At 44.8% G+C, this 72,089-nt stretch overlaps 1 protein-coding gene and 1 pseudogene across 1 annotated transcript; one reads left to right on the forward strand and one right to left on the reverse strand.

The window, feature by feature from the left end:
• The first annotated feature begins 18,278 nt into the window (after positions 1–18,278).
• Positions 18,279–18,379, forward strand: LOC113261378 (U6 spliceosomal RNA; annotated as a pseudogene).
• Positions 18,380–33,285: 14,906 nt separating this feature from the next.
• GCM1 (glial cells missing transcription factor 1) lies at positions 33,286–50,974 on the reverse strand. The gene is made up of 6 exons (XM_057304035.1): positions 50,903–50,974; positions 48,268–48,481; positions 38,433–38,685; positions 37,376–37,488; positions 36,210–36,338; positions 33,286–34,762 (listed from the first exon to the last, which is right to left on the reverse strand). The coding sequence occupies exons 2-6, from the start codon at positions 48,340–48,342 to the stop codon at positions 34,025–34,027; spliced, it is 1,308 nt and encodes a 435-aa protein (XP_057160018.1). The 5' UTR covers positions 48,343–48,481; positions 50,903–50,974; the 3' UTR covers positions 33,286–34,024.
• Positions 50,975–72,089: the final 21,115 nt, after the last annotated feature.

Genomic DNA, 72,089 nt, shown 5'->3' on the forward strand with positions numbered 1-72,089 from the left:
CCCTGTGTAGAGCACCCCAGGAGGCCCTGGCCAGTGCCTGCCTCAGTTCTAGCTGCCCCACCACGTACAGAACCCCAGGACCCCTGTGTACAGAACCCCAGGACCCCTGGACTGCTCCCCATCTCAGTTTCAGCCACCCCACCAAGGTGTCTGCCCCCAGTATTGGAAGACCTCAAGACACCCTGGCCCATGCTGGCCTTGACTCTATACTCAGCCCACCAGGGCACCCCATGTACTGAGAACCCCGGAATGTCTCAGCTTGCACCCACTTTAGCCATAGCTGTCCTGCTATGAGATAAAGGAGGACACAATGTAATAAAGGGGACAACCCAACAAGAAGCTATAACAATTCTAAATACGGGAGCACCCAAATACATAAAACAGCAAATAACAAACATAAAGGAATGAACCAATAATATTGCGATAATAGAAGACTCACACCCCACTTACCTCAATGAACAATCGTCTAAACAGAAAATCAACAAAGAAACAATGGCTTTGAATGACACCCGGGACTAGACAGACTTAACAGCTATATTCAGAACATTCCATCCTAAAGCAGAACAGACATTCTTTTCAAGTGCACATGGAACATTCTCGAGAACAGATTACGTATTAGCCCACAAGCCTCAACACATTCCAAAAGGTCAAAGTCATACCGTGCATCTTTCCTAACCACAAGGCTATGAAACTGGAAGTCAACCACAAGAAAAAAAATTTGAAAAGACCACAAATACATGGAGGTTAAATAACGTGCTACTTAGCAATGAATGAGTCAACCAGGAAATAAAAGAAGTACATGGAAATAAAACACAATGGTCCAAAACCTTTGGAATGCAGCAAAAGTGGTTCTAAGAGGGAGGTTATAGCAATACAAGCCTACCTCAAGAAGCAAGAAAAATCTCAAACCAACATTACAGTAGAAATAAATGATAAAGAAACTAAAAAAAAAAAAAATCAATAGAACAGATCAATGAAACCAGGAGCTAGTTCTTTGAAAAATATCAATAAGACTGATAAACCTCTAGCCAAAGTTATCAAGAAAAAAGGACTCAAATAAAATCACAAATGAGGAGAAATAACCAATACACAGAAAAACAATTATAAGAGAATATTATGAAAAACTATATGCCAACAAACTGGACAACCTAGAAAAAAAATGGATAAATTCCTGGAAATGTATAAACTGCCAGAACTGAAACAGGAAGAAATAGAACATTTGAACAGACTGATAATCAGCAAAGAAATTGAATCAGTAATCAAAAATCTCCCAACATCAACAACACAAGAAACAACAGGTGTTGACAAGATACGGAGAAAAAGCAGCACTCGTGCAGTGTTAGTGGGAGTGCAAACTGGTGCAGCCGCTCTGGAAAACAGTATGGAGTTTCCTCAAAAAGTTAAAAATAGAGCTATGATCCAGCAATTGCACTACTAAGTATTTACTCAAAGAACACAAAAATACTAATTCAAAGGGATACATGCACCTTGGTGTGTATAGCAACGTTATCTACAATAGCCAAATTATGGAAAGAGCACATATGTCCACGGACTAATGAATGGATAAAGAAGATCTGGCATACACGCATACACACACACACACACACACACACACACATTACTCAGCCATAAAAAAGAATGAAATCTTGCCATTTGGAACAAAATCATGGACCTAGAGAGTATTATGCTAAGCAAAATAAGTCAAACAGAAAAAGACAAATTCTGTATGATTTCACTCATATGTGGAATTTAACAGAGCAAACAAGCAAAGGGGGAGAAAGAGAGACAAACTAATAACCAGACTCTTAACTACAGAGAAAAACTGATGGTTACTAGAGGGAGGTGAGTGGGGGGATGGGTTAAATAGGTGACGGGCATTAAAGAGTACGCTTGTTGTGATGACCACTGGGTGATAAATGGTATTGCTGAATCACTGTATTGTGCACATGAAACTAATAGAACACTGTGTGTTAACTAATGGGAATTTATATAAAAACTTTTTAAAAATTAAAAAAAAAGTTTCGCAAACAAAATATACAATAGTTTATTACCACTAAACTAGCCTTGTAAGAAATGTGAAAGAAACTTCTTTAAGTGGAAAAGAAATGTCCATAAGACATAAGAAAAATATGAACAGAAAGATGTAAAATATGATGGCATATAAATAAAATGTGGAGAGGAGAGTAAAAAAGGGAAGAGAAGGGGAAAAAGATTTTTTCTTTTCCAAGTAAAATTTTTTGAATGTGTTTGAACTTAAATAACCAACAAATTCAAATGGACTGTTATTTACTTAGGATGGTATATATGGACCTCATGGTAACCACAGACCCAAAACCTATGATGGACACACAAAAAATAAAGACAAAGAAAGCCAAACAAAAAACACTATAAATATTCATTAATCACAAAGAGCAAGAGAAGAAGAAAAAGAATACAAAAACAACCAGAAAACAAATTTTTAAAATGGCAATAACCACATACCTATCGACAATTACTTTAAATGTAAATGGCATAAATGCTACAATGAAAAGACAGAGTAGGTGGAATGAACAAAACAAACCGATATCCATCTATACGCTGCCTGTGAAAGACTTGTCTCAGACCTGATGACACATATGGACTGAAAGGGAAAGAAGGGAGAAACATTCACCATACAAATGGAAGTGACAAAGAAGCCAGGGTAGCTTTTTTGTATCACACAAAATAGACTGAAAAATAAAGACTGTAACAAGAGACAAAAGAGGACGTTACACAAAGGGATCAATCCAACAAGAGGCTATAACAATTGTAAATATACATGCACCCAACACTGGAGCACCTAAGTACATAAAGCAAATATTAATGGACATTCAGAAAGTTACAGTAATACAATAATAGTAGGGGGCTTTAACACTCTACTTACATCAATGGATGGATCATCTTGACAGCAAATTAATAAGGAAAGAGTGTCTTTGAATGACACATTGGACTAGATGAACAGATATGTACAGAACACTCCATCCAAAACCAACAGAATACACATTCTTTTCAAGTGCACATGGAACATTCTCTGGAATAGATCACATAGTAGCCATAGAACAAGCCTCCATAAATTTAAGAAGATTGAAATCATATGCATCTTTCCTGATCACAACAATATGAAACTAGGAATCAGTCACAAGAAAAAAACTGGAAAAAACACAAACACATGGAGATTAAACAACATGATACTAAAAATCCTAGGAGTCAATGAAGCAATCAAAGAAGAAATTTTTAAAAAGATACATGGAGACAAATGAAAATGAAAACACAATAGTCCAAAACCTTTGGGACACAAAGCAGTTCTAAGAGAGAAGTATATAGTAACACAGGCCTATCTCAAGAAACAAGACAAATTTTAAACAATCTAACCTTATGCCCAAAGGTTCTAGGAAAAGAAGAAAAAACAAAGCTCAAGATAAGTAGAAGAAAGGAAATACTAAAGATCAGAGCTGAAATAAATGACAAAGAACCTAAAAAGAAAGAAAAAGAAAAAAGAAAAGATCAATGAAACCAAGAGCTGTTTCTTTGAAAAGATAAACAAAATTGACAACTCCTTAGCCAGACTGAACAAGAAAAAAAGAGGAAGAACCTGAATAAACAAAATCAGAAATGAGAGAGGAAGAGTAACAATTGATTCCACAGAGATACAAAGGATTATAAGAGAATACTATGAAAATTATATGCCAACAAATTGGACAACCTAGAAGAAATGGATAAATTCCTAGAAACATACAATCTTCCAAAACTAAACCAAGAATAAAAAATCTGGGTAGACCAATTACAAGTAACAAAACTGAATCAGTGATCAAAAAACTATCAAAAATAAAAGTCTAAGAATAGATGGATTCGCCAGATCTTTACAGAAGAGTTAATACCTATTCTTCTCAAACTATTCAGAGGAGAAAAAAACCCGAAGAGGAAGGAAAGCTTCCAAATACCTTCTACAAGGACAGTATTACCTGATACCAAAACCAGACAAAGACACCACAAAAAGCACCCCCCAACACACACACTACAGATCAATATCCCTGATGAACATAGATGCAAAAATCCTCAATAAAATTTTAGGAAACCCCATATAGCAATACATTAAAAAGAAGATTCACCACGATCAGATGGGATTTATTCCTAGGATGCAAGGATGGTACAATGTTTGCAAATCAATCAGTGACATATGTCATATCAACAAAATCAAGAATAAAAACCATATGATCATCTCAATAGATGCAGAAAAAGTATTTGACAAGATTCAAAATCCACTCATGATAAAAATCCAACAATGTGAGGTTAGAGGGAACATATCTCAACATAATAAAGGCCATACATGGAATACCCACAGCTAACATCATCCTCAATGGTGAAAAACAGAGCTTTCTCTCTAAGGTCAGGAACAAAATAAGGATACCTGTTTTCACCACTTTTATTCAATATAGTACTAGAAGTCCTAGCCACAGAAATCAGACAAGAAGAAATAAGAGGCATCCATATTGGTAAACTGCCACTATTCACAGCTGACAGGATACTATACATAGAAAATCCTAAGGATTCCAACAAAAACCCCTACTAGAATAAAAAAATTTAGTAAACTGACAGGATACATAACGCAGGGAAATCTGTAGCATTTCTATACATTAACAAAATCACAAAAAGAGAAATTAAAAAAAACCCTCCATTTATAATTGCACCAAAAAGAATAAAATACCTACGAATAAACTTACCCAAAGAGGTGAAAGATCTGTACTTTGAAAACTGTAAAACACTACTGAAAAAAACTGAAGACTACACAAACAAATGGAAAGATATTCCATGCTCATGGATTGGAAAAATTAATATTGCCAAAGTGTCTACACTACCCAAAGCAATCTACAGATTCAATGCAATCTCTATTAAAATACCAACATTTTTTGCACAACTAGAACAAATAATCCGAAAATTTATATGGAACTATAGAAGACCCTGCATAGCCAAAGCAATCCTGAGAAAGAACAAAGCTGGAGGCACCACAACTCAGATTTCAAGATATACACCAAACCTTAGTAATCAAAACAATATGGTATGGCACAAAAACAGACACAAAGATGAGGAGAACAGGATAGAGACCCCAGAAATAAATCTAGATATATGGTCAATTAATCTATGACAAAGAAGGCAAGAATATATAATGGTGAAAAGACCGTCTTTTCAATAAATAGTGCTTGGAAAACTGGACAGCTACATGTAAAACAAATGAAACTGGACAACTTTCACACCATATACAAAAATAGACTCAAAATGGATCAGACATCTAAACATGAGACCTGAAACAATAAAAATCCTAGAAGAGAATACAGGGAGTAATTTCCCTCACATTAGCCATAACATTTTTCTTGATACATCTCCTAAGGCAAGGGAAACAAAAGCAAAAATAAACAATTGAAACTACATCAAGCTAGAAAGCTTTTGCACAGCAAAGGAACCCATCGACAAAACAACAGACAACTCACTGAACAGAAGAAGATATTTACAAAAGATACATGCAATAAGGGGTTAAAATCCAAAATACATAAAGAACTCATACAACACCAAAAAAAAAATCTGATCCAAAAATGGCAGAGGCCCTGAGTAGACATTTTTCCAAAGAAGATAGATAAATGGCCAACAGACACATGAAAAGAGCTCAACATCACTAATTCTCAGGGAAATGGAAACCAAAACCACAATGAGACATCACCTCACACCTGTTAGAATGCCTCAAACCAAGACAAGAAACAAGTGTTGGTGAGGATGTGGAGAAAAAGGAACCCTTGTGCACTGTTGGTGGGAATGTAAATTAGTGCTGCTACTGTGGAAAACAGTATGGAGGTTCCTCAAAAAATTAAAAATAGAAATACCATATGATCCAATAATTTCACTATTGGGTATTTGCCCAGGGAAAATGAAAACACTAACTTGCACCCTATGTTTATTGCAGCATTATTTACAATAGGCAAGACATGGAAGCAACCTGGGACACCTGGGGGGCTCAGTCGGTTAAGCATCTGCCTTTGGCTTCGGTCATGATCCTGAAGTCCTGGGATTGAGCCCCATGTTGGGCTCTCTGCTAAGTGGGGAGTCTGCTTCTCCCTCTCCCTCTGCCCCTCACCCTGCTCCTTCTCTCTCTCTCAAAATCTTAAAAAAAAAAAAAAGACATGGAAGCAACCTAAGTGTCCATCAGTAGATGAATAGAAAGGAAAATGTGGTATATATATACACAGGAATATTACAAAGCCATAGAAAAGGATGAGATCATGTCATTTGAGTCAACATGGGTGGTCCTAGAGGCTATCATGCTAAATGAAATAAGTCAGACTGAGAAAGACAAATACCATGATTCTACCCATATGTGGAATCTAAAAACCAGTATCTACAAAAAGCTGAATCAGAACTATAAATACAGGGACACCTGGGTGGCTGAGTCAGTTAAGCGTCTGCTTTCGGAGCAGGTCATGATCCCAGGGTCCTGGCATTGAGCCCCACATAGGGCTCCCTGCTCAACGGGAAGCCTGCTTCTCCCTCTTCCTGCCCCCCTCTTGTGCTCTCTCTCACCATCTCTCTCTCAAATAAATAAATAATCTTAAAAAAAAAAAAAGAACTATAAATACAGAAAGCAAACAGATGATAGCCAGGGCAGGGGGGAGGTGGGGCTATGGGCAAAATGGTGAAGGGGAGGGGGAGATTTAGACCTCCAGTTATAGAATAAGTCACAGGAATAAAAAACAGAGCATAAGGAATACAGTCAATTATAATAGTGATGTAATAGTGATGTATTATATTATAACAGTGATGTAATAGAATATTGGCAGTGAACATAGCATATCATTAACTTGTGAAATCACTAAGTTGTACACCTGAAACCAATGCAACATTTTGTTTCAACACTACTAAAAAAAAAAAGAAAAGGAAAAAGAAAATCAAATTAAAAAAAGATGACATACTAATACTGAGATTGGACAAAATGACTTTAAAACAAAGACTGTAATAACAGACAAAGAAGGACATCACATTATGACAAAGGAATTAATCCAACAACAGAACATAAATTTCTATGTACCCAGCACTGAAGCACCTACACATAAAGCAAATATTAACAGACATACAGAGAGAAATTGACAATAATACAATAACAGGGGACTTTAACACTCCACTTCCTTCAATGGATAGATCATCCAGGCAGAAAATCAATAAGGAAAGGGTATCTTTGAATGACACAGCAGACCAGATGGACTTAACAGATATATACACAACATTCCATCCGAAACCAATAGAATACACATTTTTTTGTAAGTATACATGGAACATTCACTGGGAGAGGTCTAATTTTAGGCCACAAACCAGTCTCAAAAATTTAAGAAGACTGAAGTCATGTCTTTTCCAGCCACAGCTGTATGAATCAAAAGAAATGATTCACAAGAAAAAAAAGGCACAAACATGTGGAGGCCAAGAAACATGCCACTAAACAGCCAACGCGCAATAAATCAAAGAGGAAATTTTAAAATACCTGATGAAAAATGAAAATGAAAACACAACAGTCCAAAATCTTTGGGACACAGTGAAAGCAGTTCTAAGAGGAAAATTTATAGCAATACAAGCCTACTTCAAGAAATAAGAAAAATCTGCAACAATTTAACCTCGCACCTAAAGAAACTGGAAAGGGGGGACAAAGCCCAAGGTTAGGAGGAGGAGGAAATAAAAAGATTAGAGCAGAAATAATAAAATAAAGACTAAGAAACAAAACCTGAAAAACACCGAAAAGATCAATGAAGCCAAGAACTGGTTCTCTGAAAAAGAAACAAAATTGATAATCCATTAGCCAGACTCAAGGGGAAAAAAGGGAGAGGACACAAATAAAATCTGAAATGAAAGCAAGGAAGTAACAACCAACACAAACAGAAATACAAAGGATTATAGAGACTATCCTGAAAAATTATATGCCAACAAACTGGACAACCTAGAAGAAATGGATAGATTCCTAGAAACATACAACTTCTAAAAATTCTAAATCAGGAAGAAATAAAAGTTCTGAAAAGACTGATTTCTAGGAACAAGACTGAATTGGTTATCAAATCTCCAACAAACAAAAGTCCCGAATCAGATGTACCCATAGGTGAATTTTACCCAACATTTAGAGGAGAGTCAATATCTATTCTCCTCAAACTATTGTGGGGGAGCATGGAAGAAAATCAGAAGAAGGAAAGCTCCTAAATGCATTCTATGAAGCCAACATTACCCTGATACCAAATCCAGACTAAGACACTAAAAAAAAGTAAAACCACAGGCCAATATCCCTGATGAACATAGATGCAAAAATCTTCAGCAAAATATTAGCAAACCACATCCAACAATACATTAAAAAGATCATTCACCATGATCAACTGGGATTTATTCTGGGCATGCAGAGATGGCTGAATATTCACAAAGGCACCCGACATGATACAACACGGCAACAAGACCATGGATTAAATCCTATGATCATCTCAATAGTTGCCGAAAAAGCACTTGACAAAATTCAACTTCTGTTCATGATAAAAGCTCTCAACAAAGTGGGTTTAGAGGGAACATATTTCAATATAATAAAGGTCACATATAGCACACTCACAGCTATCATACTCAATGGTGAAAACTGAGAGCTTTTCCTCTAAGACCATGAACAAGACAAGGATAGTCACTCTCACTACTTTTACCTAACATAGCACTGAAAGTCCTAGCCATGGTAATCAGACAAGAAAAAGAAATAAGAGGCATTCAAACTGTCAAGGAAGAAGTGTAACTGTCACTATTTGCAGATGACACGATATTATACACAGAAAACGTAGACTCCACCACAAAGCTATTAGAATAAATGAATTCAGTGAACTTGCAGGATACAAAAAATATACAGAAATTGGTTGTGTTTTCATATACTAATGAAGTAGCAGAAGTAGAAGTTATGAAAACAAGTTCATTTACAATTGTACCCAAAAGAATAAAATATCTAGGAATAAACTTAACCAAGGAGATAAAAGATCTGTACTCTGAAAACCATAAAGCCCTGATGAAAGAAACTGAAGGTGACACAAGTGGAAAGATATCCCATGCTAATGGACTGGAAGAATTGTCAAAATGTCCATACCGCCCAAAGCAATCCACAGATTCAATGCAACCCCAATCAAAATCCCAACAGCATTTTTCACGGAACCAAAGTAATAGTCCTAAAGTTCATATGGAACCACAAAAGACCCCAAATAGCCAAAGGGATCTTGAGAAAGAAGAACAAAGCTGAAAGTTTCACAACTCCAGATTTCAAGACCCACTACAGAGCTGTAGTGATCAAAACAATATTGTACCAGCACAAAAGCAGACACATAGACCAGCGGAACAGAAAAGACAGCCCAGAAAGAAACCCATGCTTTCACAGTCAGCGAATCTACGAGAAAGGAGGGAAGAATATACAATGGGGAAGAGACAGTCTTTTCAATAAACGGTGCTGGGAAAACTGGACAGCTCCATGCAGAGGAATGCACCTGACCACTTTCTCACAGCACACACAAAAAGAAACTCAAATGTATTAAAGACCTCAGTGTGAGACATGAAACCATAAAAATCCTAGAAGAAAACAGGCAGTGATTTCTTGGATATCAGCCTTAGCAACATTTTTCTGGATAGGTCTCCTTAGGCAAGGGGACCAAAAGCAAAAATAAACTCTTGAAACTACATCAAACTAAAAAGCTTTTGCATAGCAAAGGAATCCATCGACAAAACAAAAAGGCAACCCACTGAGTGGGAGAAGAGATATGCAAATGGTGTATCCGAGAAGAGGTTCCTACCCAAAATATATAAAGAACTTCTACAACTCAACACCAAAAAAAAGCAAATAACCCAATTAGACAATGGGCAGAGGACCTGAATAGACATTTTTCCAAAGAAGACATAGAGAGGGCCGACAGCCGTAGGAAGGGATGCTCAACATTACTCATCATCAAGGAAACGCAAATCAAAACTACTGTGAGGTATGACCTCACACCTGTCAGAATGACTAGAATCAAAAAGACAAGAAACAACAAGTGTTGATGAGGATGTGGAGAAAAAGGAACCCTTGTGCACTGTTGGTGGGAATGTAAATTGGTGCAGCCGCTGTGGAACACAGCATGGAAGTTTCTCAAAAAATTAAAACTAGAAATATATGATCCAGTAATTCCACCCCTGGGTATTTACCCAAGGAAAACAAAAACACAAATTCAAAAAGATACATGCACCTCTGTGTTTACTGTGGCTTATTTACAATAGCCAAGACACGGAAGCAACCCAAGTGTCTGTTGATTTATGAATGCATAAAGAAATGGTGTACACACACACAAACACACTTACATACACACACACACACTGCAATATTACTCAGCCATAATAAAGAATGGATCTTGCCATGTGAAACAACACGGATGAATGGGAGGTTACTCTGCTAAGTGAAATAAGTCAAACAGAGCCAAACAAATACCCTATGATTTCACTCATACTTGGAATCTAAAAAACGAAACAAATCTATAAACAAAAAGCAGAAACAAACTCGGAAACACAGAGAATAAACTGATGGTTGCCAGAGGAGAAGAGGTAGGGGGATGAGCACAAAGGGTGAAAGGGAATGTGAGATACAGGTGTCCAGTTATGGACTGTCATGGGGATAAAACATAGAGCATGGGAAAGATACACAATGGTTCTCTAATACTATTGTATGGTGACAGATGGTAGTTGTTCTTGTGGTGAGCACGGCGTGACATACAGACTTGCAAAATCACCTACGTTGTACCCCTGAAACTGAGGTGACATCGTGTGCCAACTATATTCAATTAAAATAATATCAATACTCCCTAGTAAGCCCCGGGCCTTCTATGGCCTTTTGATAGTAGCTTTATTGAAAGAAAGAAATGAAAGCATGCCTTCGCCGCTAGGTGACACTCTTGTCCCACCATTGTTTTTGCTTTTATTTGTAGTCAGTGCTATGGGGGAGCTGTTTTTCACATTCAGAAGAAAACAGGAGCACTCCCAAATCCTTCTGATTGGCCTTCAAAGGTGCACATGATAGGATAAGAAGTAAGGTGTGGACCCAAAATGAAATGCCATCTTGATGACAGAGCTCTGACTCTTGCCTCGGTGAAGTCCTCAAGAGTCAGCCAAGGAATCCCAGCTGTCCTGGCCCGTTTTTATCTGGCCAGTTTATCTTGGCTGTTGGAGGAAATAGAATATCCTGTTTTGGAAGAACAGGAGAGGGATCCTGGGATGAGTCGTCTGGGGCAGCGGTGCAGGTAAGACAGATGGGAAGGGGTAGAAGAGAGGCCAAGCTGGCCTCATTTCACAGGCGAACGGTTCAATTGGTGGCTACCTCGTATCTGGAGGCCCCCGGCCCTGCCTCCCACCGTCTCCTGCCGGATGCGAGCTGCGGTGCCTCGCTATTAAATTCACTCAAGGTCTCCTCATCTGCACCTTCTTCTTGGGACTCCAATAGGCATTTAGCCATGGAACTGAGATTCACAAGAGTGCGTGGGACTGTTCAAAGAGTGGTGACTGACACCAGACACTGGGCGCGCGTGTGCACGGGCAAGCACATGCAGGCACGCACGCACAGCCCACGGAAGATGGACGGGGCGGAAATGTCATCAGTGGCATCGGCTTCTTGCTCACCAAATGGAAGTCCGTGCAAGGTTCACCTCTCCTCAAACACTGGCAATCTATCCAGCCCATTCTGTCGCCAAAGGAGCAAGCTGAAACCTGCTATATAAGCCAGGTGACCACATAGTCCATTTACTGACAGAATCAGAATATTTTTTAGTGGAAAGAGGACTGTGTTTTCTAATGACACTGAGACGACAAGCAGAAACTGGCACTGTTAAACTGGGTGAACTGGGATGAATGGTCACTCTAGATACAAGGCCACTGCCTCCCAAACAGCTTTTAATCAGATTTAACTCGGAATGTAAGTTGTCTGTCCTGGTCTGGCTATTTCCCTGGCTCCTGACAGCGAAGAAGAAAACGGCTCTGGTGTTTGTTTAGTGGGTGAGGAGTACCGGCGGACACTGCTCCGCGCCCTCGGAAGGTTCGCCGTCCGCCGTCGGCTGGCAGGGCCTGGGGCCGGCAATCACCAACGGCGTGAAACCTGCACCCACACGCCCGTTCCCACCTCCCTCCAATCTGTTCTTGCGTGCGGTCTGATTTCTCTAACGGACGGCTAGTTGCTCGCAGGCCCGAACCCACAATCCCAGGTGAATGTGGACAGGGGCCGAGAGATCCCGTCGCCTGGCCTGATGACTCCCAGTCCCTTGAGCTACACAGCAGAAGCCAAGTTCCCCCTCCTGCCCTGATTGTCTTCATTCCCATCTGTGAGGCACGGCCTCTGCCTCATCTCCTTAACCGGAGCACTGCGATGGGAGGTGATGCACGGGGAGCCAGCTGCGTGATGTGGTGCGAACACTACGAACTGGACCAGGACTTGAGCTCAGAGCGCAACACATAGTAAATGCCCAAACACATAGCTGATTCCACGCGCGACCATCCTGGTAACCCTTGCTGAGGAGGGGAGGCCTGTGACCTTCTCTACCATCAGGGTGTCAGAGGAGGAGCTCCTTGCCCGCACGCCCCCAATTCAAGCCTATTGTAGTAGAGACGGGTACTGCTGGGAGCAAGTGGTAACACTGGGGCTTCTATAGACCTAGGGGCTCTCATCTTGCAAACCTTAAACAGGAGTCCATTGCATCCCTGGGAACTGACCAGGAAAGACAGGATCTTATTACCCCCAGACAGGAAGGAATAAAGCTTCCCCCAAACTCAGAACTTGAAGAGAGAAGAAAGTAGCAGAAAACAGCCGGAAGGCCCTGAACTCTGGAGTTACAGCAGCCTGGGCTGTGAACCCCCACCCTTCCTAGCACTTGTTATCTCACGGAGCCCCTGGAGCCTTACTTGTAAACCAGGGAGGACGATGACCACCTGCAGGGGGTGCTGTGACAACAAATCCTACAGATGTGAAGCCCCGCCCGCAACCCGCCCTCTATCAATGGAAACCATTATTGCATGGAAGGGTCTAAAAGAACAGTTAACCCTCAGGTGGCTGGAGAAGATAGCTCTGTAAGTAGGAGCTCCCAGAAAGAAGATTCTATAATCATAAATCTTGGGTGCCTGGGACCCTCAGTTAAGTGTCTGCCTTGGGCTCAGGTCATGATCCCAGTGTCCTGGGATGGAGCCCCACATCAGGCTCCCTGCTCTGTGGGGAGTCGGCTTCTCCCTCTCCCTCTGCTTCTCCTTCCTGCTTGTGCTCTCTCAAATAAATAAAATCTTAAAAAAAAAAAAAAGAATATTTAAAAAAAATGAAATCATAAATCTTGAAAACCAACCAAACAAACAAACCCAAGACTGTACTTGTGACCTTTCTCAACTGGGTAGTTTAGATCAGAAATTCCCCCATCCCAGGGCAAATCAGCTCATGTCAAATCAATGACAACCGATTGGATCAACTGGTAGTGGTGGCTGGAAGTGCTAGTGGGGGCAGATTCTGGTGCTGAGTCTGAACCCAGTAGGGAACCATGCCAGGACTGACTGACTTGTGAGGCCCGCTCTGGGCACAAGATCGGGGAGCACATGGTTACCTTCTGTTTCTCCCTGACCAATGGCTAAGACTGCCGTCAGTGCAGGCAGGAATCTGGAGGTCTAGAGCGGTGCGTGGGCTGTGGGCAGCTTCGGGGAGATTAATGGAAGGCAGTGAAGCTCCAAAGGTGGATACAGGAGGAAAGGTGCAGAAGATCCCAGGAAACCCTTGGTAGCATGCAAGGCAAATTCAGTGATTTCCTAATCCTATCCAGGAGCAGCCTTCCTAATTCTTCTCAGGAGAGCCTGAGAAATTGCATGGAAGAGTCCAAAGAAGATTGGGAATAGGAAGACATCTTAAGAAGTGCACAGAGCTGGGGCACCTGGGTGGCTCAGTGGTGAAGTGTCTGCCTTCGGCTCGGGTCATGATCTCATGGTCCTGGGATCGAGCCCCATGTTGGGCTCCCTGCTCAGCGGAGAGCATGCTTCTCCCTCTCCACTCTGCTCGTGCTCTATCTCTGTCGCTATCTCCGTCTCTCAAATAAGTAAACAAAAATCTTTAAAAAAGAAAAAAAAGGTGCACAGAGCCAAGTTAAAGAGGAAGAGACCAGACGTGCTTAAAGAATACAAGGTCAAATGAAAGCAAATGCCCAAACTGATTCTCGGAAACATTAATTTAAGAAGCACAAGTTTATAATCCTTGAGCCAAAATAGTCAAGAGCAAGAAAGCTTCTACTGCCCCTAAATTGAATGCCCTTTCCAGAACCCAATGGCCTTGTTCTATTTAGAATGATGTATGTTCCTGACCCTGTCTACCCCCCGTCCCAACTCAACAAGAAGCAGAAGTATCTGAAGCAGAAATAATAGTTTCAAAGCAGAGCTGAGTTAGGAAAAATAATCTTGAAGAACTTGAAGAGGCAAGGGAAATCTAAAGACCAAGAAGTTTTAAGCAGTAACAGGCTTCTGTGGCGCCTGGGCGGCTCAGCTGGTTGAACGTCCAACTCTTAGTTTCAACTCAGGTCATGATCTCAGGGTTGTAAGTTCGAGCCCCACATCAGGCTCTGCACTCAGCATGGAGTCTGCTTGAGATTCTCCCTCTCCCTCTCCCTCCCTCTGTCCCTCTCCCCACTCGTGCTCGCTCTCTCAAATAAATAAATAAAATCTTAAAGAATGAACAGGCTTCTCTTCTAGTGAGATGGTCATTAAGCAGATTTCTCTGAATGTGAGAATAGTTGCCCATGTGGCCACCATATTGCTTGGACCCTTCGGGTCAGCCACTATGGAGGAAGCCTGCCACCGTCTCTCCCTCATCTTTCTGGGACAGGCACTAATACTTTGCCTTTTTGTCTTATGTTTTCCAAAGACACAGCACACTGGGAAGCACCTGTGAGTTTTCCAAACTTTTTGGCAAACATTACTGGAAAGTAAAGATGACAGAGCCTGGCTCACTTTGAAAAGACAGAGGTTCTAGACTCACATCTTTCCTGTATCATTTCTTAGGAAACGCAGGTTTCAACACTTTTTTTTCCTGATTATAAAATGAATATTCCCATTTTGTAAACTGCAGAGAGGCATTAAGAAGAAATTAGCATTTACCCATAAATCTGCCACCTGAGAGAAGCACCGTTTGCATTCACCAGTGAGCACCCATCACCCTTGTCTGTATGTGCTGTGGGACACTGCTCTGTTGGGAGGATGTTCGGTCTCCTTGCCGGTTTTTCACCTGGCAGGGTTTGGGATGGGGAAGGCGAGGGGCACGAATAGTGGTTATCACAATGCTGAGAAATGGGGTGAAGCAAAGTGGGAGCCAAGTGTGAGTTTAATGCATTTTGACTGTAGATGTGGTAACACCAGTTGTTGGCGCGGGGAAGAATTTGGTGAAGACCGTCCTGACGTGTCCTGGCAGGTAGCTAGGGGTTTCACCACCCAGAACCACAGTCCCCCATGTTTGAGACATATTGTCTTTCAAAGCCTTGTTTCCTCATTTGTACAGTGGAGAGACCTCTGTTTATACCATATAAATTGTGTCAAGTTCCCTGCAAACTAGAAATGAAACAATTCTTTCAAAATCTACTTATTGCAGCACCTGTGGCCGGGGCCTGTACACCTTAATCCTGGGTTCAACCCCTCCGCCAGACCAAGGTAGGCAGTGACCACCTGGTTTACCTTGATGGGCGGGGATGACGGGGAAATAGAGGGAGAAGATCTCAGGGTGAGTCAGAGGCTATCCTGAGGTTAGCTCTATCTCCTGATCACTGAAATAGTCCCTGGAATTCTCTGCTCAGTCTGGAAAGACATGGTCAAGGGGACATGGCTGGAATGGGACAGGCACCTCCAAGAAACAGTAGATACACTGACCAGGAGAGGAGATGGTGTTTTACAGAGACACTACCCCTGTGCCATTGGAGGCGACTCAGAATTGAAACGACCTTCTTGTGACTCTTGGGTGGCTCCGTGGGTTAAGTGTCTGCTTTCAGCTCAGGTCATGATCCCCAGTCCTGGGATCAAGCCCCAAATTGGACTCTCTGCTCAGTGGGGAGTCTGCTTCTCCCGCTCCCTCTGCCCCTCCCCCTGCTCAAACACTTTCTCTTTCTCTTACTCTCTCAAGTAAAATCTTTGAGGGGGGAAAAAAAAAAAGAAACCACCTTTTTTAAGCCATCCCAGTTACGGCCGGTCATAAATGCCTGAGTTGGGGTCGGTCCTATGTGTGGGCAGAGGAAGCAACCAGACTTCGAGCACTCGGGGAACTGGTTGAGGGGTGGCTGCCTTTCAGCGAGGAGCCAGAGAAGCAGGGCTGTCTCTCACTCATCAGCCATGTGGATTTGGACCCATTCCTCCCAGTTTGTCTACCTCTGGGTCTTCCAGACTTCCTACTGTCGACATTTATGGCTGGATCATTCTCAGTCCTGGGGGGTGGGGAGTAAGTTCCTGCCCATTGTAAGATGTTTAGCAACATCCTGGCTCTAGCTGCTAGATGCTTGTAGCAATCCCCCCTCCCAGTTGTGACAGGCAGAATTTTCTTCAGACATTGCTAAATATTTCCTGAGGGAAAAACTACCCCTGTCCTTGCCCCATTGAGAAACGCCGAATTATCCTAAAGGAGAGAGAACCAACCAGAAGTCTCGAGCAGTAGTTGAGAGAGATGGCTTCAGGGACAGCCTCTTTCTGGGGGTGGGGGGGGGGTGTCACACGTACTCCACATCACGGCCCAGCAAAACTTGGCTCACGTTTCCTTAAATGTATTACCTTAGGTTTGACCTTTGACTCCAATTACAGTTCCCTCACCCTTGACGGGGCCCAAACACTCAGACTCTCTGAAACCTCCCTGTGCCCCTTCCTGTCTTCCTTGGTTCCGGGTGAGTTTCCTGCATCTCTGGAGGGTAGAAATCGGATGTGGGTCTCTCTGAGCTAAAATCAAGGTGTCTGCAGGGTGGTGTTCCTTTTTGGAAGTTCTAGGGGAGAAACCATTCCCTTGCTTTTCCCAGTTTCTAGAGGCTGCCCACATTTCCTGGTTCAAAGCCCCCTTCCTCCTTTTTCAAAGCCAGTGGCACGCATCTTCCTTAGCCACGCCTCCCTCTCCCCTGAACCACAGCTAGCAACGTTTCTCTGCTTTTCAGGAGCACCGTGATTAATTGGGCCCATCTGGATAATCCAGGCTAGTCTCCCCATCCCGAAGTCCTTAATCACATCAGCACAGTTGATTGGCCACGTAAGGTTTTGTCACAGGTCCTAGGGATCAGGGCCATCGTCCTGCCTACCACAGCTGCGCAAACTGCCTGGCCTCCACCCACACCACTCCAGCTCGGTGTCCCCATTCTGAGGGGTGCAGGTGGCGAGCTCAGGGGTTTCCAAAGGCAGCGTCACTAGGCAATTATCGTCGGCACAATACCAGCTGTTCCGCACCCATGATTATTACCAGGCAGCACGAGGTCTACCTTTGAGGCTTCACGTGCCTACAGCTGAGTGTTGCTACTTCCACCAGCCTCCTCCAGTCCCTTTCCTCTGGCTGTCCCAGAAATGCAAGCCTCCGGGCCTGACTCCCTGGGAGGAGGGTGTAAAGCTGGGTCAAGGCCCATCTTCTCCTCCCTCTTTCTGCCACCGTCCACCATGGCCAGGAGGGCCGGGCACCAAGCCGTACAGCCTCCCGTTGGCAAACACCGTGCGGAGAGGGGGTACTGCTGCTCCAGCCACATCTGCACTAGTCTCCCCGATGCCCCTGCCGTTCTCCGCTCAGCGCAAGGCACCCAGGGCTGGGGACAGGCTTATGGAAAATGTGGACAACCATGAGCGAGCACATGGTGGCTCACGGAATCTTCCCAACCACCTGCCGAAGCAGGTGCCACCATCACTTCTTACAGGCAAGGACACTGAGGCAGCATTTTGTGACTCGCCAGTGAGTGGGAGCAATGGGATTGCCGGCCAGGCAGGCTGGCTACGGCGCCTCCTGTCGGGAGACCATCACGCTCCGCTGGGAACGGCAGTGCTTTCTCCTACCTACGTGCAGTTGCACTTCTAAATTCACGGAAAGGGAGACCGGGGTGGCTCAGTATCTGCCTTCGGCTCAGGTCGTCATCCTGGAGTCCTGGGATTGAGTCCTGCATTGCGCTCCCTGCTCAGCAGGGAGTCCGCTTCTCCCTCGGCCCCTCCCCCCACTTATGCTCTCTAAATTAAAATAAAAAGCACAGAGAGATGCAGTCACTTTGGCAGCACCTCTACTCACACTGGAATGACACAGAGATTAGCATGGCCCCTGCACAAGGAGAACACACAAACTCGTGAAGCATTCCTAATTTTTTAAAAAAAAGACCCCACTCAACAGGAGTACCTTACGCACCATAGGGAGACATGCACCGGAGCAACGGAGGTGGACGTGGGTTGGAAGCCCAGAGGTAAAGGTTTGTTCAGGCTCTTCTGTTTACGGGCTGAGGAGCTTTAGGCAAAAACCACCCACCATCAAATGAGACACCCCTGTGAGCACGGTATTGTGACTGTCCACCCCCCCACCCCGTTCTGTGGGTGAAGAAGTTGAGGCTCAGGATCCAAAAATCCAAAATCATGAACATCGCAGTCTAGGCTTAGATTCGGCAGTGACCTACCTTTCCAATCATCTCCCCCCTCGCCTGGGCCTTCGGCTAGCCAAGACGACTGCTGGCTCTCGGGACGCCCGAGGCACCGCTCTGGTCCATGCAGCTCTGCTCTGCTGGCTCTGGAATGCCTTTCTCCCAGTTCCTCCAGCTCTACCTCGAGTTCTACTCCTCCTCCTGGAGGCCTTCTCTGAATCCTCCCCAGCCAAAGAATAATTCGGTTATTATATACAATCAACTCCCCCTGGGCCTCCGGGGCACTCAGAGGTTGTGTTTCACCTGGGCTCTACTTTCTCCCGTATCCCGGCATGCACCAGCCGTCACAAGGCTTCAGAGAGGTGTGATATCACACTGTAAGCAACTTGTGTGCAGAGTCCGTCCCCAGCCCCCAACCCACCCCTCCGCTCAGCCCCAGGATAGGTCCTGGGGTGAATGGCTGGGCTTCTTGAAAGTTCCAGCTTTAAGGAACTCAGCTGAGTTCATCCCGGCCTAACTAAGGTCACACCTGAAGACCGCGCCTGACGGACTCACCAATTCTCTACCGGACCCGCTGCACAGGGAATAAAGCTCCCCCTTTGCCTTGCGGCCCCTCCACAGGGCTCCTCTCTTCCCCCGGCACGCCCCGCGTCTCTTGGCTGCGTACTTGGGTCACTTGGGATCTCGGCCCAGGGACTCTTAATGAGCCGAGCAGCCTCACGCACCCTGGGGGAGGGGATCCAGGTGCTAACCCTGCTGCCTAGGTTTGGGGGACGCCGGCATCACCTGCGGTGGGAAGAAATGCGTAAGGGAGCAGCACCTGCATTTGGCTAATCCAAATCAGTACTGGTATTACCTTCCTAAAACCCTCAGAGCCCAGAGCGGCCTTCTAGACATTCAGATCAAGGGAGGAAACAGCCCTAGAGAGTGCGGCTTGCCCAAGGACAAGGCAGTGTGAGCCCTGGACAGGACCCGAGACACCCAACTCCACCCTGAAGCACTTTTTCCCACCAAGCCATACATCTGTCACTGTCATTCTTCTGCTAAAAACACAGGCGAGATAGCGCAGGGCCACATTTTTCAAAAACTCCATTTTGCAGCTAAGCCAAGACAGGCTTCCGATTTCTTATCCTGTCTGCCTTTGTGAATGCAGCACTTGGGAAATCAAGGCTTGCTGCCCCCCAGCCATCCCCACCTTGGTGCAATTTCCTTAGCAGAACATGAGTGGTGTGCATCCGCACATTTCAAACTCCTAGCAACACGTGTCACAGGAAGGGACAAAATGAGAACTCTCCCCCGGGTAGTTCGATGTGACGTGCCTGGATCTGCTTTCGTCAGAGCTTGCCATGTTTCCCTGGGAACATTCAAGTAAGGAAGAGCTACCATTTAAATGATGAAAAAAAATGTTTATATGTGACACTGTGGTTTTTTTTGTTTTGTTTTTCAAAATAAGAGATTATACTGTCTCCTTCTCATGCCCACCCTGGGAACCTCTGCGTCCGTGTAGGGAGAGACCTAGTGATGGTAAGACAAGATTATTATCTTTGCTTAACAGACAAGGAAACAGAGGCTCAGAGCAGCTCAGAAGCAGTCGTCCATGAAGTTGTTGTGAAATAAATGGATCAGACGCTGTGCTAGGTTCCGGAAGTACAATGGTGGGCAAGACAGATGCAGTCCTCACCCTAAGAGGGCTTCCGGCCTAGGAGAGAGACTGTCGATAACTTAGGTGAAACTGAACGTTAACACAATGTGTCACCCCAAATTATGCCACTTCGGCATAAGAACTGTTTTGAACTGAATGCAACCAAGAAACAGACCACAGAAAAAGCTCTCTACTCTCCCCATTTGCCTAAAAGCAGGGCATAGATTTCCCATTGTGAAGGGATCCCCCTCCCCTCTCTTGTACCTGGAAGGGCAGAAGGATGGAATCACTGGAGAGGACTCTAGACTCATGAGTCCCAAGATGGCACCAAGAGGAAGTGACGTAACAAAACTTCCTGAACATTCATCTGCCATTACATTTACCTTCCCACATGTACCAGCCCGAGCCGCTCAAAAGCCTTTTTAAAATGTCTTTCACTTCTCTACGTATTTGTTGTCTTTTGTAGAAGCCTTTGGGTCTGACCATGTCTTTGGGGTCTCATTTCACGTCTATGAGGCCTTCCATATGCATGTGAAATCAACCTTTCCTCCTGTTTATCCATCCTTTGGCAGTTTAATTTCCAGGGCCTCAGTCACGGAACCTGAAAGGGTAGAGGAAACAGTGTTCCTCCCCTACAACATCTTCTGGCACTTAGTCCTGTGTCCCTTCTGCTTCATGATGCTGACACCACACTCCCAAATCAGCAGCGAAGGAGAATTCCCAGGTGAGCTCAACTCTCGGTCTTTAGCTGCGCCTTTCACCTGACCTTGTCACCACCCTGGCTGCTTCCCTAAAGCATGCTGTATTTTGAGGTGAGTCTGGAGATCTTTATCTTCGTGGTCCACATTTCTTGAGTTCCTCAGCGGTATCTTTCAGGGTTGGTAGCCCAGAGCAAGCTGCCCACAGCTCACCTATGTTGTAATGACATGGCTCAGTCAAAGCCAGAAGCCAGACAGAGCATCAAAGAGTTTTTTGCTTAATAATACACTTAGTCATGCAAACCATGGCAGGCTTTGATGGTTTCTGAGAAACGTCCAGCATTTCTAAGGAAGCTATCATTTAAAGTCAGCCTTGTGACCTCTGGTCATCCAAGCACGTTTCCACATCCAAAGCCCAGAATTCTTTAGTCAGCCCACAGTAAGGGGTCTGTCTCATGCTTGAACCCCAGCAGCTTTTGCTACCATGGAACCAGCAAAATCCAGCAGGAGAAACCAAACCTATTCTGAGGAAACAGGAGGCAGAATGACAACTGATATGCAAAGGTTTGTGTATGTTGTGCATTTGCGACTTTGGGGACACCATGGAATTTTAAAATTCTATTCTGAAGTATTGCAGAGGGGGCTTTGCGAGGCCCTAATGCCGGAGCCTCAGTAAATGTCACTGGTGTTAGCGCCTGGCCCCAGCCCCTCAGTCCCTAAGCACTATGTGACAGGTTTAAACCAGGGATGCCTTTGGCTCACCTGCTTGGGTGTCAGAGGTAGTCGGTCCCTTTAGCAGTCTGCCCTGAAGTCTGCCCCACCTGCTATGTGGCAGTCCATCTTCCTTCTGCTCCCTGAGCCAAGGAACTCCTAAGGTGGGTCGGGAGCTCAATGACAGTGAACTTGGATCTTTCCACGGCCAGGATACAGGCATGTTCGGAAACCGCTGAGAGACTTGAGGAGGGCGGGGAGGCTTACTGTAAGTGAGGCTGCAGGGAAGAAAGGCGGGGACCCTAGGCGGCCAATCACAACCGCTAAGGAGCAGGGCGGGAAGGCCAGACTCAGCACCAAGTCTTGTGTCCTGGGAGAAACTACGGTCAGAGGGCAGCGCAGCACCCTTCCAGCCCGGAATGCGCGTACCCAGTGCGGTCCCCCTGTGAGCTGCTGCGTGCGAGGATAGGGACTCCCCTATGGGAGGAGAGATGGCGGAAGCCCAGGGCAGGTGTGAGGGTCCCTAAGAGCCCATCGGATGCTCTGGCACTGCTGTCAGGTGCTGGTGGCAGAGCAGCCCGGGAACCAGGTCAGTGTGAGTGGGTGATGCACAGGGCAGAGTGGCGGCCAGAGGAAGGTGCCAGGAGCTGCCAGCTGTGGCTCGACTGTCCTGCAGCTGCCACCTCCCACCCCCCGCAGGAAGAGGGACTGCCACACAGCAGGTGGGCACACTTAGGACAAATGGACCCCCAAGAAGGTGAGCCTAAGGCCTCCCTGGGGGGATGCCTGTCACGTAGCGCTTAAGGACCCCCAGCACATGGGGAAAAGGGAATTGCGCTCCGGACTGCACTTCCAGTGGGAACCCATATGGACCGGGAGCTGCTGAGGGCTGAGTTTGCCCAAGTTCTTAGGACCTAGGTGCTACTTATTGCAAAATGAGCCACGGCTTTAATGACAGTTTTTAGGGAGATTCAAAAAACAGACAATAAAAACCACGATTACATTAAATATATACATAAATCAACGCATCCTGATTTCAGAAATACTACAATATGGTTAAAAATATACAACTTTTTATAGAATTGAGGGGACTCTGTCCCCTTAACACGGTGACATTTATACTCACGAAGGGCACGTGTTTCGGTTACACCACGGTGTCAGGGGAGCCGAGCCCTGCCATGTGGGTTTCAGCACAGCTTTCACAATTTGGGGAAGGCCTCGGTTTGTTCATGGCCTCGTGACCGCCTCTCAGGGCCCTTCCGCAGAGCTCCTTGCCACTCTGACCCTGAACTTCCCAGTTCAGGAATATCAGGAAGCTCCAGGAATGGTACCCACATGTCACTCTTTTCTTGGCAAAGTTTCAACGAAGCTGCCTTTATTACAGTGAATTTAGCTTATTATTGCAGGAATCATGTGGCATGTCCTTTCTGAATTTAAAGAAGTCTTTGAGGAAGTAAACATGCATCCCATCATCTGTATTTCCCTGGTAACAGTTTTTTGTGGGGAGGGTCAAAATTAAGTTGGTTTATCTTTTTTCTATTTCAAATGAGTTACATGGGCCTTGTGGAGCATTTGGACTTTTCCTGGTGTGGTGTTTCTTGACCGATGCGGAATGAATTTTCCCTTCTTAAGCCTTCCCCTGCAAGCCCCCTTCTCAGTGGCAACTGTCAGGAGGGCCTGGTCTCCTTACTCCATTAGCCAATACCCCTTCTGCCCCCAGTTTTGGGGCATCACCGAGCTTTGAGAGACTAAGGCAAATACTGTAAGTGTTGAGAGCTCAGGCTCGGGAACAGAACTGCCTGGGTTCAAATCCCGGCTCCCCCAAGTGATCCACTAAATGCCCCTGGAGAAGTTACCTCTGTCTGAGCCACGGCTTGTCACTGAGGATCCTGAGTGATGACAACAGCACCCACTTCGTAGTGTTGCTGTGTATCTTCAATGGATAAATGAAGACACAGCCCTTAAAACAGAACCTGGCACAGAGTAAGTGCTCAATAAATGTGAACTACTAACTCTAAAACGAGCAAGGCCAAAATGATGGACTCCGGTTTGAGGTGGACTCATAAAGAACGCACCAGTCCTGGGGCGCCTGGGTGACTCAGTCGTTAAGCGTCTGCCTTCGGCTCAGGGCGTGATCCTGGAGTCCTGGGATCGAGCCCCACATCAGGCTCCTCCGCTGGGAGCCTGCTTCTTCCTCTCCCACTCCCCCTGCTTGTGTTCCCTCTCTCCCTGGCTGTCTCTCTCTCTGTCAAATAAATAAATAAATAAAATCTTAGAAAAACCAAACACCAGTCCTAGAATATTCCATCATCTTGCCAAGCTAGACGTCCTGCTGTTCAAGTGTCCTGGGCCAAATCACTGTCTCACGAAGGCCCCTGCTAGAATGCAGACACAAAATTGTAGGAGGGTAACTTAGACCCGTTAGCCGAGAGAGAGAGAGAGAGAGAGAGAGAGAGAGAGTATATCTCGCAAGTCAAGTCTTCTGAGAAGGTTCTTGACCACTAGAGGACACACTCAGACTGGAGCCAAGGGACTGGATAAAAGTTTCATGCTTATGAAAAGGGGAATTAGAAATCCACTTTAAAGGAAACATATTCACATGGTTCAAAAAACCCAGAGGAATAAAAGTAGACAGTAAAAAGGCTACCTTTCACCCAACATGTTCATTTGATACTTACAGAGTGCAATCCAATTCCCACTAACACCTCCGTCATGTCCCATCCTTCTTTTTTGTGGTGAGAACATTTACGATCTAATCTCTTAGCGACTTAAGTATATGATGCGGTGTTGAAACTATAACGACAATGTAGTGCATGAGACCCCAGAACTTATTCATCTTCTAATTCCAAATTTGTACTCTTTGATCAACATCTTCCCAATCCACGGACCCACCCACTCCCACCCCCCGCCCCCACCGCCAGGGCTTATGCTCTTAACCAACCGTTACTCTGTACTCTACCTGGGTAGCCTTGTAAATTACTTAACATCTTGGAGTTCAGTTTTCTTCTTTGTGAAATGAAGACAGTGAAAACGGTCTACATCATCATTTTGAGGATGAAATAAGATAATGTATAGAAAGCATCTGGCACAATGTCTGGCACGTCCTAACCCTCTCAATAAAAAGTACCGGAGTATTGGACATTTTTTCCCAGGCAGAATGGAGTTTCAACAGCTTGTGCACTTCAGCTCCTCCAAGGGATGTTCTCCATCTCCCTTATAACCAGAGCAAAAGCACATGGGTCCGAGGAGGTGGGAAAAGGACAGTCCCTGGAAGATCCGGCTAGGGTATAGGAAGAGCGTCAGCTGATAGGAAACTAGATGCAAACTCTTTGCTGTCCCTGCTGTATGCACAAGAGGACAACCACTGGCATGAAGTTACAGAGGCTCCCAGAACTTTATACCTCACCCTGCATCGGCTCCACGAACCCTGGGTCTCCAGACTACTGTCCAATTGTTGTATTTTATTTTATAACAAAAGAAATGTAAGTTCCTGTATCAGATTAAAAAAGAAAAGAACCTCCCCACCCGCCCCCATAGCCAAGGATGCTTAGATTTCCAAAGCATTTTTTTTCTTAGCAGGGCACAAAATAACTAGGGAAAGAAACACGTAGGTTTCTCCTCTCCTGGTCAAGGAAATACTGTTCTGGACATGGCCAGAATATGTAAATATTTTCTGGAGAGAATAAACCACTGAAAACCACTGAAATCACCCTGGGCCAGAGGCCTTCTCCTCTCCTCCAAGAACAATACTCCACTTTTGAGGGAAGGATTCTGATCAGAAGCTGGACAACTATTCTATTTTGAACGTCAGAATGAAAGTCTGGGAGTTGGTTCTGGTTTTATAAAGCATCCCATCCTATTTTCCTCAATCACCACATGCTGTTAGTAATCATCCTCTCCCCCAACTTTCCCCTCACCCCACTTTTGAATGGTCTTTGTCTTGCACTCATCCTGTGAGCTTAAAAGGACCCACCTGGCCATCAAGTCATCCCCACCCTCCAACAAAGCCCTGATGTCCTTCCAGTAGGGGCTGGTTGACGAAAGAAAAGCAATGGCTGTTAGTCAAGGCCACATGCAGGCTGGCGACACCCACACTGACTGCCCTCACTGCCATTCACTCCGCCCACCTGGCCAGGGATATCTCCTCACTCGCATCTCTGAGCTCACTCCTCTCCAGTTACCCAGTTCCTGATTACATCTTATCTATGAATGAACAGGAAAGCACTCCCCAAATGGGGGCCACTTCGTACCTTCAGAACCAGCTAATAGGTCAGCAGTAAGAAGGTACAGAGTAGAAGCACAGCTGTTAGCACTCATGTCGTAAACACGAATATTACCAATCATATATGATGAACAATAGAAGCCATAGCACTCATGTCATAAACACGAATATTACCAATCATATATGATGAATAGAAGCCATAGCACTCATGTCATAAACATGAATATTACCAATCATATATGATGAACAATAGAAGCCAATCAAAAGCACTAGTGACAAACTTGTATTAAGCTCATGTAGTGCTTTTTTTTTTTTTTTAAGATTTAATTATTTACTTGAGAGAGAGAGAGAGGACCAATCCCAGGACCCTGAGATCATGACGCTTAACCAACTGAGCCACCGTACCACTCATGTAGTGCTTTTTATTTGATTTGTTATTCTTCATTTTTCAATCAAAATGATATTTGTATATGGTAAATACATATCTATTATAACGTATTATATATAACATATATATTACGTACATATTATATGTAACATATATATTATATACATATATACACACACATATATGTATATATAAAAATAGTATATAACAGTACAAGCAAAGAATTTATAAGAAAAGTCCTGCCCCTCCTCCACGTTTCCCTAAGAGGCAACTACTTTAAATCAGGTTTTGGTTTTTCTGAGGTCACCCTCAGAAATTCTAAATCCTATTCTTATCGGGTCTGGAGATCTATGGATTCCCCAGAATGAATTTAGCTCAGAGGCATGGCCACTCCTCTCCCTTCCCCTTCATGACCTTTCTGTTATATGTTGTTATAGGAATTATCTTCAGTGCTTCTAGTAAACAGCTTGGAAGCTTGAAGTAACACTTTAAACCACCACGTATTTATTATCGCATCAATGTTCGTCAGCATCTGGTGATTCCCTTCCACACAAGGCTGTAAGGACCCCACCCAAATTCTCCACTTTTTCCCCCTTCACCATCTGTCAACTACACCTTTACCTTTGCAAAAGTTATGTTCTGTGCTGTAACTTTTATGAGGTCTTCGGTATTTTGTCTGTCTTGGAACCCAAGGACTACTGTTTACGGTAGTGGGTCTCTGTAAATAGCTCACTGCAGGACCACACAGTGGGCTAGGGTTATCTTTCCTTATCTGTGGGTTTAAGTTACTAGCATAAAGATCAAATAATACCAGATTTACTTTAGACTTTGGCCCCCCCAAAAGGCAAATATGAGAGGGGTTTTATTCTGGGGAACAAGTACCCTAGTAAAAGCCTGAGTACTTTCCAGGACACTTAACTGAATTTCTTTTGAGGCAAGTCTTAATTTAATGCTTATTTTTAGTTTTTTATTCCCTGGGATCCATGTTTGGACAAATGCCTGCTGGGAGAGGGCAGCTGATCTGTAGGAAGAGGAGTTCAGGAGTTCAAGTGTTGGTCCCATTTCTGGAGCCCCACCCTTCCCACTCCTACTCTTCAGCCTGCTGACCAGCAGCCCACAGCCGTTCCCGAGTCCCCCTCTATTGCACCAGCACAGCTCCTCACTACAGGCTGATATACCCTCCACCTACTTCCCATCTCTCAGAAATGCGTCGACCTTTCTTATGCACTTAGGATCTCCCTTACATTCTCTTGGCTTAGGAGCTCATTCTTCTCCTGTTCTTCATCACTGACATCGCGGAAGGTCTCAAGAAGAGGTGGCGAAGGCATAAATTTGGTCTGCCACCCTGACTGAAATGATAACTGACTCTGTTTTTATACAAAACAAAGACAGTAGAACGAGTTCTTACTCTGGACACTGTTCTTATTGTACGTTTACCAAAGTCAGAATAATTGTCTTGATCATTGATTTTGGTCGGCCTTTGACATTTCTTTACATTTGAATCATCCTAAGTCATTTCTAGGAGCTCGGTATCAAGCCAGGTGATAGGAGGTTTACGGATTACATATATGAAGTATGACGGTATTGAAAGTAAAATTTGTGCTATAGTAACTGATAATATCTGTATTTCCACCTTACTTGCCTTGTACATTTTTCTATTTGTATTTTATCTTGACCTCAACAGATTTGGATTCCTCTGATCCAGTATTACATCTTTAACTTTCTCTAGGCCCAAGCATGGTTCTTGCAATCAGTCAATGCTCAGTAAACATAGCTGATGCAATTCTGCCTGGTCCAGGAGCCAGGGCAAATACGCGAGTAGGTGCTCAATGAAGAACCGTGGAATACAACACCCAGCTAAAAAGTTTCAAAAAGAGAACGAAAAAAAGAAAATTCCTTCCTCCCTCCCTTCCTTCCTTCCTTCCTTCCTTCCTTCCTCCCTCCCTCCCTCCCTCCTCTTTCTTTCTTTCTTTCTTTTCTTTCTTTCTTTTCTTTCTTTCCTTCTTTCTTTCTTTCTTTCTTTCTTTCTTTCTTTCTTTCTTTCTTTCTTTCTTTCTTTCTTTCTTTCTTCTCCATGTCCAGCGTGGGGCTTAAGTTCACAACCTGAGATCAGGAGCTGCATGCTCTATGGACTGAGCCAGCCAAGTTCCCACCAAAATTATTATCTTTTTAAATACAAGAAAATGCCCCCCAAAAGAACTCAGTAAGTGCCTGGTACAACAAATAAAAAATAAAAAGACCCACATCAAAGCTCATTATCATGAAATCTCAGATAATCAGAAATAACAAAAAAATATCTTAAAAGCTTCTAAAAAGTAGGCCACATTCAAAAGACCAGAAATCAAAACACCACCCCACGGTTCTCAAAAGCAACACCGAAAGCTAAAAGACAATGGAGGAATAACTTCAAATTTTTGAGTGAAAATCACTTCCAACCTATACTTCTACTCTCAGCTAAAACCTCAATTAAATATGCAAACAGAATTAAAACATTTTCAAATGTACGAGAGTTCAAAAGTTACCTCCCATCCATCTTTCCACAGGAAACTAGTGGAGTGTGTGCTCTACCCAATGAGAACTATACCAAAAATGCGAAAGATGGGAATCTGCAGAGGGGAGGAGGAGGGTCCAAAGATGATGGTGAGGAGAAACAGTATGACAGCAGAGCATCAGGATTACTGTGCAGTCTGTCCACAGCTGACGAGAGATGGAAGGTTCTAGGAGGACTGTCTTTAATCAAACTATGAGTTACGGGGCACATGGGTGGCTCAGTTGGTTTAGCTCTGCCTTTGGCTCAGGTCATGATCTCAGGGTCCTGGGATGGAGCCCCGCATTGGGCTCCCTGCTCAGCAGGGACCCTGCTTCTCCCTCTCCCTCTGCCTGCCTCTCCCCCTGCTTGTGTCGCTCTCAAATAAATAAATAAAATCTCAAAGAAAACGAAAACTATGAGTTACTATAAAGAAAAGGACTTGATAGCTTGGACAGTGGTTAAGGATAAACTATCGTCAGTAATAGAGCAAACTAAGCAATGAGATGAGACAATTATTAACTCCAGAATAGACAACCTGTTGTCTAAGAAGGGTAATGCAATTACAGTATACGTAAGTAAGTGCAGTAGAGTATAGATAGTAGAGTATAGATAGTATACCAAAGGGTCTACCTGTAACATAGTCATAAAGGCAGAAATTCGGAATACTCACTTAACCAAAGATCATAACTGGTTCAACAAATGGTGCTGAAATCATTTCATATTCCATGTGTGGAAGAAAATGAAGCCCAGGGCTTAACTTCATACCATAAAACTAGAAACAGAACATGACCTAAATGTAAGAGTTGAAAAATAAAATTTCTAGCAGGAAACAGGAGAAAATCTTTGTGATCTTGGATTGGAGAAGACACAATAGCTGGGAGAGAAATGTGCAAAACATATATATCCGATTATAGACTTTTATCCAAAAGATACAAAGAAAAAAATCTGTAGCACATATATCTGATAAGAGACTTATAACCAGAATATGTAACTCCCACAACTTTTTACTGGGACATCAACCCAATGAAGAAGTGGACAAAAGTTTCAAATAGACACTTCACCAAAGAAGACACACGAATGGCAAATAAGCACACACAAGAAGCTCAACATCGTTAGTCATCAGGGGAAATGCAAATTAAGACCACACTGAGGGGCACCTGGGTGGTGCAGTCGGTTAAGCGACCGACGTTTGGTTTCAGCTCAGGTCATGGTCTCCGGATCATGAGATTGAGCCCCAGAACCCCAGGTCAGGCTCCCCATTCAGCACAGAGTCTGCTTAGAGAAACTTTCTTTCTCTCCCTCTACCCCTCCCCCTCCCCTCTAAAATAAATAAATTGGGGCGCCTGGGTGGCTCAGTTGGTTAAGTGTCTGCCTTCGGCACAGGTCATGATCCCAAGGTCCTGGGATCCAGCCCCGCATTGGGCTCCCTGCTCAGCGGGGAACCTGTTTCTCCCTCTCCCTCTGCCTACTGCTTCTCTTGTTTGCTCTCTGTCAAATAAGAGAATAAAGTCTTTAAAAATTTTTTTAAAAATAATTTTTTTTTTTTAAAAGACCACACTGAAATAGCACTACATACCTACTAGGAAGGCTAAAATTTAAAGACTGGGTCAAGAAGCAACTGGAACTCTTGTACATTACTGGTAAGAATGCAAAATAATACAGCCATTTTGTAAAAACAGTTTGGCAGTTTCGGCTGAAGTTAAAACGTGCACACGAAGACAAAACAATACTGTATATATTTGCAAGGTGCTAAGAAAATAGATCTTAACACTTCTCATCACAAGGAAAAGTACTTGTAACTATGTGTGGTGATGGGTTTTGAATAAACTTACTGTGGTGATCATTTCACAATATACACAAATACCAAATCATTATGCTGTATGTATAGCTAAAGCTAATACAATGTCGTACGACAATTTTACCTCAATTAAAAAAATGTTGAACACATTAGTGGCCCCATCCCTGCTCTCAAAGATGGAACAGGAAGAATGATAAGAATTATCCCTTTGAAGAACAAGGAAAAATCACATATTCAAAGTACATTAAAGTGCATTTTAAGTCTAATGTAGTTTTTACTTGGTGATTATGCTCTGAAGACAAGAATTTCTCTCCTCTGCAAAGCAATCAAACATGCTGGATAAACTTTTATTTGGGAAATAATGAGAGAGATTCATGTCTGTTCAGGTATTTGCACAGGGGACCTTTACAGACTCAAGGACCATGCAGACGAGGGGATGCAAAACCCTGGAAATCTCAGAGTAGAGCTGTATTTCATGGTACACTACTTGCCAGAATTTGGAGCCAAAATTTTTAGCAAGCAGAGACCCCTTGTTTTTAGAGCATGGAGAAAAGGGGTTTTGGGTGAAAAAAATAAATTTAGGGGAGCCTGGCTGGCTCAGTTGGTACAGCATGAGGCTCTTGATCTCAGGGTTGTTTGAGCCCCAAGTTGGGTGTAGAGGTTACTTAAATAAACTTGAAAAAATAATTTAACGTAACAATGAAATAACAAACTACAGCTACACGTAACAATATGATTCTGATGGACACGATGCGGAGCAGACTACATGCTAACCAGGTGATGGCTACACTGGTGTGTGCGTGTGACGATTTATTGAGCTGTAGGCTATGACTGGTGCATTCTTCCATATGTAAATTATATTTCAATACTTTTTTTTACAATATTCCATACGATTCTAAGTTTCCCCCAAAAGGCAGAACCAAACTATTGCTTAGTAGTACATGCGAAGATAGTAAAAATATAAAAAGCCAGTGAATCACCTCTGGAATGCAGGGAAGGGTTTAAGATCAGGAGTGGGTGAGATCAGAGGCTCCCATCCGGGGACCTTGATTTATTGAACTGCTAATAAGTTCTATTTCTTGGCCTGAATGGTGCTTACATAAGCATTTGCTTTTGAACTCGGCTAAACTGAACATAATAAGTTTTATGCGCTTAAAAAAAATTAAGTAGATTCAACCAAATCGAAATGTCTTTCAATATGGGACTATTTAAATTAATTATAATTAATGGAATTATATTCCATTCCAGTCATGGAAAGTATTCTGTACCATTAAAAATGAGGCAACTAGGGGGCACTGGGTGGCTCAGTTGGTTAAGCATCTGCCTTTGGCTCAGGTCACCATGTCCAGGTCCCGGGATCCAGCCCTATGTCGGGCTCCCTGCTCAGCGGGGAGTCTGCTTCTGCTTCTCCCTCTCCCCTCCCTCTGCCCCTACCCCCCATCAATTTGTGCTCTCTCTCACTCAAATAAATAAAATCTTTAAAACAAATGAGGCAACTCTATGCTTATAAGGTCCTATATGTTTATAAGGACCTGATGCCCAGATTGTGCCCTAAAATGACAAAAGCTATGCTAGAACAAATCTGGTATGATTACACACACACACACACACACACACACACACACACACACACACACACACAGAATACCTCTCTCTCTAGAAGAATAGACAAAAAATGAATCAATATTGCCTTGAGGAGGAGACCGGTCACCAAATTTTGTATTATGTGCATTTGTTATCCTTCAAATAGAAAGGAAAATAATTAATTTTGGAAAATATTTGTTTATTGCACAGTTCTTTCCAGATTTTCTGTTTAGGCTCACCTCTTATTGTCAAGTACTTTAGCCAAGGACAGGCATTCAAATATGGCTGGCCAACCATGGCCATGTTAATTATACAAGGACTTTTCTGAGCTAGCATTTCCCAAGCACCTATTAGAAACCTGGCACTGAGTTACGCCCTATAAAAACAAAGGTGAACGGGACAAAATCTAAGCCTTCGTGGAAGGGGAAGGCAGTGAGGAAGAGGGAGAAGGAAGAACAGCAGGAGGCCATTTGGCACCATGCGGATTTTTCTTCCTGCAGCCTTTTAGTTTTGGTCTTTGTCTTAGACAGAATCAGGTCATATTCCTTGTCCTGACAAGTCTTAGAAATCAACCAGAAAACACAGCGTTCATGAACGAATCCCACATGTTTAATACTAGGCAACGCATTAAATACCTCAGTGGTAGCATCTTCATCTTTCTACAGCTCGGAAGCTCTTTTACCCTTTATCCCTGCTGCTTCAGCTTCCCGGAAGGCAGAGGGGAGATCCTAGGTAGGTGGGCTTTTCACATCTCTCTGTTTGATAGGATTCAAGGACAGTGTAACAGATAATGCAACGGAGGTGCTGAGAGCCCCAAATAATGTGGGGGGAGAAAAAGCAGAGGACATTTCCTGCCACACACCAGACAAGTCCCCATTCCTCACTAAGGATGCGAGGACTGGAATACAGGAGGACCCAAATTACTTGTGAGAGGAAGTCTTGCTTTCTGCTTGTCGCCATGATTTCGATTCACCTGTGGTTGTTTCGAAAACCCTTTCCTGAAAGAAATTCTTTCAGCCATTTCCTGAAACAGTTTTTTTTAAATGGTTGTAAAAAATCTGGGTCGTCTTTTTTTTTTTCTTCCAGTTTTATTGATATAATCAACATGTAACATTGTATAAGTTTAAGATGTACAACATAATGACCCGATATATGTATAGACACATAGTTACACATCGTTTCCCCTTGTCCTAGAACATTTAAGATCTGCTCTCTCAGCAACTTTCAAATATACAATATTGTTAACCAGAGTCATCATGTTGTACATTACATCTCCAGAACTGAATTTATCTTAAAACTGGAAGTTTGTATCTTTTGATTGCCTTCACCAAATTTCCTCCCCCCCACCCCCTGCTCCCCACTTCTGGCAACCACCAATCTGATCTGTTTCTATGAGATTGGGTGTTTTTAGATTCCACATGTAAGTGAGATCACGGAGTATTTGTCTTTTTCTGTCTGACTTATTTCACTTAGCGTAACGCCCTCAAGGTCCATCCATGCTGCCACAAATGGTAGGATTTCCTTGCTTTTGTGTGGCTGAGCAATAGTCCATTGCATGCGTATGTGTGTGTATATATGTATATACACACACATATATACACACACACACCGTATTTTCTTTATCCATTCCGCTGTTGATGGACACTTACGTAGTTGCCATCCCTTGGCTATTGAGAATGGATGTTGCAATAGCCATGGAGTGTAGGTAGGTCTACTTTTCATTTTGTAAGGAACCTCCATACTATTTTCCAGAGTATCTGCACTAAATTACATTCCTGCTAAAAGTGTACAAGGATTTAGATTTGGATCATCTTAAAGGACAGAGGTTTAGAAGCATTTCATTGTTGTAATGATCCAAACCCACGCCCCTCATTTCTTCATCAAAATCCCACTTGCTGCTCTTGCCTGTCAGTGAATATTGATGGTGGGGATGGGAGGTGTAGGTAAGGAGAAAGGGGTCTTCCTGAGCTGAGTGGCATGTGGTGGAAGGGTAGCAGCTGTTAAAATCCACATGCACCTTCTCTTCATAAATATCACCCTCTGGGTTTGGCCATAATGGGCGACAGCTACTTTCGGCTGCAGGTGTTTCCAGTGGCGTCTGCTGGGAAAAGGGTTCTGCAGAGTTCTGGGAAGGGGAGAAGTCATAAGGCCAGCTGGTCAGAGGAAAAGGATAACTGGGACAACAGCTGTCATTAAGAGAATGTCTCCCCAAAGCAGTGTTTTTATTCCATGTTTGCCGATCATCGTAGTCAGAGAAGACTCCAGAAACAGGATGAAGCAGGTCCCCACTATTATAGATCCAACTACTGGACAGTTTGCATTTCTCATAGAGCTTAGTGGGGCTCAAGGTGGAAGTGGGGTCTGCCAGATCAGCGGTTCCCCCCAAGCAATAGCTCTTGGAGAAGAATAAGCAATCATTCAGTGACTTCTGCTGGGGAGTGTTAGCTATTAAATGTCCACTGTAACTACCGGGCAATTGGACGCCTTCCTGGAAAGACCAAGTTAAAGGTAAACTTCCCCAACTTTGGGTTTCACCTGGAAGAGACTAGAAAGGAAAGCGAAAAGCTCACATTAATAAGTTAAGCAAATTGACACAACTACCACAGGCACCCAGAGTTACTCTGTACAAATAAGCACTCAGTCCGATTTTCCTCATCCTTACATACTTGAAGCACAGGTGCACAGCGCGGTTCCACCACAAGCACGGAAAGCCTGACGACGCAAAGGTTGCGTCTATTTCCACCGTGAAGCCTACTCACCAGGAAGAGCTGAGTTCCTCTTACTCTTCCGACTCTGAGCACAGCGAGTGTTTAAAGTGTTTCATCCTCAAACACACATCTGATACGGTAACTGCCTTTGTAAGAGACTAAGAAAAATCAAACTACAGCTTCAAAGATTTATATTATACTTAGTATAACTCTTAGTGGATCTGTCTTGCTCGCTCACTCAGTCTCGTGCGTGCGCGCACGCACACACACACACACACACATCATTTCCTTCCTTTTCTATTTTTTAGCGGGGTCTGCAGTCTGAGGGACTAGGGTGGTTGTTGTTTGTCTCAAGAGCCTTTTCTCTGAGCTCATCGGGATTTTGTTGAATCATAAATAGGACCTCTAGAATACGAAGCAGGTTTATTTCTATAAATAAAGGAAGAGTACTACTTTCCAGTTAATCATAGGGAAAGGAGCGGATTGAGAATTAAGTGATCTGCTTGTTTATACAAGAGGGCGGAGGCCGAGAGACTAGACCAGGTAGAGTGAGTGGGAGGAAATGGCCTTCAGCTTGTCCCAGGGCTGGGAGAAGGACGAGGAACCAGCTATTTGGTTTTAGAGGCTCACATGTCCCTGTAACAGACCCAAATGACATTTTTTTTTCTATATAGGACACATTTAGAACCTCTAGGGACGGACTGGCTCCATCTCTGCCCTCATGAGAAGAAACGTGGAGCACTAGGAATTAGCATCACTGGGAGGCAGACACACCCACAAACCTCCCGTATGATGCCCATAAAGCCACGATTCCGTATCACAGTTGGGCCTCCCCAACCCCCAACGCTCCAGGCGCCCAATGCTTTCAGAAGCTTCCTGGTTATTTCACTTTGGTAGACTGTGCTAATCTCTTTAGGGGAAGAATGGAAATTTTGGAAAAAAATTTTAAAACACGAGGCTAATATTTTATGGAGACCATGTTAGGTTCATTTCCAAACCAAAATAAAAGTGCCAAATAGAGGTTTAGTACTAATCGAAGTCTCTCCTTGTAATTGTAGTAGGGAAGATGTTTCTAAAATTATATGGCGTTTAAGAGCATTTGAGAGCATGCTACCTAAAAGATGGTAGAAATTAGAGGAAAACCCCAGATTCCATTTCCTTTCTCTGGGGGATGCTGCCTTGTAGACAGGATGACTTTGACCTCATTTGCCAGTGGGGAGGGACCAGGGACATGTATTGCCCCCACCACAGGGGTGGTGAGCTGCCATACGGGGGGCAGGTTACCTTTGTCTCTGGGCTCTCCTTCAGCTTTAAGGAGACAGAGGCAGACGCCGTGTGTGCTTTCTTCATTGTTCTTCTCGCCTCGGCTTCCAGTTTGGTTTCTGGTTTTGGATGATCGTGCTCCCCCTTTGACTTACAGGAGACAAGGAAGTAAAATGAACAGCAAGATTGTACCTCCCGGTGTGTGAAGTTTCACCCTGTGCCCTGCCACCTGACTGGGTGTTGCTGCTGTTGACGACTGGCACAAGACTGCATAATCCTCTTAGGCCCGTCATGTGCCTTCCTGCCTTTGTTCATGGTGCCCCTCGCCCACCTGGCGAAGTCATACAACCACAGCGAGGGACACTTACGAAGTGCTTCCTAGGGTATGTGGAGGAGGCCGCAACGAACCCATGATCTCCCTGAATCTTCAGCACGGCCATCAGTCGTGCTGCCATCACCGCTGCCCCAGCTTACAGAGTAGGAAACCGAAGCTTGGGGAGACTCCACCAGCCAGGCAACCTCCTCCCCCAGCACCACTCGAGGGAGCGGGCAGCCGGGATTCAAAGGATGCTGGAGCTGGCCAAGCTGAGAGCCCGCTCTAGGACATTCGGGAATTCTGGCGGCTGGCTGGGAGCTGGAAATGAGCCCTGGCGGGAACTGTTGTCCTCACAGGAGGCCGGCCCACCCTAGCAATCGGCATTTTCTTTTCGGAGCGTTGGTTGACCAGCACACCACCGATCTAGACCCAGGCAGTCAGCCCTCAGAGGCCACGCTTCATCCTGTTTATCCCGCCGCCCCCTCAAGTACTTCTTCGTATCCACACGTCACGCGGAACTGGGGCTCAGGGGACTCCAGTCCCGTGCGGTGAGAGGTCAGAGCTGGTACTCAGCCCCGGGTCTGCTGAGGCCGACCACATGCCGCAGCACCGCTAGCCTCAGTGTGACCAGATTACTGACAGCTGCCTCCCCTAACAGGCCCCAGGCGGAGTCGGCCGGCTCCCCTCCTGGCACCCCAGTTCCTGGCGCCTCTGTGGGGGTGCGGGTGCGCACCTTGCCCAGAGCGCGCCTCGGGGCTGGTACAGCCTCCCGTGCCCTGTCCCTCTCCTGTACGAAACCTCCGCCTGTGCTCTGTACACACTTCTCGAACTGAAGAGAAACGGCGTCCCATAACGCTAACTCAAATCCAACCTGGAAGAAGATGAAGCGTCCGTCGTGCCTCCAGAAGTTGGTGACCGGGAAGCCCCCATGGCCTCGGCAAGGAATGAGCTTCAGAGGCCCGTCACAGTTGGGACAGCGTTTCCCTGTGAGAGAGCACAAGCAGGTGACCATGCCAACTGAGTCCCGAGTCCGGAGTCTGTGCAGCTCCGGCAGTTGGCCCTGGACTCCAGGATGGCAGAGAACAGACCCAGGCACAGCGTTACGGGCTCCCTTCCACTGGGCATCCCCTTTGACCCCCGCAGGCCTGGCCAGCGACGTGCCCCGGACCAGTCTCACACGGGGGTAGAGGAAGGGGTTCCCGACAGAGTGGGCTCTTTCACAGGTCAAGGGAGAGCTCTTCTGAGCAGAAAATCCCTCCCTCCGTATTTACTGATACTTGAAATTCTTTGTAGAGAAGAGGGCAGAATTCTTTCACTTCACAATTAGAATTAAGGGTCAAGGAGCAAAGTCACATGAGAGAAAGAGCACAGCGCCTCAATTTTCATTAAAGTGTAAATGACTGAGACCAGAGACCAGATCCTTTCCTGAGAGCAAGTTTCCAAGCTTACAAGGAAAGAGCACGAAGTATCTTGAGGTCTGAAGTAGGCAAAGTGCAGGGAATGCTGAACGGATCTGTTTCACAATCTGAGAACATGACAAAGAGAAACAAAGCGGACATGATCATGGCATGGACCTAAACAGCGTGGAACGGAGTCGAGCCATCATCGCAAACCTCGACCCACTGCTCCCACTCCAGATCAAAGCATTCGCTGAGCTCATGGGAGGGACCCACTCCCCATGATCTCAAGTGGCAAGTGGGATCAACCCCTTTCTCCGAGACTTTACGTGGGTGCCCCGATGAACTAATGTGAGTCCCCGCAGGGACGCATCTGCTTCACTCGAGAGGCCTCGAGTCAGGGGCCTTAACCCACGGGAGCGGTTTTGAGGGCGGGTGCCCTGGGCACGGAGATCCACAGGGCAGATCTGGGGCATGAGGAGGCGGGTGGATGCCAGCTTCCTTGCTGCGCCGGGCGGGAGCCCTACTCACTCTGCTGCTTCTGCCGGGCTTTGTCGCAGATGGCGGGTCGCAGGTAGATCTTGCGGCCCTCCTCGGCGGAGCAGTCGCGGCTGCACACCACCACACCCAGGCAGGACTTCTTGAGGATGCGGGAGTTGTGGTTGTTGGTGTTGCGCATGGCCCAGCTGCTCAAGTGCCGCTGCGCGTTCCTGTCCTCCGAGCTGTAGATGTGCTTCTCGTAGGAATCTGGCCATTCCTGGAACCAGTCGGTCTTTTTCACATTCTGATAAAACACAAAGAATATTGCTATATTTTAAGCGAGGAAACACAACTGTGGGGCGCCTGGGAGGCTCAGGCGGTGAAGTACCTGCCTTCGGCTCAGGTCATGATCTCAGGGTCCTGGGATCGAGTCCTGCATCAGGCTCCCTGCTGAGTGGGGAGTCTGCCTCTCCCTCTGCCCCCCCCCTCATACTCTAATAAATAAAATCGTAAAAAAAAAAACAAAACAACCACACACAACCGTTCATAGATGTGAAGGGTTTGGCACCCAAGAGCTATGGAGACCTTTAGCAAAGACCAACAAGGGCTTCCTTCCGACACGGGATCTGAGCACAGCCCAGCAGCAGCAATGGGACTGCTGTGTCTATGGAACATTTGCTCCCCGGACCAAGATGAGTTGTCATTCAGTGCCCCCCACTTCCCTTGAGTTCTACCCCATTGATGTTCCTCTAGCCCTTGGTGGTAAGACTTACTGACCATTTCTCACAAAGAATTTTCGAGGGTGAAGTAATATTATCGTGCTCTTACACAATCGGTGGAAAACACTGTGGCAGGGTAGTGAGATAATGTCTCATACCACACTGTGGTTACCTTATCGGGAAGGCGAAGGGTTTACGCAGTCACCAGCACTGAGCAGTGGGAAAACTAGAGAGCCTGGGTTTGGGAGGCTTCTGACAGCCACTTTCTCCCCTGGGGAGACCGTCTTCCTTTTTCTCTACTTCTAGCTCCATGGGCCTCCAACAAGGCAGAGGAGCAAGGAAGAGTTTACTTTGGCTGGAAAGTTCTATGTACTTGCCCAGCACTGGCCCTATTCCCCGTGTGGGAACATCTAAGCTCTCCTCAAAGAGATCAGGGACACAGGACACTCAATCCTTATGGCATTTGTTGTTGGACTTTCTGTGCTTCTGTTTCTTCATCTGTAGAATAGGGATACTGAGAGCTGCCTACCTCAAGTGTGGTTCTGAGAATATGATAATATATAAAAAAACATAGCACAGCCCCTAGCATGGAATAAGCTCTCAATAAATGTCAGTTGCTGATGTCGAGGCTCACGTTCCTTAGGCCCTCTGGTGCATAGATCCTGGATTCGACAGATCCTGCCTCGTTCTCAAGAATGACAATCATTAAGCAAGTCTCCATACTCAGACTTAGGTTGTGTCCATCCCCATAGCCTCCAAAGACCTGGCACGATAGAACATTTTTCATCAAGAAGATTCCAGAAGGTCAGAGAGAAGATTCTAGAAGATCCAGAAGGAGAGAGCAGGGTGCCTCTCTTTTGATTCCCCAACAAGAAAGCAGGCACAGAATATGAGAGAAAAAAGGAGGGAGTATGGCGTCTGGAAAAGTCCCCTCTGGTCCATCAGGCAGCTACAGCAGAGCTGGCCAGGCCAAGGTGCTGAATGGACTGTCTGCTTTCTCCAGTTCTTTCCCTCCCTCCCCTAATTCCCTGGTAATTCTAAGCTGGGAAGTTTCACCTCAAGCAGCTACCCTCCTGCTTCCTCCAACCACCTTCTCTTCTCTTCCTTCTGACCTAACGCTCTAAATAATGCCCTCTTGTTTTCTGGGGTCACAGGCCATGGGAAGCATGATATTTTATCTTCTGAAATAATAAAATGCAGGTTAAACACTAAAATGTGGACTTTTAACAATCTGGACTGTAAAAATCGACCAGTGCATTTAAATAATTCAAACACAAAGCACAGCTGTCAGGGTAGCAGAGACAGGGGCAGGGCAGACTTGAAGAGAAGCGGGGATTTTCATTTCCAGGGTGAGCGGCCCCTGAAGACTGGTCAGCGCCACTAATCCCACGAACCAAGAGGAGGGGAAGGTGTATGTGAGTGTCTTGCATTTTCAGAGGAAGAAATGATCTCCATTGTCTTCCCCCCCGGCCCCCAATTTCCTCTCAGTTTAATGTACATTTTGATCTCCCTTTGAAGCTTCCTCTTTGACTTACACATTAATTATAAATATATTGTTTAGTTTCCATTATTTGCAGATTTTCCTATTGCCTCTTGCTATTAATTTCTAGTTTGGTTCCACTGTAGTTGGAGATCTGTGTTTTCAATTATTTTAACACTGTTGAGGTTTGTTTTAGGGCTTACAGTATTTTCTCTTCTCTTTTAAAAATATTTGATTTATTTATTTATTTTAAGTAAGCTCCATACCCATTGTGGGGCTTGAACTCACAACCCTAATATTAAGAGTCACATTCTCAACCTACTAAGCCAGCCAGGTGCCCCAGGGCTTGTACTATTTTCTACATTTGACTGTCTTATTTTTAAAGTTTATTTTTTTGTTGTTTTTTGTTTAGTAGCCTCTATACCCAGTGTGGGGCTTGAACCCATAATCCCAAGAGTCACATGCTCTCCTGACTGAGCGAGCCAGGTGCCCCTACATTTGACTATCTTTTAAGCTCCCCATCCCCTCCCAACCAGGAGCCTCTCCACTGACAGCCTACATTTCCAGTCCCATCAGTAATGCAGTCATAATTCTGACAGCGTATTAACTTGAGAAAATGACTAGGAGTAAATGTGTTCGTGTCAAGCTCTTCTCTATGCCCAATCTTTTGATTTGGATGCTCTGCGGAATCTTTGACATCTTTTGACATGGAAATTGAGACAAAACCAGATTCCCATAATGTAATGTAACGTAATTCCCACGTGTCAATGAATGACAGTGATTTCTAAAAGCCCTGTAAATTCAAGGTGCCAGGGAGGTAAAATTTAAAAAGCAAGAATAATCATTTCTTAATCTTGTTTAGCAGAGCTCCATAAAATATTTTCTTCTTTTCTGATCTTGTGCTTATTTTATTTTTTTTATTTTTATTTTTTTAAAGATTTTATTTATTTATTCGACAGAGATAGAGACAGCCAGCTAGAGAGGGAACACAAGCAGGGGGAGTGGGAGAGGAAGAAGGAGGCTCATAGCGGAAGAGCCTGATGTGGGGCTCGATCCCATAACGCCGGAATCACGCCCTGAGCCGAAGGCAGACGCTTAACCGCTGTGCCACCCAGGCGCCCCTGTTCTTATTTTAATTTCTAACTTTTCATGAGTAACTATTCTTCAAGTTTCCAACAGGTCAATCTAATGAATTTATATTTTGCCATCTCCTGGGTAACATCACTGGGAGTTTAATTAACATTTCCATGACTTCTGTAATTTTTTTGCTAAGAGACCTAATCCTCTAACTCACTCAAAATCTTTGCAACTCCATGGAATTCTAGAGTACCCAACCTTCCTTATTCTGCTTTGCTTAACTACATCAAGTTCTAATAGGGTCCCTTAAAGATTAAATGTGTACTATTACATAAAGCTAATAAAATGAAAATGAAAATTTTGAAATAAGGTATCCAAACACCTACATTACCATCTTACTATATTAAAATCAATTTCACTTAGACTATAATCCACTCTCATATAAAGCAGTTATCTGCAGGTCTGCTTTAATGCTAATAATAGCTTAATTCTTTATAAATGAATGTTTCCAAATAAAACAGGGAGAGCAAACAGATACAACTTTAAGCAAATCAGATAGAGGGAAAAAATGAGATGTTACTTATAGAACACTGAAAAACCAATTCAATCAGCATTCTGCTTTCCATAAACATTTTCAGGAACTTATCTTTTCTCGGCCAACTGAAAACCAAACCCCAAGTGTTATCAAAGGAAGAAATTCAACTCAACTAAATGCTTTGGAGTTAACTCAAGAGTGACTCCTTAGGCTAATACTGCAATTTCCTCCCTCTGTTAAAGGGTCAAAATTCAAAACAAAACTGTCCTTATTTATTCAGACAATACTAAGGTGGGCCAGAGTACTCTCTATTGAACTCTTTATCATTTGCTGCTCTCTACTCTTCTTCCTTCCCTTTTCCACTCTACCTGGCTAAGCGAGGGACCTTCCGGCAGCCCCCTGGAACAGAGTTTCTCCTACCACAGATGCAGTAATGTCCCCATCCCCATCACACCAGGAGCATAGGTGGCAGCATAATTCTGGCTCCAGTAGTGGGGATTCAACGACCAAGGGAGCCCAATATAGGTGGAGCTGTCCCAGGAAGATCAAGGGGAACGCCAGCAAGGAGGACACAATCATAGATGTACCTGTCAGACCAACAACAGTGTGACCTGATCATGCAGGCAGATAATAATTGACAAGAAATCCAGAATCTGGTTTACCTGTGAGCTCTTGAGCACCAAGACACATCTGATTACTCCTTCTGGCTCACTGTGATTACATTTAGCCACATGAATTCACTGAAAGAGCTCGAAGATTTACCTTCACTTATGAGTTTGAGGCAAAGGCAACCTTGCTGGCTAAAATCATGGTCCAGGAATTAACTAATTGGAGACATGGCTTCTTTATGGTTGACTCACCAGGTTTTAGGTTATCTGTGTTTATGTTTAGCCTATGTATATTTTTTTAATCTTTTCTCTATAAAAGAATGTACTTAAGCCTTGGAATTTTGTGAGTTAATGTCTTGGTGTGGCTTTGGCCATAGATTTTTTTTTTTTTAAGTAAGCTCTATGTCCAACATGGGGCTTGAACTTGTAACCCTGAGATCAAGAGTTGCATGCTCTACTGACTGAGCCAGCCAGGCGCCCCTGGCCACAGGTTTAATCTGAAAACTACTCATGCTTAGGAATGAAATGATTCCGGGTTTGTCTGCGGTGCTGCTGTTGGAACACCCTGTACTTGTATTCAGAGAAACTGCCGGTGTTAGGAACAGGGCGGGTGGAGCTGCCCAAGTGGGTGCTACTTAGGAAAAAAAAGAAGTGATTCTCTTCCCAATTTCCAAACAAGAAAAAGAAAAAAAGCACTTTTTTAGGTATTCAAGGCTGTCAAGAGTTACAGTCAGTATTAATGAGATTGTTGTAATAAACATTTTTAATGTAGGGAAGACTAAACCAACACCAGACATTTGCTGCTTGGGCCAAGCAAACCCCAAAGCAATTATATTTGCACCTTTAAAATGAAAATGCAACTTAAAGGGAATAAAAAGGGAAAGCAAACTGGTGTACCACATTGGCCTGGAACAGAGATTTCTATCAATGGTGGTTTTGAGTTAAGTTGAGTGCCTGCGGTTCAGGGCTGGCACCCTGGGGGCTGGATTACGGAGAAATGGTGTCAAAATAACCACACATTAGAGGAGCGACCAGAAACAAGTGAAAGGAAAATTTATAAAGATACAACATGCGGCTGAAAGGAAGAGGAAGCACACATGAAACACAGAGAGGGGAGGATGGCTTAGCCGGGGCAAGCAGACTCTGAGCCCCAGATTCAATCATGATGCCTCTGGCCCCAAAAGCCTAACAGCTGCCCACTTCCTGGAAAACAACTGAATCCTCTCAGGACAGCCTGCTTCCAAACCGCCTTTCCAGCCAGTAGCCTCCCCAGTCTCCCTGCTGTCCCTGCTGAAAGGCTGTGCACAAGCTCCCTCAAACGCAGAGGCTGCAGAGCCCTTGGACTCTGGTGCTCTGCTCTGCCCTGACAGTCTTCTTGCTTCCTTTCCCTGCCCTAATCCTTTTACATTTCAGGAGGCATTTCTCCGAGAAAGCCCTTTGCCAAAAGCTCTGCCTTGCTTCCCATGTCCAAGGCACGCTGAATTACAGACTTCCTCTTGCAAGGACCTCCAGCATTTTTCTGCACGACATAGGTTCTCCGTTCAGGCATGGCCCTTGTTCCATTTGCCCAGATCATGAGCCCTTCCATGAAAGTTAGCATAGCTCAATGGCCCCGTATTCCCGGAGTCTGCTGTAGTCTCCGGCACATTCCAGTCACTCAGAAATGTTTAGTGTCCTTTTTTAAAATATTAAATTAAATTTATTTGAGAGAGAGAGAGCACGCAAGCAGGGGAGGGGCAGAGGGAGAGGGAGAGAATCCCAAGCATGTTCTGTGCTCAGCGCGGAGCTCAACCTCCCAACCCTGAGATCATGACCTAAGCTGAAATCAAGTTGGATGCTTAACTGACTGAGCCACCTGGGCACCCCATGAAATGTTTGAGGTCCCAATGAGGACATCAGCATTCACAGTTGCCAAAAATTAACCCATAAATCTTGACATGTCTGAGATGTATAAGGGGCTATGTAATTTCAGGGAATGGAACATACTATCGGCATTCAGGGGCCACAATCCATTGAGTGGATTAGGAGAGAAACTGGTCTACCAGTTGCCAGAACTTGCCTACACATTGCAGAAGTAGTCATCCTGGCAAGAACACAAAACTATGAGAAACAAACTCTAAACCACCTGTATGAAATTTACAACAGTAACAAGCAATTGCATTTGATCCTTCAAACCACATTTTTTTGTGTGTGCCTGAACAGGTAGTCTGAGGAACACGAATCGCCGGAGGGGCTCTACAGAGAGGGCTCCAGGGTCAAAAACAAGTCAGAGCCACAGCGGCTGACACAGCCTCCTCCCGGAAGCACCGCCAGCACGTACGTGGATGGAAGTCTCTGAGTCTGCCGCAAAGAAAACTGTTTAACTTTATCCAACCTGGTGTTTCTGTTTTTCTACCTTTACAATACCTACAAAAACACCGCGGCCCTTGCACTCTACAGAACACACTCTGGGAAACACTGCTCTAAGCAGATTGCACAAGGAGTTACTATTTTCCTTTTAACAAGGAGGTACTGGGACTTAAAATCGTTTTGTTTGGGGTCACACAGATTCTAAGCGGTGGAGCCATTTGCTAATGAATTCCCCATTGGTCCATTGCTGATAATACATGCCAGGAATTGCGTTGGCACTGGGCTGTCACTTCTAGAAGGCAGGCTGCCTTCCTCATCTCAGGTCACAGAATCCTAGACCGGTGAGTGCAACCGCCTCATTTTCAGAAGAGGAAAGGGAGTCTGGGTAAAGGTAAACAACTCCCCAAGGCTTTGCAGATTAAAGAGAGGCAGAACTGGAATTCTAAGCCAGGGTTTTGTCTCCATACCCTGGCTTACACCGTGCAACCACTCAGCCTCGAAATACTCACAACCAGATATACTCACAAAATATACAGCCTAATCAGCTTAGAAATCTTTTCAAGACCTTTTTATTTTTCACCTCAACTCGTTCTTGGTATGATTCCAGAGCCAGCATAAACCCAGATCAGGATGATGATGTCTCTGCTTAAGGGACACGGCACTTTCCTTCTTCTTTTTATTTATTTATTTTTTTTTTGAGAGAGAGAGAGAATGCAGAAGCCAGGGGTGGGGCGGGGGGAAGGCACGGATGGCGGGGACAGACAGAATCTTAAGCAGGCTCCACACCCAGCACAGTCCAACGCGGGGCTGGACGCCGGGCTCAACCTCACAACCCTGAGATCACGACCCCAGCCAAAACCAAGAGTCGGAGGCCTAACTGACTGAGCCATCCCAGCACCCCAGGGGACACTGCACTTCTCATCATTTCACTGGCATATTTACAAGGGCACTTGTTGAAGGTCACCGAGTTATTTCCATGAGCAATCGTACTTTTTGATTAAGTATAAAGGATACATTTTCAAAATTGCATTGTGTATTTTTGGTGTAAATTTCTGAATTTAATGTCTTGGGTAGCTGAGAATATATTTGTTTTTGGAAATTCATATTGGAAAATGAATTTTTTTTTAAAGATTTTATTTATTTATTTGACATAGAGACAGCCAGAGAGAAAGGGAACACAAGCAGGGGGAGTGGGAGAGGAAGAAGCAGGCTCCTAGAGGAGAAGCCTGATGCGGGGCTCGATCCCAGAACGCTGGGATCACGCCCTGAGCCGAAGGCAGATGCTTAACGACTGCGCTACCCAGGTGCCCCGGAAAATGAACTTTTATGAGCCCTGAGTTTTCCTCCAGAGAAGTGGTGCTTCCTTTGTCTACAGATCCGGTGAGTGATATGGATCCTCTCTCCCAGAAAAAAATGCCTATTAGTACTCAGTGTTACCCACTATTTCAGAGGGTTCTGCAACCCCATTAAAACCCCTGCTCTAGGATGCAACACTGCGAATCTTCCATGTACCTGCTTACTCTACTCGCGATGCTTAGGATACCCAGCAGCTACTTGTGAGCTGCTATCATGAAATTAGCAATAGGCAGCAATATAGGTCCCCGTGCCAGGTGTAACTAAAATGTACCCTCAAGTTTCCCCTAACACAGCTACAATAATCATAAACCAATTAAGAGCAGCCATAAAAGGGCGCCTGGGTGGCTCAGTCGGTGAAGCATCTGCCTTCGGCTCAGATCATGATCTCGGTCCCGGGAATCGAGCCCTGCATGGGTCTCTCTGATCAGCAGGGGGCCTGCTTCTTCCCCTCCCTCTGCCCCTCCCTACTGCTCGTGCTCTCTCTCTCTTTCTGAAATAAATGAATAAAATCTTAATTAAAAAAAAAGCAACTATAAGGACAAATCCCTACATTAGGTATTTATATGATTCAGCTCTGGTTTATTTAACCATCTTAACTGAGTGGAAAGCAGGGTATACTTTGTGTCTTCAGCTCTTCCAAGACCTACTGAGAGGTAACGTATGTAGGAATTTAAGAGAAAACATAGAGAAACAAAATGAAATCTTCATTAGAGTGAGATTTGGAATGATCTGGAAGTCTTCATTAGAATGAAATCTGGAATGGTTATAAATCAAGACTGTGGAATCTCATTTCTTCTACCCTGCTTGGGAAAATCCAAATTTCTTGTTCCCCAGAATCCTGCAGACTAGCTTGACTTTTCCATTACAAGGTACTGGTGATCTCCCGTCAGCCTTCCCAATGCCCTTTCCAACAACTTCCAGTGAAAACATCCTTTGAATGCCAAAAAAGGAGTCAGGGGAGGTCAGTTTTAAACAATTAACATTTTCCACCAAATTAAGAGCTCAAAAGTCAAATGCCAAAAATGAAGGTAAAGAAAATATGAAATCGAAGTCTTCTCTGTAGCTGGAAGAGAGCCCAGTGTGTATGCACCGTGTATCACTTAGAGAAGTTCTACAAGAGCTGCTCCATCCCCTAAGAGCACTATCATTTGGACATTCCACTTACAGATTTAATTTAAAACCATTGCTATATTGGGGTGGCTGGGTGGCTCAGCTGCCTTCGGCTCAGGTCATGATCCTGGTGTCCCAGCAACGAGTCCTGCATCAGGCTCCTTGCTCCGCAGGGAGTCTGCTTCCTCCTCTGACCCTCCCCCCTCTCACGCGCTCTCTCTCTCAAATAAATCAAATCTTTAAAAAAATAAAAATAAATAAAGCCATCCCTATATAGCAAATAAGGCTGTATGGGAATTAGTGCACTAGGCAGAGTCAATCTACTGGCAGACACCATAACATGGACTTTATCTACCAGCTAGCTAGGGTGGGTGTGTGAGCAGCCAGGCCAAACTCTCAAAGAGAGGGGAAGTAGCGTTTTCTCTGTTCCAGTCTGTAACTGTTGTGGGGCTGGGGGTGGTGTCTGATAGCTAAGACCCGCTCAAATTCTAGGTCATGCATCTCCTCTCCAAAGTCCTTAGCCGGTTGCCCAGCTGAAGCTCTGCGGGAGACGCGTCTACCCAGCTTGGACCCTCGCCAATTTCCTTCCAGATTTAGCAAGTTAAGGCTTCAGAGTCAAATGCAGAAGGCGGATTCTTATGTAAGTACATACCTGTGGCAGTTTCGTATCATTAATATCCCAGCTTAACATCTCCTTGTCCTCGGAATCGAAGTCTTCAGGCTCCATGACAGCCAGGTCAACCACAGGTTTCTGTGTATCCCCTTTCCCGAAGTCGTGGAGAAGTTTCCTTTCAAAGGCTTTTCCTACAGTCGGATCAACCCACTCTTGACTCAAGCAGCTTAGACCTGGAGACTGTTTTCTGACACTAAAAAATAAGTGATAGTAATACTGACCGTTAAAGAGATAAAAATCAGTACTCGCCTGCCAGAAAAGCCTGTTTCATTGACATTTTTGTAAGCACCAGCATACAAAATAAGAACACCACACAGAAGTCATTAGTGATCTTGTGGCAATAAAGCTTGACCATGGGGAAGGAGAAGCACCGTGATCCTTGCTTTCACCTCAGCTTGGCACTGCCTTTCTCCCTGCTGGGCCCAGGTTGGGAAAGCCTGAGTAGGGACCATTGTCACCTGCAGCCAACGGGGAGAACATTTTCCTCCATACACCTGGGGGCAAGGGGGAGAGCTGGCTTGGAGTTGTTTTCGTGGGTTTACCTTCGTACAGTGGCTAATGTGTGGTTCAAGTTACAAGTGGGAAACATCGCAACCAAATGTATTTAGAAGTATTTTTTTTTTAAAGATTTTATTTATTTATTTAACAGAGATAAAGACAGCCAGCGAGGGAGGGAACACAAGCAGGGGGAGTGGGAGAGGAAGAAGCAGGCTCATAGCGGAGGAGCCTGATGTGGGGCTCGATTCCATAACGCTGGGATCACGCCCTGAGCTGAAGGCAGACGCTTAATGACTGCGCCACCCAGGCGCCCCTAGAAGTATTTTTTAAATCTAAGTAGCCACAGAGATGAAATTTTAGCTCCTCAATAAATCCAGTGTGGACTCTGTATCTTCAGGTATTATCAATGGATATCCTCAAATCAGATTCCCTCTAAAACCTGGGCATTAGTGACATTTGGGACCTGACAGTTGTTTGCTGTGGGAGGTTATCTTGTGCAGGCAGAATGGTTAGCAGCATTCTTGGTCTCTGACCATTTAGTCTCAGTAGCAACGCATCCCTTTGTTGTGACAACTAAAAATGTCTCTAGACACAGCCAAATATCCCCTGGAGGGGGCAAAACTGTTTGAGAACTATTGCTTTCAAACAGTGTTTCCTGACTTTAACTCCAAGCACCCTTCACGACTTTCTAACAGAAATCTCCCTCCTCCTTGGCCCCCACCCGGAAAATTCTCTCTCACTTTACTGTGATTAAACTGTATTATGTAAATGATAGAGATTTAAAAATGTTTGTGCAGACTGCATTTCTTCCCCCATGAGAAATACCGCTCTGGTTTCTAATCATAATTGGTTAAAGGAGATATCCAAACAAACAAACAAAAAGAAATGGAAGGAAAAAGAAGAGAAAGAAAGAAAGAAAGAAAGAAAGAAAGAAAGAAAAAGGGAGGGAGGAAGGAAATGTTCTACTCTAAAAACTAAGCGTTTTACAAATGAAATGTGCTTCTTAGAACACAAAGTTAAGCATGTTAATATATGTGTCATCTCCATTTGCTGGTGCTCTTGTAAAAACAAGGGACATAATGATGTTACAGAAAACAACTTAATAGTAAACTTGAACAATGAGTTAGTTTAATAGTCTCCAGCTGAGAAATGCCATGGGCTCTGCTAATTTACTTTAATTAATTAACTTTAATTTACTTTAATTTAATTAACTTTCTATAACCCTACTACTTGTCAGTCGCTGAGATATGCTGAAGGCACGTATGTGAATATAGAAGAGTGTTGACCTGAACATATGACCATTAGGTAACAAGCTAATAGGAGGCCCTTCACCCCTTATCCCCCCTACCACACTCACCTACAACCTAGTGGTCAAAGATTCAAAGAGCATGAAGTCCATCACCCTTGTTTCAAACACTGCCATGCAAGGTTAAATCCCCAGGAGTTTGAAATCAAATTCTACGTTTGGGAAACAAACACTGAGTCGCTGAAGAAATGCTGCTACAGACTGACTTGAATTGAGATTTCAACTGCAAGTCTATGAGACACAAAGATCGTGTGTCAACACGACGCCAGGAGCTTCCCGTACTTACCTCTTTGAGCGTTAACGACTCAGACGGTATAAAACTTGTTACAGCTAATTGGAACAGATTGATTAAAAAAAAAAAACCTTGAATAACAAGATTCACATCTCAAAAATTGCAAAGCATGTTTTAAGCGACACGGACATAATCCTTTTGTTTTTAAATTAAGGGGAGGGGAATAAAAAATCTTGCTGCACAAAAGCTACATTGCCCTTTTGATTTTCTCGGCAATGAATTCTTGCCAAATGAACAAACGTTAATTTACTATTCCCCTGGAAGTTAAGAACAAAACATAGGAAAGACTGTTTGTAGCCCTTGGAAAATAAACAACTCAGTTTTCCTCCAGAATTAAAAAACTTAATTTATAAAGACTTCCTTTTTTTTTTTTTTTTTAAAAGCCACTTGGGCCAAAATGTATTCCAATTTCATTATTTCTACAGAGAACCAAGCAGCACAACTGGAACCCTGTAGGAATGGGGTGACAATTAGCATAATCCTTACACTGGACCCCTGAGGATCTCTGGCTTCCTTACCTTCTGACTTCTTACGGAGATGCAGACAATACTGTGTCCTAAAAATCTCATCTCTGGTCGGGTCCCAGCAGGTTCTGGTCATTTTCTACACAGAAGCTGCAGTTCCCTAATCCAGGTCAAGGTACACTATGCTAATGAGCTCTGGCAAAAGTCCAATCAAAATCTAGATGCTCTCAGCTTGGGGTGGGCGAAGACCTTGGGCTGAGGAAGAGCAATCCAAGGAGTCACTTAACCAGCCCAATTGTCCCCAGAATGCCAGCAATGTGACGGATATTCATCGCTCACCTCTGAACTTTCCCCTCCTCTATGTGAAGAGGGGATTTTAACTGGAATAGACGTTGAAAAAAGAACCTCATGAGGAAGTACAGTGTTTTTCTGCTCAGAATTTCATAGGTTGGGCCCAAGCAGACTGATTTAATGGTAGATTCTAATTCTCCTACCACTTAGCTCGGCCTGTGTATGAGAGAGAAGAGAGAGAGGCAGAGGAAGGGAACTACCATGCTGATGGAACCTACTGGAATAGATACGGGATGGCCAACATTCCTAAACCAGAAATACTAAAATGCTATTCCACACCTACCAATGATGCCCCCACTAATTCTGAGTGCTCAGTCCCCTCAAATAATACCATCTTCCCAAGTCAGTTCAGTTCACACGGTATGTTCCAGGCTGTCTGCTAGGCTCTGGAGATCTAAGGGAGAATCAAAGCATTAAGTTTCGTAGTGGAAAAGATGAGCAAAGACACTTAATAAGCCTAAGGTAACTTACTGCATGGAATGGAGACAGTTTGGAAGGAATGTGGAAGGGGAAGGTATGAAGCTGAAGGAAATATAATCTGGGGAGACTTCTTTCACCTTTGTTGATTTGCTTCATGATGCCTGGGCAGCCTCTCGAAAGACAAATGGGTATTTGTCAAGGCATCAAAGAACGGAAGACGGTGCTCCAGGTAGAGGCAATACTGTGGGCAAAGGTAAAGCAGTGTGGAAAGTGCAGTGTGATCAGCATTAGGAAAAGTAGGCGCCTGTCAGGAAGGTCCTGACCATGGAAGACAGGCTGCAGAGGAAGGGATGAGCAGACCAGAGGGCCAAAGCCTTGGGAAGACTCATGGCTGTGTCAGGCAGCTGCTAAGCGATCACTGGCAATGTTGCGATTTCTTACTAGTCTTTCAGTTCATGAATGAATTTCTCCTCTGCCTAGAGGTCGAGACCCTGAAAAAATTTTCTGGTGCTTTATCTGACTAATGTTTTTTTTTTTTTTAAAGATTTTTTTATTATTTTTATTTATTTGACAGAGATAGAGACAGCCAGCGAGAGAGGGAACACAAGCAGGGGGAGTGGGAGAGGAAGAAGCAGGCTCATAGCGGAGGAGCCTGATGTGGGGCTCGATCCCAGAACGCCGGGATCATGCCCTGAGCCAAAGGCAGACGCTTAACCGCTGTGCCACCCAGGCGCCCCTATCTGACTAATCTTGATCTGTTCCTTACAGTCCCTTCTTGGTCAGGGGTTCTTTCAACACCCCAGACATGCTGAAGCAGGACAAAGTCAGGCGCTGTGCCAGCTGGCAAGAGAGAAAGGTCAACACGGTCCACCTCCAGAACCACAAAGCAGGGCCAAGAATGGATTTCAGACCTGAGAGGAAATAAATTGGTAACTGGCACACCTGCCGTGATTTTCCACTCGCCTAGGTCTCCTCTCTTGAGTGTCTTCTCCCATCCACGTCTAAATCCTATCCATCTGTCAGGAACCCCCCAAATGCCACCTCCTCATGGATCTTCCCACACTAGTCTAGAACGTATGATTTCTCATTTCTGTGGTATTCCAGAACTCTTAACTGAATTATAGGCTGTCTTAAATCACTCACGACTAACATTTTTTTTCTCATTACAAAATAAATTCATCATCTTTTTAAAAAAAATTCGTGTTCTCATCTCCTAGAGATTTCCACTGTTAACCCTTTGGTCACGTCCTTTAGGACTTTTCCCCTACACACATCGCCGAACATAGATATTACTTTGCATAATTGTAAGAGTACATATACATACTATTTCTTTCACTCTTCCCAAGTGTTAGTCCTGGCTCCCCAGCTCAGCTGCTGGTTCCTTCATGGAGGACGTGGGATCTTCCACTTCCCTTCTCCTCACACAATGATCCGCTGGGGCCCAGCTGCAACAACACGTCCGTCTTCATCCCAACCACCAGGCCTACGCTGACACAGGAAGGAATTGAGGCGCTGTCTCCACACTGAGCTGGGCCCTTATGTCCCAGACTGGTTAGCAACGCTCCTCGTTTTGTAAGGTCAGCACGCTACCTTCTTACCCAAAGTCTCCTTGCTGGATCTCTGTCACTGTTACTGATGACAATAATCACGGCCCCTTGACCGAACACTCATCGTGTGTCAGGTGCCCTGCTGAAAACGCCAACCTTACAGCACGCTTAGGTGGTAGATGCTATCCTTAGTAGACCCTCTTCACAGAGGAGTTCATCCAGGCTTTTAGACACAGTAACTCACCACAACAAAGGAAACAGCACCTCACAAGCACGCAGGTGGCAGAGCCGGGGCCGAACCCAGCCGAGCCTGCTGGCCGCGGTCCTGCACGAGCCGCCCAGTGCCGTCCGCCGTCTGGAGTCTCTCTCTGCTCCCATGTACTCAGAGCTCCGAATTGCTCCTTTCCGTCTCTACCTCCTTCTCAGAGACAGGAATCCTGCCCTAAAAGCCAGGTGCCCAAGGTAGTGCAGTCGTTAAGCGTCTGCCTTTGGCTCAGGGTGTGATCCCGGCGTTCCGGGATCGAGCCCCACATCGGGCTCCTCCGCTGGGAGCCTGCTTCTTCCTCTCCCACTCCCCCTGCTTGTGTTCCCTCTCTCGCTGGCTCTCTCTCTGTCACATAAATAAATAAAATATTAAAAAAAAAAAAAAAAGCCAGGTGCCCAGGGGGCGCCTGGGTGGCTCAGTCAGTTAAGTGTCTGACTCTTCATTTTGGCTCAGGTCATGATCTCAGGGGATCAGGCTCCCTGCTCACTGGGGAGTCTGGTTGTCCCTCTCCCTCCGCCCCTCCGCCCCCCTGCTTACACACACACACACACACACTCTGTCTTCCTCAAATAAATAAATAAAATCTTAAAAAAAAAAAAAGCCAGGTGCCCAGAGGCCCTATTGCTTAGTGACTGACCTCAGCCACGGAAGCTTGGATTTCTCAGTCCCTCTCTTGCACTCCCTGTCCCTCTTCGCCTGCCTACTGAAGTCATCCTAGCTTCTTGCATCTGTGGTGGCGCTTTAGGCATTTTAGAAAGGAGAGTTCTTCTCTGTGCAAGACTGTCCCATGAACATACTGCTTCCCCAGAAACACACTCAAGTCACAATGTCAACCATGACCTCCTAGCCCTGCATTTCCATATGTCTAGGGAGCTCCAGGGAGAGAGTGGCATCGTACCGCTCTGCTTCAGGACGAGTATGCCAGACCCTCAGTGCTGAGGTGCTGGCCTGGATGGATTACCCCCTGTGGTTTCCAATTCATGGCCTTCAGACACCTCGCTACACCAGACGGATGAACTTTTCCAGAGTCTACAAGTCTTGTCTATCCTCCTGGTGCCTCCCTCAGCTCAACATATGTTCCAGGCCCTAGTTCCAGCCATTGTCTGGTCCCTCTACTGTGAACTAAGCCAAGTATTTCACCCTTATTGCATGTCAGGCACTGTTCTAAACACCTAATCCTCACGAGTACCTCAAGAAATACAGTATTATTAAGTGGTATTAGCATGAGAAACTGAGGTACACAGGGGTTAAGTAGCTCAATCTTTGTAAGAATCTTTGAAACGATCTCTTGGCATCAGTAATCTGATTTTGGTCAAAGGAGAATTATCAACTAGAGCACAGTGGTGTTAAAAGGCATTCTCTTCGTGATCGAGTAAATCATCGAACACATCAGCCCTTGCTGGTGTCAACTTCCTCCTGCCTCCTAACTTCACCATTTTTAAGGAAACTACTGTGCCCCCCCCCCGCCCCCCGCCATGGACATCCATCAGAACTTTGTCCCTTCTGGAACGGGACACAGTCTGACCTACACAGTCCTTCCCTGGAATTTCCCAAGTCAGAGGTGTTCCTTTCAGCTGTCAAATTGTAAGCCTGGCCACAGAGTGGCTATGGCCATATCTTTGCTGTCCCAGGACAGAATCTGAGCTATGAAACCAACAAGGGAGCAAAAAGCAGAGAGAGAGATGGACAAAGGGAGACCAAGGAGAGAGACCTGGATTCAGTCAAGCCTGTCGCCAGCCCCAGTCCTCTCCTTTGGAATTATGCGATCCACAAATACCACTTACACTTTCACTCCTCTGAACTGAGTCCTTCAACTTGCACCTGTTAAAGATCTACTAACACGGGGTGCCTGGGTGGCTCAGTCGGTTAAGCAGCTGCCTTCAGCTCACGTCATGATCCCAGAGTCCTAGGATCGAGTCCTGCATCAGTCTCCCTGCTCAGCGAGGAGCCTGCTTCTCCCTCTTCCTCTGTGCCTTCTCTCCCTCAAATAAATACAATCTTTAAAAAAAAAATCTTAAAAAAAAAGATTAACACACCTTCCATCTAGGTAAGCCTAAATTTTGCCCAGATTTCAAAATAAACCACTCTCCTTTTTATTTGCCCTTCTAAAGATGGCACCCAAAGGAACTTGTCTGACACCCCTTAAAATCAGAAAATGCTTCGTAATCTCTCTCGAGTCCATCTGCAGGAAACAGAGAACCATCAGCAGCAGCCCAATTAGACCCGTAACAAACACATGCAATTTTTTTTTTTTTTTTTTTAGGATTTTTTTTTTTTTTTGGACAGAGGAAGAGACAGCCAGCGAGAGAGGAAACACAGGCAGGGGGAGTGGGAGAGGAAGAAGCAGGCTCCCAGCGAAGGAGCCTGATGTGGGGCTCGATCCCAGGACAACACATGCCGATCTTAAAGCAGGCAATCGAGGGACTTCTCAGAGCTCTACTTCTGTGCTTTGTAAAACTGAACTTTGGATTTTTCCTTTAGGTTTTCTCAAATTTCAAGCCATTTGTCGTTCTCATGTGGAGAACTCTCCAAGTTCTGTATAATATACTTCACTTCTAAAGACCATGCTGCGTCATCTGAAATTGGATTCTGAGCTGCATCTGTTCTGAGAAATAAGAGGCTAACTTAGTATTCTCTTTATAAATCTCTGGGCAGACAAGACAGACATGATTGACTATTCCCTAAGTGGAGGCTGAGGTGGGGAAGCCCCGGGATGTTGTGGTGTTCTCTGGAAAATATTGTGAAATTTAGAAATATTTACGTTAAAGGGCCCTGGATGGCTCAGTCAGTAGAGAAATGCAACTCTTGATCTCAGGGTGGTGTGTTTGAGCCCCATGTTGGGCATAAAGCTTACTTTAAAAAAATATTTAGACTTTAAGACTTGAGAATTGTTTTACTTACAGAAACTATGACTGACAGATGTGTATGTAATATCATAGTCACAACCATGAACCCACTGTCAACCCCCCAGAAAGGAAAAAACAAAGTACAAGTAAGCTCTCAAATTCATAACAGTGGACTATTCCCAGTTTCCTATACATATCTTGCTGTCCTTCTCCTTTGTACTAAAAGGCAAGAAATGGGAAGTCCTGCAGGTTGATAACAATGTGAGTAAAGTCAAAACCGAGAAAACTACTCTGTCTCCTAAATAACTCTGCAAATTAGGAAATCAACCCCAACTTTTTAAAACTTAAGAATCTCAAATTAGGGGCACCTGGGGAGTTGGTAAAGCATCTGCCTTTATCTCGGGGTCCTGGGATCAAGTCCCGCATCCGGCTCCCTGCTCAGCGGGGAGTCTGCTTCTCCCTCTGCCTGCTGCTCCCCCTGCTTGTGTGCTCGCTTGCTGTCAAATAAAATCTTAAAAAAAGTCACAGATCAATCAAGGCAGGGCTATGATTCTACGTTAAAATGCAATGAGTTGTTACTGCTACTTCAGATAAGTTAGTAACTATTTCAAACTATTTTCAGTTCTGATTCCTAACACAGTGAATACTGGTGGATATAACCACATAATCAAAAGCCATTGGAGGCTCTTAATAATTCTGAAGAGTGAAAACAGACCCAAAAGTTTGACAGCTGCTGCTGTAAGTACTAAGTCCTAAAGTACTGAACCTTGGTCATAGGGTGGGGGGGGCTGCTGCTGATATTCAGCACTCGGAGTGAACTGCCCCATCTTTAGCCCTCCATGGGCTCCTGTCTCAGGACGAGACAGATGGCAGCAACGGAGCGGGTAACATGTAAGGAGAAAGAGATGCTTCCAGCAGAACTGCACACTACCTATGTCCAAGGGCGAAACGCTGCTGGAGGAGGGAGGTCCTGCCCACAGCGAGGCGCTCGGGCACCCAGGACGGCTTCCAGCAGACCCAGCACCCCCCACCCCTGCCTCCTGAGAGCTCCTGCTCACCAGCAGTGGAGGGGCCCAGCTGCGCCCATTCGGAGATGCAGGACTGGGCATTCGGGGCATCCCCCTGCAGCAGGCGGTGGAGACTCCGGCAGCTCGTCCCCAAAGAGGGCCGAGCAGGAAGGGGAGAATGTGCTGGATGAAGGTGGTAACTCAGGAGACTCATGGATGAGCACATGTGAGCTGGCCCTCGAAGAAAACACAATCAGAGAGAATTGTGTGGAGCTGGGATTCTGCACGTGGGGCCAAAGGCCAGCACATGACAGCCTGAACTCTTGCCACCCGAAACTCTGAAGCCTGGCAGACTCACCGGGTAGGTATTTGTAATGAAAGAATACTGATCGTACACCTGAAACTAATGGAACGTGTGTTAACGATACCTCAATTCAACAAATTTAAAAATAAAAGAATACTGAGAAAAATGCAACAAAGATGGTCACCATTATTCTTTGTATTATGGGACTATTGATAATGTTTATTTCCTTTTTTATATTTATTTGTAATTTTCTACATTTCCCATAAGAAACGTGCAACCTTTTTTACCATAGTATTTCTTTTTTAAGTCAGTGATTTTAATATCTACTATTTGTACAATGGTTTACAGCAGCAGTTCTCAAATATTTTTACACTTTTTTTTTTTTAAAGATTTTATTTATTTGTCAGAGACAGAGCACAGGCAGGGGGAGCAGCAGGCAGAGGGAGAAGCAGGCTTCCCACTGAGCAAGGAGCCTGATGTGGGACTCAATCACAGGACGCTGGGAGATGAAGGCAGCCGCTTAACTGACTGAGCCACACAGGCGTCCACATTTTTATACTGTTAAGAAATAATGAGAATCTAGGGGCGCCTGGCTGGCTCAGTCAGGAGAGCATGTGACTCTTGATCTCAGGGTCATGAGTTCGAGCCCCATGTGGGGTGCAGAGATTACTAAAAAAAGTAAATTAAAAAAAAAAGGAAATCTCAGGAAAAGCTTTTGGTTATGTAGTTATAGTTTACCATATTAGAAATGAGAACTGAAAATTTTTTGAAATATTAATTGATGTAAAATAATAGTAACCCATTTCATTTTAACATAAATCCCACTTCTATAAAAAATAACTATCTTCCAAACAAAAATTCATAGAATGAGTCACAGTAACATTTTTGCAAATCTCTAATATCTAACCTAATAGAAAGCAGCAGGACATCTCCTATCTGCTTCTGTATTCAATCTGTTACGGTACATGCAGATGTCATGTAGGCTCTGCGAACCTCACCGCTACGTGCGAGAGATTTATAGTGAGGAAAGGTCAGTAACATCTTAGTATATTCATGAAAATAGTTTTAATTTTGTAAACCTCCTGTAAGGGTCTGGGTTACCCCCAAAACTCACTGGACCACACTTCAAAAACCATTTTCCTTTTTTAAAAAGATTTATTTATTTATTTGAGAGAGACAGAGCTGGGCAAGGGTGGAGGAGGGGGAGGGGCAGAGGGAGAGAGAATCTCAAGCGGACTCCCCGCTGAGCACAGAGCCCTAGTGGGGCTCAATCTCAGACCCCGAGATCATGATCTGAGCCAAAATCAAGAGTTGGACGCTCAACCGACTGAGCCACCCGGGCACCCCTAAAAACCATTTTCTTTATACCATTCAAAATACCTTCACAAACAAATCTCGCTGACTCACAAAAACACTTTGAATCAGGCATGTTTTTAAACAGATGAGGAATCTGTGAGTCACCGAGGTCAACCAATTCATCCACCATCACATGGATTCCTGTCTTCAGAGTCTCCATCTGGGACTCAATGCCAGATATCCATCACATCAACTCTGAAAAGCTTTTTAACAGCCCGCCTCTTCCCAGAGCAACAGCCAGGGACACTCAAAGACTTGATACACAAGAATGAGGATGGCCAATATACTAACTCTAGAACGTGGTAGGAAGAATGGAGATGCAGGGGCACCTGGCTGGCTCAGTCAGTTAGGCATCTGCCTTCGGCTCAGGACATGATCCCAGGGTCCTAGGATCGAGCCCCACATCGGGCTCCTTGCTCAGCAGGGAGCCTGCTTCTCCCTCTCCCTCTGCCCCTCCCCTGCTTGTGGGCTCTCTCTGTGAAATAAATAAAATCTTAAAAAAAAATGGAGATGCAGAGGAGTTAGGGAAGACAGAGTGTGACAGAGCAGAAGTAAGCCCTGAGGAAGGAGGAAGGAGCCCTGAGTTCTGGACGCCATTCCTTCCCTATTGTGTGACTCGAGCTGAGTTTCTCTACCTCTCTGGTCACCAGGATTGCCTCATCTGCAAAATGGGATGATGATATCTTACCTGCCTGAAGGCATGGTCTGAACCAGATGATTGCCCAAGGTCCCTGCTTGTGGAAGGCCTGTCATTTACCAAAAATTCCAGTCATTTGGAAGGAATACAACATACCTGAAATGGACTCTCCTTTTGATAGTTCCTGTAATTCTTTCTTTTTCTCTGGAGTAATATTTGTAACTTGGTATTTATTGAAATCTATTTCAGTCATCTTTCCTGAAATTTCTTCCAACTTTATGCAGAAACCCCAACCTTGAGAACAATTCATTGAAATCACTTGAGGGGCACCTGGGTGGCTCAGTCGGTTATGCGGCTGCCTTCAGCTCCCGTCATGATCCCAGGGTCCTGCGTCTGAGCCCCGCATCAGACTCCCTGCTCACTGGGGAGCCTGCTTCTCTCTCTCCCTTTGCCTGCCACTCCCTGCTTGTGTTCCCTCTCTCGCTATCTCTCTCTGTCAAATAAATAAATAATATCTTTAAAAAAAAGATTCTAGGGGCGCCTGGGTGGCGCAGTCGTTAAGCGTCTGCCTTCGGCTCAGGACATGATCTTGGATCCCTGGGATCGAGCCCCACATCAGGCTCCTCTGCTGGGAACCTGCTTCTTCCTCTCCCACTCCCCCTGCTTGTGTTCCCTCTCTCGCTGGCTGTCTCTCTCTGTGTCAAATAAATAAATAAAATCTTAAAAATTCTAGAGAACCATGCACACCTGATTTTATCTCTGGACGATGCTACTGGACTTATACATCTATCACGCACTTAAGCTGCTTTATATTTCCTACTTTTTAATTGTGGCTAAATACACATAACATAAAATTTACTATTTTAACCATTTAAGTGGAGTTCATTGGCACTAAATACATTTACCTTATTGTGCAACCATCACCACCATCCATCTCCAAATCTCTTCGTATCTTGCAAACCTGAAAATACACTCATTAAGTAGTAACTCCTCTTCCCTTCCTGTCCTGGCAAGCACCATTCTATTTTTTGTCTCTATGAATTTGACTACTGTCAGTACCTTATGTAAGTGGAATCATGCAGTATTTGTCTTTTTGTTGACTGGCTTATTTCACTTAGCATAATGTCCTCTGGGTTCATGTTGTAACAGGTGTTAGAATTTCCTTCCTTTTAAAGGCTGAGTCCTATTCTATTGCGTGTCTTTACCATATTGTGTTTATACATTTATCTACCAATGGACATTTGGGTCATTTCCACCACACTGAAGCTTTCCCAGTGTTTAAAGGTTTATCTTTGTTTAAAGGTTGGAGAAACTCAACACAGACAAAGGAGAAAGCAGAAGAGTGCCAATGGCAGCAGACATGGGATCAGAAAAATATGCACGGAGTTATTTCAGATTTGAGATGTAAATTCCAGTATGAAAGAAAAAAAAAGCCAGATTTTTGTCTTTGTTGTTTTGCCCTCTTCTCTAAAGAACTGTTACTAAATTCTAAGTGTCATAAGATCATGGAATGTAGTGCATTTAATTTCACATTCCACAGAAAATGTAGCAAAGTTTCTGGCAAATTCCACGAACTTATCTTTGAATGTATCAATGTGGTATACAGTTAGGGAAACATTTTGATCTGAATGATCACACTTGACTTTACAATAATCTTAGATAGTCAGGGTGAGTATTTGTGTAATTTCATAGACGAAGAAGCTGAAAATCTCAGCCATTAGCTCATCACCATGCAACATGGAACAGGGACACCACGAGAGGTCTTACAACCACTCCAGCCCTGTCCCTCTGCCCCTGCCACCTGTCCGTAGTTGTGAATGAGCATTTAAAGTCACTTCCTAAGTACAGTATCACTTCACCCTGAAGCACAGAAATGCAAGCTGGGTGATATCTTAAGATCTTTCTAATCTTATGACTTAATGTGACAGTTTTCTATGACGGAGAGTTGTTTTTTTGTTTTTTGTTTTTTTTTTAAATATGATGTGTCTATACGAGAGCAGGCCTACTAACATATATATTTAGTTAATAATGACATGATCCCATGTTCTGTTGAAGACCCTGCAACAGTGAGCGGAAATCAGCAGAAAGTGGAGGGGGAGGGTAAGGTTGTACATGCTGGATAGGAAGAACATTACTCTTTTGATCCTCATGCTTAGTTTAGAAAAAGAGGTATGAAGTTGATTCAATGTATTATGGTTGGTTGAAAAAAAGGACGATGGCCGGCACAAGTCGGAGTACCAGGAGCAGAGCTATGAAGTGGGCAGATTTACTGCCCCTTGAGCGCTCCAGTCTCCTTGCAAACCCTTGGATTGTACCTTTCTCGGCTCTACCCTGGGCCTCAATGCCTTCCAGATGCTTGTATATCCAGCCCTACCACGTACACTCTGAGCCCCTTTTCTGAGTATGCCCCATCCTCTGTACTTTTTCCTATCTCCTCATCAAAACCTGCCTATTTAAAACGTCTAGCTAGCACTCGCAGATGGTCCACAGGCATTTATTCCCCCCCCTTCCCCTATCCCACTGCTAGAGTAACTGTAAAGAAATTTTAAATGATACTAGGGCAAAAATTAACAACAACAAAAACAACAAAAAGAGGCAAGGAGACATAGCAGATGAGAGATTTCGATGATTTTTTGAAAGACAAAGTAGACATCAGGGGAAGCAACTTAGGAAGGGGAGAGCATTTCAACTTAAATGGACGAGAATGTGGAAGAAAGAAGAAAGCCAACTGGCTCACAGGCTTAGTGCCTGGAGATGCCAGGGGCTGAGGCCAGGCTTGAATGAGGCAAGAGCACTGGTGGAATGTCTGAGTAGAGCAGCTGGGTTGTTTTCCTTAACCCACTCATGAGATAATAACGCCTCCGCAGCCAATAGGAGAGCTGAGATTTGTTCTCTTGGGAGACTGAATAACCAAGGCTTTGGATCTGGAGACATTTGCCATTTGGGGACTTAAAGAATAAGGGAAGACTGAAGTGAACACCAGGCTGAAATGAGCTCGAATAAATAAAAGTCAGCAAATTAACTGTGGGGACCTCAGCCTTTTTTCCCACCCTGCCCTCAGAAGATCCGCAACAGGGGCGCCTGGGTGGCTCGGCGGTTAAGCGTCTGCCTTCGGCTCAGGGCGTGATCCCGCGTTATGGGATCGAGCCCCACATCAGGCTCCTCTGCTATGAGCCTGCTTCTTCCTCTCCCGCTCCCCCTGCTTGTGTTCCCTCTCTCGCTGGCTGTCTCTATCTCTGTCAAATAAATAAATAAAATCTTTAAAAAAAAAAAAAAGAAGATCCGCAACAAGGCCTATGCTTGGACATCACGCTGGCTGTAGGGAATGGAGGACCTTTCTTTTCTGCAGAAATTGAACAGCCTTAGAAAAATGAAGTGCAAACAGTTCAGCATTCCATAATAAAAAAAAAACAGCTTAAGGACCAGTGCGCTGAAAGAGAATCCACCAGTCCACAAGTTTAACCTACACGGGTAGAGCTACAAATCAGCTTTAAAAAAAGTGATCTCTGGGGCGCCTGGGTAGCGCAGTCGTTAAGCATCTGCCTTTGGCTCAGGGAGTGATCCAGCATTATGGGATCGAGCCCCACATCGGGCTCCTCTGCTGGGAGCCTGCTTCTTCCTCTCCCACTTCCCCTGCTTGTGTTCCCTCTCTCACTCGCTGTCTCTGTCAAATAAATAAATAAAATCTTTAAAAAATAAAAATAAAAAAAATTTAAAAAGTGATCTCACTCTTAAATATGAAAAGTCAAGGATGACTACACATTTGGGAAAAGCCTCCGACATGAAAGAGATTGAAAACCAACCAACTAACCCAGCCTTGAAGGAAGGAGAGTACGGGAGATGTTGCTACTATGCCACTGAAGGCCCTGAGGATGGACCAATCAAGATGTTACAGGGGAAAAAAAAAAGAAGAAAAAAATATCAAAAAGCAAGAGAGAGCTCTGGGACATTTTAAATGTTAACAGTCAAAATGAAAAAATCATAAAAAGGTCGGAAACTCGGGGCGCCTGAGTGCCTCCGTAGGCTGAGCGGCTGCCTTTGGCTCAGGTCTCCTGGGATTGGGTCCCGTGTTGGGCTCCCTGCTCTGCGGCGAGTCTCCTGCTCCCTCTCCCTCGCCTGCTGCTCTCCCCGCTTGCGCTCTCTGTGTGTGAAATCGATAAATCACATCTTTAAATAAAAAGTTAGGAAACTGCCATCAGGGAAACCTACCAACCATACAGCTGAGGATCAGATCAGAAAGGCTACCCAACTAAAATTAGAAGCTACCAGAAAAAGAAATAATTGAAAGTAGAAAAGAAGAAAAAGAAAAACCGAAGTGACATAAGAAATTTTTCCAGCCAGCATCGGAGGGCATGAGACTCCAGACTGAAAGTTGTGCTGAACGCTCAACAAGGCGAGTGGGAAAGCCCTACCCTGCCACGTCACTGTCAAAGCTCAGGACCCTGGGCGTCAAGAGAAAGATTTTTTTACACTTCCAGAGAGAAAAAGCCGGTAAATCAGAATTTTACTGGATTGTTCAAAAGTACCAACTCTGGAAAATCAGCAGATGGAGTAATGCCTCCAAAATTCCAAGAGAAAAGCATCTCCAACCCAGAATCTTAGAGTGAGCCGTGTCAGTCAAATGTGGGGGAAGAATAAAAATGTTTTAAACATTCAAAGACTTTAAAATTTTACTTCTTGTGCACCGGAAGCTACCAAAGGATATGCTCCCCCAAACAGGGGTAACTGGATGAGAAAGGGTTCCAGGAGAGCAATGAATAAAAAGTCCCAGGGCAGGTATGCAGAAGGCCATAATTATGAGCAGAGACGATATTCATGAACAGAGGATTCTGGGAAGGAAAGTGTGAGGGTTAAATTTTATTTATGTGTTCGGTTTTTTTTTTAGAACTGGTTCATTTTAATGTGTCAACTTGGCCAGCCCCAGATCTTGGATTTTGGTTAAAAACCAGTCTGGGTGTTGTTGAGGAGGTATTTTTCGGATGAGATTAATGTTTAAATGATAGACTTTGAGTCAAGCAGATTACCCTATACAATATAGGTGGGTCTCATCCAATCAGTTGTAGGCCCTAAGAGAAAAAAGAATGATGTCCTCTGAGCAAGAGGGAGTTCTATATCCAGACCGCATTCAGACTTGAGCTGCGGTATCGACTCTGCTCTGAGTCTGGCCTGCCAGCCTACCCTACAGATCTTGGGTTTGCCAGGCTCCACAATCATATGAGCCAATTCCTAAAAATGAAGTGTCTCTCTCATTCTCTCTCTCCCCCCATATATATACATATATAGATATCTCTACATACACACACACACACACACACACACACACACACATTCTACTGTTTCTCTGGAGAATGCTAATACAGAGGTCTACAGGAAAAAATGAGCAGCAGTGCTTTTGCAATATCATCAATTAGTGTGTGGCAAAGATTCAGTAAAGTAAATTAATTAGGGGTACACAGAAAAACAGGCAAATACAAAAAATAAGGCAATTATTAATCCCAGGAAAAACAAAGGATTGTACCTCAGCAATGAACTCTGTTTTGTCAAAGAAATGTAAACGCATACGACCGACTAGCCAAAAATCCTTATATAATTATCTGAGGAGAGGGAAATGAATCAGTAATAGCTAAAACTGATAAACTGAGAAACAAAATATAAACATATTATTCAGAAACATGGAAACGAATGCTAAGAAAAATTGCCAAAAAAAAGATACAAATAATCTTCCATGAGCACAAGGGTAGGAGGTAAGAACAGCCAGATCAGCTATTTGCTGTTTTTCATCATAAGCCTTTTTAACTATTCGAACTTATATTCAGGTATTATTTTGATAAAAAATAAAATTAACTGATAGATGCTTGCCCACTTGTGGCTCCATTCCTTCTGGGCCCTGTTGGCCAGGTAACTAATCTGACACAGTAATAAAATAAAGCTTGACATGCTATCTAGTCCTATCAGATAATTTATTTAATTTTTAAAGGGTTTCAGTGCTATAATACTAGAAGGAATAGTTGTAAAAATTCTAATCAAGACAGGAAATGTGTGTGAAGAGTGGGGAATATTCAAGGTTTTCTTTTTTTTTTTAAAGGTTTTATTTATTTATCTGACAGAGATAGAGACAGCCAGCGAGAGGGGGAACACAAGCAGGGGGAGTGGGAGAGGAAGAAGCAGGCTCCCAGCAGAGGAGCCTGATGTGGGGCTCGATCCCACAACGCCAGGACCACGCCCCGAGCCGAAGGCAGACGCTCAACCGCTGTGCCACCCAGGCGCCCCTATTCAAGGTTTTCTAAACCAAACCACAGGGTGAGGAGGACATTATTTAGGGCCTAGGGCATCACGGTGTTTCAGTAAACACATGATATGAATTCTGATCGAGGAACATAAAACTCACGAACAGCATGACTCTGAGCGTGGTGCCCCGCCTGCGAAGTAGTGTGTGTTTGTGGGGGGCAGGGATGGTCACAGCGCAAACCCTTGCATCTCAAATATTTCCCGCACTGGTTTTCCACAGACACTTGAAATTCAATGACTATTTTATTCCCTTGGTTCTTGAGGGCTTTTTGACATTCACAGCTGTCTGCTAAAAAGGAAAAGCTTTCCCAGGAAAAGAGCGTCCCTTAGTAGGCCTTACTTTGCTTGCTACTGAGAATGAGAACAGAAAATTGTGGGGAAAGGCAGAGGTGGTGGCCTCCCAGGGCTAGCTTTTTATTAATTAATTAATTTTAAAAAGTATGTTATGTGAGTCACCATACAGTACATCATTAGTTTTTGATATAATGTTCCATGATTCATTGCTTGCGTATAACACCAAGTGCTCCATGCAACACGTGCCCTCCTTCATACCCATCACCGGGCTAGTCCATCCCCCCCCCCCCCCCCGCCCTACCCCAGGTCGTTGGTTTTTTTTTTTTTTTTTACCAAGTTATACTATATTTTATTAAGTACATGCAAATTTTGCCAGGTCGTTGTTTTTACCAGTCACCAGCCCAGGACCCGGAGAAGCTAGCCTTGGCGCTGGGCCTGGCGTGTCTGCAGTAGCAACAACCGGCCAGGAGGGAGCAGCCCTGTCTTAGCCAGTGCGGCAGCCGCTGTTCCTGCCGCCGCCCAGCAGGAGCACCGCGAGCGCAAACAGGGGCTTCCTGGAGGAAGCGCGGAGCCCCGGGCGCAGTTTATTCCCTTGCTGCTGTGGCCACAGGGAGCATTCCGCCAATGGCTGTTTGACCCAGCGGACTCTCCGAGCATCATCAGGACTGCTCTCTCGAACACACCCTCCCCCTCCACCCGTCTGCAGGTAGCACAGCCCTGGGTCAGTCCTCCAGACGCTGGCCCTAGTCCTGGCCCCTGGCAGCAAGTAGTGGCCAGAGAAAACATTCCCCGTGCTCACTGCTCTGGCTGCAAACCCAGGTCCATAAATACCACGAGGACCCTTCCTCATCCCTGTATGTGCCCGGTGCGGTCACTCTCACACCCTCCCCTAGACAGCTATGTTCCACTTTCAGCTCCCTCCACGCACCTCCAACGCCTCACTCTGCCCACGGGCATGCTTCCCACTGCACTAGGAAACGAAGCAGCGGGAAGTGCACGTCCACGCCACCCACGCCCCTGCCCCAGCAGCCGCACCGAGAGCTGGCTTTCCCGCTTGCTGCTGGAGATGAGCTGTCCAGGCTCGGAAGGGCAACCCTGCCTGTGCCCTCGATGGAATCCCCTCCCATCTCTAGGGAATATGACTCCGGAGATCCCCCCCCCCCTTTTTTTCCCTCCCACATCATCAACTTTCCTTTCTCCCCCGTGTTATTCTCAGGAACACACAAACCTGCTCTTATCTGTCCCATCATTATTTACCATCTCTCTTTAGCCCCCATTATCTGTGAGCTTCTGGCCTCCTCTCTGCTTTTCCAGTAAAATTTTTGGTGTTTTTCAGGCTGGCTGATGCCGTCTCCAAAGCCCTTCCAACGTTTCTCCGTTAAACCCACTGCTATCAGGCTTTTTGTTCAGACCATTCCAAAGAAACTCCTGACCTGCACATCACCGACATCCAGCCGTCAACTCTTTGTCCTCATCTTGACTCTACCTACCGAAAGCACCTGACACAGTTACTTGCTTCTCCTGGAAATACGTCCTTCGTTAGCTCCCCAGGTCACCATAATCTGACTCTTCCTCTGCCTTTCTTAGTTCTTTGCTGATTTCCACCTTTTCTCCCATCTTATTCTTAAACTGAGTCCTTGGACTTTTTTTTTTTTTTTTTTAAGAGAGAATATGCACTCCTGGGCGGGGGTGGGGGGTGAGCAGAGGGAGGGAGAGAGAGAATCAAGCAGGCTCCATGTTCATTACAGAGCTGGACGCTGGGCTCGATCTGACAACCCTTGGATCACGACTTGACCCGAAATCAAGAGACCACCACTTAACCGACTGAGCTACCCAGGCACCCTGTCTTCTTTTCTAAACATAATCCCACTCCCTTGGTGAGGTCCTCTAGTCTCCTGACTTTAAATACCACTTAGAGGAGCCCCTGGGTGGCTCAGTCGGTGAAGCGACTGCCTTCGGCTCAGGTCATGATCTCAGGGTCCTGGGATTGAGCCCCGCATCGGGCTCCCTGCTCATGGCATCAGGCTCCCTGCTCATCGGGGAGCCTGCTTCTCCCTCTTCTGCTCCCTCCCCCCTGCTTGTGCTCTGTCAAATAAATATATAAAATCTTAAAAAAAAATATATATATATATATATATATAAATACCACTTAGACATTACAGTTCCCCAAAACACACTAGCTCAGACTTTTCCCCTGAGTGCCACACTTTACACATCTGAAGGCCTACTCAACACCCACATGGCCATTTAACTGACACCCCAATTGATATCCTGCTATTCCACCACTCTGTCCGTGGTCTTCCTAGCTCAGTTAATGGCAGCCCCATTCTTCCAGCTTCTCAGGCCAAAATATTCACAGGCATCTTTGACTCCTTCCCTTCTCTCATATCCCACATCTATTCCTGCAGGAAATCCTACGGTCTCTACCTTCAAAATATATTCAGATTCCAGCCACATCTCACCACCTCCATCACTAGCTCCCTGGGCTAAGCCACCATCACCCCTCCCCTGAGTTATTGCCAGGACCTCCTGACTGGTCTCCCTGCTTCCACGCATGAGTTTCCACAATTTCATCTAAACGTAGCAGCCAGACCGATCCTTTCACGAGAAGCCAGACCACGTCATTCCTCTGCTCTCCACTATCCAAGAGCTCCCCATTTTAATCAGAATGAAAGCAAAGTCCTTAGAAAGGTACAGATGGCCAACACTGTCTAACAGAAATAGAAGCCACATGTGGCATTTAAAATTTTCCAGTAGCCATAACAAAAAAGTAAAAAGAAACAGGTGAAATGAATTTTAATGGTATATTTTTAAATGCAGTATCTCTAAAATGTTCTTATTTCAACACGGGCTCCATATAAAAATGGAGAAATTTTACCTTGTTTTCATTCAAAGTCTTTGAAATGCGGCATGTCACTTAGTCACAAGGCACATCTCAGTTTGAACTAGGCACACTTGAAGAGCTTGAGAGCCAATGTGGCTAGAGGCCACTGTGCTGGACAACGCAGCTCGAGCCCATGTCTCTCTACAGGCCTCCGGCTCCCCTTCACCTGGCTCACTCAGCTCCTGCCCATTGGCAGGCTTGTACCTCAGGACATTTGCACAGCCTCTTCCTCTGCCTTCCTTGCTCTTTCCCCGATAACCGCACAGATGCCTTTTCCACCTCTTCTCGTCTTCACTTACGTGGCCATCCCACTTACACTGAAACCAGAACACTTCCCATTCTGACGCTCCCAATTCCTCTTACCTGCTTCAATTTTTTCCCCCTAGCACTTATCACCTTCTAAAAGACCAAATATTCATTAAGTATTCTCTATTTATTCACACAAGAAAAGATCCACAAAGGTAGGGGCCTATTTTGTTGAGAGACATGTTCCCAGTGCCCAGTACATAGTAGGCACTCAACAAATGCTTCCTGACTGCATCAAGTACAGAAAGCGTAACTTTCTCTTCCCATGAGGGTTCTCGGGTCAGGGCTTGGAGGCAGCATCTCACATTGCACAGCAGCAGCAGTGACTGAAATGGGAGCTATTGTGCGTTAGCAATCATTGCGAGAAAAGGCAAGGATGGGCTCAATACAGCAAGTATTTTCTGTGTGCCTACTGTGTGCACGACTGTGGGGCGTGGTAACACAATGATTACAAGGACGTGGCCCCGTGTCCTTCAGGAAGGCCTGGATTTCTTCTGGGCAGCTCTGGGGGCCAGAGCCAGTGCCAAAGTGGGCCAAATGGATAGAGACTAACTCCAATTTGTTGGGAAGAAGCTTTGAGTAATCAGCACCATTCAAAATGAACGTGACTGTCTTAACAGATCTCATTATGGTCCCCAAATCTAGAAGTTATTCTTGCTGAGATGTGGGCTCTGTACTGGGGGTTGGACTAAACCTCTAAAGTCACCTTTAACATTCTAAGATACTTGAGCCTAAATTGTTGGTGTAGTAGAAATAGTATGGGTTGGTTTGTTTTTACATTTTATTTTTAAGTAAGTACTACACCCAACGTGGGGCTCCAACTCACAACCTTGAGATCAAAAGAGTCGCGTGCTCCACTGACTTGAGCCAGTCAGGGGCTCCAGCGGTTTTGGTATCTGACAGTCTGGGCTGATGTTTTTTTCCACGGTTTACCGTCTGCTATTTGCATGCCTGTTATGTTTTTTTCAGGATGTTACCTATCTCCAGGGATTTGCTTCCAGGTAATATATGTACCACTGTTTTCCATACGAGTTGACATGTAATAGAAAGCAAATCCTCTTTTTTACCTTTACTTGGAAAACTTTCTCCCGCGTGCCAGAATTTCCAAAATGAAAAGGTCCCACTTTTAATTCTCAAGCTATGTCTAACAACCTGCTCCAACTTCACAATGACTACTCCCTGTCTCTTTTCCTATTGGCAAAGCAACCATCGCTCCTTCACACTGCCAAGTGCGACCTCATTTCATCTGTGCCAAAGGTGTGGAGGGGTTGACCAGAATTGGTCTCATCATTCAGGGATGTTAACTAAGTTGCCCGAGGCCACATATCTGGTTAAGTGGTCAACCATAACCTAGGCAATTCCAAAGAATTTCTTTCGCTGCTCTATACTCATTGATTCACTCAACGAATATTTACTGATCTACTAGGAATGGAGACACTCTGGCCAAGCCCCTCTGCTTTCTTGACTGAGCCTCTGGAGTTGGGTCAGAGGGCTTTTTAGCCACCACCTGGCCTGTTCCCTTTCACATAAGACTTTGGCCTCCCCTCCAGCCCCGAGAAGGGTCTCTACAGGTGCGGCTGGCTTGCGGCTTCTCTACAGACACTGCAGTCCTCTCCTGAACTGACTTGTATCACAATTGTGCAAACACGCCAGTCACTTTCCGTGTTTGACTGGGTAACGATGGGGAACTTACCTGCCCTTAAGCAGCGGCCGCCCACCTAAGCCAACATCTTACGGGGCGCGGACTGTAGTTTGAGAACCTGGCACCTCGGAAGGCCCCTTTATGTCTCTCTGACTTCCAGTTCGTTTCCAGATCCCAGTTACAGCCTGTACCTACTATGGGGTGGGGGTGGGGGGACCTCCCTTCGGGTCACGGGTCATGACCTGGCCCATGCTGGCTCCTCCCTAACCCTTCCTTAGGCCAACCTCCAGGCACCAGCCGCAGGTCCAACGCATATTTTAAGGGCTCAACCTTCCTCTTTCTATTCAGTCTGATTTTACTCACTTGTTGGGGGTGGGAGGGAAGTCCTTAAAAGTATTTTCTAAATTACTTTCATTTTAGAAGCAACCAGAAGATCATGAAAGCTTAAAAAGAACCAACTGCATTTGACCCAATCCCAGTTTATATAATATTGTAACATAATATGTTTCAAGTCCATATTTAAAACCTCTCATGTTCAGGTATGTCAAATGGATGAGTTGTATCAATTACACTATTTCTCATCACAGGGGAGGGGAGAGATCTTAAAACAATGTTCCTAAATTTCTTAGCATATCATTCCAGGGCCTCCTGGATCCAGTTCTAAATGATCTTTCTATGTCCCTGTAGACTAGAACACTGATTGTACTTTATGTCCCAACACGGTGCTGGATACATGGGAAAAGTACATTTCGGTCTTCTTAGGGCATTACCAACATGCGATCAGTGTAGACGATCCCTCTGAATGGTGAGTTCCTTGATTCCTTACCCCCAGTGGTCTTGTCCTCCACCCGGCGCTACTCGCTTATCCCAAGAGCCGAAACCTGAACCTTGTCATGACCAGTAGCTGCCACTGCTCCTAATCTCCAGGTCAAGCATTCCATCCTACCTCCCCCTTGCTGGTAGCCGTCTCCAATATTCTTCCCCAGACAAGAACCTCCAATCCACTGATGCTCCCCCATAACACTCCCTTGACTGCTTTATGTTCTCCCTCCTAACCATGTGACATGCTTCTACTAAAACATTACTTGTTATTC

This window comes from Ursus arctos, unplaced genomic scaffold (assembly GCF_023065955.2).
Source record: "Ursus arctos isolate Adak ecotype North America unplaced genomic scaffold, UrsArc2.0 scaffold_29, whole genome shotgun sequence".
Lineage (NCBI taxonomy): Eukaryota > Metazoa > Chordata > Mammalia > Carnivora > Ursidae > Ursus > Ursus arctos.

Excerpts from the sequence above, each read along its gene's own strand:
- GCM1 (XM_057304035.1), bottom strand. The coding sequence starts at position 48,342 with ATGGAGCCTGAAGACTTCGATTCCGAGGACAAGGAGATGTTAAGCTGG. Across the intron at positions 37,489-38,432 it reads AGCCCGGCAGAAGCAGCAGA|GGAAACGCTGTCCCAACTGT; the intron begins GTGAGTAGGGCT and ends GCTCTCTCACAG. Across the intron at positions 36,339-37,375 it reads GACGCTTCATCTTCTTCCAG|TCAAAGGGGGAGCACGATCA; the intron begins GTTGGATTTGAG and ends GTCTCCTGTAAG.